The sequence below is a fragment of the Rhineura floridana genome, chromosome 11, assembly GCF_030035675.1.
Source record: "Rhineura floridana isolate rRhiFlo1 chromosome 11, rRhiFlo1.hap2, whole genome shotgun sequence".
Lineage (NCBI taxonomy): Eukaryota > Metazoa > Chordata > Lepidosauria > Squamata > Rhineuridae > Rhineura > Rhineura floridana.
In genome coordinates, this window is record NC_084490.1 from 33640853 (window position 1) to 33691582 (window position 50730).

Consider the following 50730-nt stretch of genomic DNA (forward strand, 5'->3'; position numbering starts at 1 on the left):
TCCAGAGCCTTCTGCTTTAAAAGCTATAGCAAACTGTGAGGAAGAGGGCTAACAGTAGCAGTAATGTTTTCTCACAAGGAGAGAAAAAATTATATAATCACAATTTTTGTCCAGATGGTTTATAATCTTGAGCATCAATGACTAATGCCAAAATACTTCCTGTAGAAGCCGTGGGGAGTCTAACAAAGGCTCCTTACCTCTCTTCATCAGAGTTTATCAATTTCTCAGTTCGTCGACGGCAGCTCAAAAGATAAATAGTGGGAGGATAAGGAGCAGAATGCTTCTAAAAACAATCATCACTCATTAAAAATGTATTAAAATGCTGTGGTCCAAGTTAATCCACGTTAATGTGATGGCGAGACAGCAGAGAAGGGAAGTGGAGCTCTTCTCCCAGTGGCCATTTTCCCAGCCTCTGCAGCTATAGTGAATGCACCAGGGAAGCAGGAATCCTGACCTCCTCTCTGAGATATTGTACTGCGCTACAAATTTGTCAAAATGCAAACACAATTTGGGTTGGTCTTTCACAGTCCAATCCACTTCCTGAGTAGCTTGGAAGAATTTGGTAACATGCCTCTGAGCATATAGGAGTAGGCCAGAGGGGAAGGTTATGAGGAGGGCAGGTTTGATCATTTGCATGCTTACTGATTTCAATGAAATTTAATCCCACACAATCATGCTTAGAATAGGTAAAATTGACCACGAGGGAGGAGGAGAATGGGGAGGGAAGGAGTTGGTAGATGAGGAGGAAAGAAGAGGAGGAGGGGAATGGGGAGGGGAATGTGGGAGCGAAATGGCAAACACAGATTTCATCATTTGCATGCTTATTGAGTTCAGTGGGATTTACTCCTGTGCAATCATGCTTAGGATGGGCAAAAATGACCATGGGGAGGAGGAAAAGTAATAAGGAGGGAGGGAGGTCTGGACTGAGGAATGGAGGAGGAAGAGGGAAGTGAAAGGGAGTAGATGGGCAGGGGAGAGGGGGAGGAGCAGAGAGGGGAGAGTGAAGAGGTGGAGGGAGAGGGATAGAGGGGAATGGAAGGAGGGTGGAGGGGAAGGGGAGGGGATGGGTGGGAGGGGAGAAGAGGGGGGGGAGGGGAGGGAAAGGAGGGCTGAGGGGGAGGGGCAGGTTCACTCATTTGCATACTTATCAAGTTCATTGGGATTTACACATGTACAATCATGCTTGGGATAGGTGAAATTGATTTGGGGAGGTGAAGGGAGGTGGGGGAGGGTGGAAGGTGGAGAGGAGAGGGGGAGGAGTAGGGGAGGAGATTGGGTAGGTTAGCACTGGGCAGAGGGAAAACACCTTTCCTTTCCAAAAGGAAAACATTGTTAACAGTATCATTATTTTGGAGGGCTTCTCCCACCTTTTTATTCAATAGCAGATACATGTAATCTCCCACCCAGTTCAAACCAAAGCTTTCTCTGGCCATGTCCATACCAGACTTTTATTTCAGTTTAGACAGTCATGTGTTCCATAAAGGAATCTTGGGAAGTGTAGTTTGGGAAGGGTGTTGAGAGTTGCTAGGAGATGCCCTATTCCCCCCACAGAGCCACAGTTAACAGAACTCTCTGGGAAGAGGGGCTGACTGTTAAATCACTGGAGTTCTGTCAAGGAAATAACAACTCTTAGCAGCTTTCTGACAAACTACACCTCCTAACAACTCTCAGCAGCCTTCACAAACTAAATTTCACAGGATTATTTGAGGGAAGCCATGACTGTTTAGAATAAATGTAGAAGTAGAATAAATTTTTAGCATGGGTGTGTCACCCTAATTAGCCAAGCCAAACAGTCTGACTTTTAGAACACTGACAGTTGGTTCTTACTGAGTATGCCTCCACTATAATAGACTCCAATGTTAATTTTCTTAAATTAAAAATCAGCCATTCTTTTTTTAACTTTTAAACTGCACAAAATGATGGTCAGACAATGGGGCAAGGTCAGTAATAGGAAGAGATACTCTATGAACATGGCTGATTTTTAATTAATTTCAATAATTATGAAACTATTGACAAAAAAGTCAAGCAGAGATCTGGATTCCTACCCCCCTTTGTTTTACACTTTGAACTCTGGATTCTCTCTGAATGTTTTGTGCATCTTCATGAAAACTTAGATGTTGTTAAGGAAGTGATTCTGAGTTCAGGACTATACATTTTGTAAGAGTTTTGTGTAAAATGAGCTTATGGGAAGCAGCAGAATGTCATGGGCGGTGTTTTCAGTTTAACATGGCGGAATGTGAAAAATCCATGCTAGCTCTAGTACGGAGCCACTCTCATGGCTGTATAATAACTTAGGGCCATCCACAAAATGTTACAATGGAGAATGTGTGTCTTCAGTGTTTCAGACAATAAGGCATCCTACTTCCTCTTCGTTTTCAATTTTGGTCTCTCCTCCTAGCAGACATCAGCATTCCATCCCAGCTGAGAATGTTTTGATCCCATTGGATTTTCTTCCTTTTTTTTTTTTTACTTTCTACCCATTTTTTGCACTTCTGCAAATATTGGGGTTCCTCCAAGCCTGCTGAAACCTTCATGATTGATGCCATTTTGACTCCAAAAGGAATATCACTCAGAGAATTGAATTTACTCTTAGTATAGATGATGATACTTTAAGACTTTTGTTCATTTTCCATATCATTAGAATTAGTACTCCAATGAAGAATGTGCATATAACTCTAGTTAACGACACTTTGTATCTTAATAGAACCCCCCCAAACCCCTCAAATTACAAATGACATTATCCAGTCAAATAAACCACTTTTTAAATTCGCTCAAGAAAACCTATTTATTTCTTACATTTTGAAAAGCCACTTTCAGTCATCTCCCAGGGCATTCTAGAGGTTAGAAGGTACACATACATGGATGACCACATTTACCTTTCACAACAACCTTTGGAGGTTGGTAAGGCTGGCAACAACTAAATGATCCAAGTTCATATAGTGAGCTACCTAGCTAGGTGAAGATTTGAACCTGGTCTCCATAATCTAAGTCCAACACACTAGTCTATGCTGACTCTCTCCCACTGAAGCTACCGGATCTTAAAATCCCTTTGCTGGATTTTGCTGCATGTTCAGTTCATTTCTTAAGAATTAGTTTTCTTTGATTGAAGATAACTCTAAGGGAATCCTTCACCTTCACATTTCTCAGACTGTATATGAAAGGATTTAGCATGGGTGTCACCATTGTGTTCAGTACAGTGCCTATTTTGTTGAAATCCAGAATGTTCCCTTTAGTGGGATGGACATAAATGAAGATAGAGCTCCCATAGTACAATATTACCACAGTGATATGAGAAACATACGTTGAGAAGGCCTTTTGTCGCCCTTGTGCTGATGGTATCTTCAGGACAGCAATAATAATGTAAATGTATGACACAACTGTTATGAGAAGTGAACCCAGAAGCAATATAGAAGAAGTCCCAAAATCAACCCTTTCAGCCAATGATGTGTCACCACAGACAAGCTTGAGTAAGGGGGCACTGTCACAGAAGAAGTGGTTGACAATGTTTGGGCCACAGAATGGTAGACCAGCTGTCACAATGCTGGGAACTAGAATAATCAAGAAACCACCAACCCATGACCCCAGAAGGAGCTGGAAACAGGCTTTGCTGTTCATAATGGATGCATAGCGCAGGGGGTAGCATATTGCAACGTAATGGTCAAAGGACATTACAGCCAGGATGAAGAATTCAGTTGAGCCCATAAGGAAATAGAAGAATGACTGAGTAGGACAGCCCACAAAAGAGATGGTCTTCTTTCCTGTGATTATATTTATTAGCATCTTAGGCATGACGGTTGCAGTGATCATGAGCTCCAGGAATGAGAGATTACTCAAGAAAAAATACATTGGCAATTGAAGATGGTGATTAGTAAGTACCAGTTTAATTTGTGTGACATTACCCGTAATGGTCAAATAAGAGAGGTAGAGAGACCTTATCAGCCATATTCATGAGAGGTATGCTGTGACCACAAGATGCATCATGTATCTGTATTTATAGTGTTTGGAGGCAGCTCTTTTGGATCCAAAACAGTTGTTCTGGTTCTATTTGCTATTTGGGGCCAAATCTGATATGTTAAATCTGAAGCTCTGTTTTGTTCCCTTTGATTTTAAATGGGAATCTAAACAAAAAACTCCACCCACCCACCCCAGCAGTCTTGAGGTCTGGGTGTTTTCCCAGTCAGATTGCTTTTGTTTCTCAGAAAAGAAGAAGGGTAAGGAAATGGTCTTGCTGTTACCTTTATGCACATACTTTAAGTCCACAATCTACCTCCAAATCACCCTCATTTGCCTTGTTGTTCAGGGTTCACACAGAATCAATGCACACCCTTGTTCACCGTTGGTAGATAAATGAAGGATAAGTCCTAGGTCTATTAATTAGAAACTAGGATACCTAATTTAAACTCCATGTTCAGAATAACCATACAGTTAAACATCCAGTGCTGGAAATGAATATTTGGGGAGAATTGTTGCCTTCTCTCTTGTTGACTTACTGGCTATTGAATGCCAAACCAGAAACTGAATGCTGAATTTGACATATTCTCCATATGAACAAAGAGGGCTCTTCCTGTGTCCTTTCGAAGAGCCAGTTAATAGTCAGCTCTTTACTGAGAGAGATTCATATGAAATTTATGTTTGAAGCTGAAGAATTCTATTGTAAACATGAGTCCCAGGAAAGTTTCATCCATCTCCACGAGCAACATTTTTTAGAGTCACCAAGTTTGATATGGAAGAGGAAGAAATGTGCACGCATTGCTTTAGAGCCAGAAATGTCTAAAGGCTGGTTCACACACTAACTGTTCCATAAGCAGAGTGGGGTTGCTGCTGTGCTAAAGTCCCACTTTGTGGACACTGCATATGATGGAGTCATATGTGCATATAGCTTTACTTGCATATGCATGATCTCATATCCCCCCCAGAAAGAAAAAAAAGGATACAGGGATTTGGGAAGACTGTAAGGATTAGACATATGCACATACAGAAATATAGTAGTATGCTGTCTGTCACATATCATGCTGTTTATATTTTGATGATTTATGTCTCCAAAGCATGACCATCCATGTGTATTGAATAACCCAGCTGACAAGGGTATGAAGAAACCTGCAGACTGGCTTGCTCCACATTGGAATTTTGAGGGAAGCAATAATACAACCAGGAGCACCAGAATCTGAAAAAGCCCTCAAACCTAAACATGTATACAAAAACAGCCCCATGATTAAGGATGGGGGGAAAGTTCAATTCTGTTCACATTTAAAGCTGGACCTACCTAATTCACACTTTCCAAAGCAATATGCGAACTGAAACACAGCCATCCTTCAAAAGTCACACTTCTCTGAATTTTGCAGTGCAGTTCCTCCGCAAGGGAGTGTGTGCAAAAATGCATATACTAGGGTAAAGTGTGCATAAAAATGCAGAGATGTGAAAATAGCATACAGAAATATTGTACCCTTGAACTTATGGTAGTCAGCTCTTTATTGAGGGGGATGCATATGAAGTTGGGGGAATGTTCTGTAAAACATGAGAATATGAGGCAAAATGCATACAAAATTGTCTACACTGGGAGAAATTCACACTAAAATGTGGATAAAATTTCATGATGATCTTTTTTTAAAAAATTGTGAAATGATACAGACATGTGGAGAACTGAGAAACTGAGATAAACTGAAATTTACAGAGTCACCTTTCCCTACTCGTGGTCTACACTGCTATTTTGGGCAGGGGCTGGTGTATCCAATCCCATGTCTCTCTTCTTTCACCCATGGGGCTGATTGCATTAGTTTAATGGATGAAAAAGGTAGTGCTGTTGTCCCAATTTCTAAATCCCGTTCACACTGCAGTACCTCTTGTGTTAAGAAATATCAGCTTTTTCAGCTGATATACCAGCATTTTGCACAACTGTCTTTCACATGGCTTGTTTTCGTCCTTCACCCATGCACACTGTTCCCCACTGTGTAGGAGGTCTAAGATCTCATCCCATCACCATGCAAGCCCTCTCCCTTTAGGATCTGACTTTCTAAATTGTTTTACTGTCGTTGTATCAAAACAGGGGTGTATGTGGGAAATGCTGCCGCTATCAGCACTGATGCTGGAATACCGGTACAATGTTTGTCAGGCAACCCTGCCCACATGACTAAAGGGTGAGAACGCACTGCATGCTGGGACGCCTGTCACGTGAGCAGCTGCAGATTATTCCTGCAATCTTCCAGGTTCCCAGTCTTGCTAACTGATTATTTCTGGTATCCTTTATCATGGAAATTAGCACTAAACTTCCACTACATTCCACTAGAATTCTGGTGCTAGCTTGTGTGTTGTGTGAAAGATCAAATATAATGCACAAATTACCAGGTAAAAAATCATCAGAATAATGGAATAAAGTGCAGTGTGAAAGCAGCCCTAATGCAGTATCTCTCAAGCAATTTCTAAAAACTCCATATTAATCTATAAATATAATCTGATGATAAAGACACCATCCCATGGCAGGATTTTTGATGTTTACCTTTACAAATCAAAGAAGGAAGGATGGTGTAATCCACACTGAAAATCTCTTCTGATAGTCCAAATACGTTTTTGTGGAATCTCTAACAGAAGAACTGAAGGATCTCAGATTTATGAAATCAAACCCTAAATAGACAAGTATATGGAAGCTTCCCTCTAGTTTACATCGGTTTTCTTTAAGTTTAACTGCAGGCCAACACTATAAACATTTCCCTTGCAGTAACGCCTACTGAATATGTTAATAACTTCTTCTGAATATGCATGGTTGAATTGTGCCAATAGGCTTAACTATGCCTAAATATGTGTCTAATAGCAGTCATTGTCCCTCAAGATAGTCCCCTTTGGTGTACATAGTTTGTTATACTAGCTCATGGTCAGTGGTGTCACTAGGGTTGATGTCACCTGGTGCAGTAACTCATGGTGTCACCCCATGGACCTCCTCCTGTACCAGACCATACAGAATCCTTAGTAGTGTTTTTTGTACTAATGTTACTCGTAAATCGTAATTCCCATATATCACTGAATGTAATGGCAATAGCCGTGACATAAACAACTAGCAAAATAAAAATTACACATTTAAATTACAATATCATACGCACAGTTCAAATTCTTGCTCTTATTACTAATGGGAGTTAATTATCTTGCATATGCCCATAGTAAATTTTCAGATACTTTCAGACCCTCAGCAATTTTCAAGTGGTCTATGTAGAAGAAAGGTTTGGGAACCCCTCGTCTAAGACATGTGCTTATGTCCCTATGCTGCTCCCACCCCTCATTTAGGTGCCTGGGATGCATGTGTGTGGACACACCTCCTTACAATTATGGAAAGTGATTCTTAATAATACGTCTCCAGACACAAAGTTATATAGGCATTTATCCGTTGTTTAGTAGAAAATTCAGAGCTGCAGGGTCCCTTCTTGATAGTTACAGCCATGTACACCCTTTTTTGCTCCTGGATTAAGAATGAGATCTTTGTTAATGCATTCTCTCACAACAACAAACATCTCTAGGAGCCAATCCGCATGAAAGTGGAGAGTGTTAGCAACTGAGAAGAGTATTCTCAGTGGCTGACTCACCTCCTTTCACTCTGATTGGCTCCAATCTGCAGAAAAGGCAAGGAAGCATATTAGAAGACTCTTCTCAGTGACTAACACACTCCCTTTTCATGCTGACTGTAGGATGCTTGGAGACATAGGGACCCTGCTGCCAAAAAAGCAAAGAGACTAAGATCCCCTGGGCAACTACCCTCCTGGTGCTTATGGACATGACCATAATATATTTTGTGACATGCAAATTCGATATTATTTATTAAGTGTGTTTAGGATTACACTGATGGCATTTCCAAATATGTACTTTCACACAGACTTTGTGTGTTCCCAAGAACCTTGGGAACTATGATTTTTCCTTCACAGAACTACAAATTCCCAGCACTCTGAACAAACTAGTTCCCATGATTTTTGAGAGAAGTCATGCCCTTTAAATGTATGGTGTGGGCCTGCTCTTCCTCTGTATGCAGTAGGAGGTAGCCATGTTTTTGGGTCCATGGACATATCTGCAAACTGGAGAAAGCATCACATGCACCACATACACACTCCAATCAAGCACACAATGCACTCTTTTATTGGATATGAGAGAATGCTTCTTTGAAGCCTAAGTTCAGCAAGGGGAGGGGACTCTGTGGTTGCAAAGAAGGCCTCTGCAGGTGCATGTGTGCCTTCAGCTGCAACATCGGTGACCCCTGACATGTATCAAGGCTTCAATTTCAACATGGAGTTCAAGAAAATAGAATGTGGAAGTTTAATAAGAGTAGTTATCAGAATTTGGCTTTTGAGAGCACTACACATTTTTGTGACCATGACAAGAGGGTAAATAAATAAAGAGGTCATGATCAGTCACATCTCAAGACAAATGACAGCTTATAAATAAAACTGTCTCCACTTGCTTCCCTATCATACAGTCACTCAGGCTTCTGCACCATCTACTTCCTGAGAGCAGCAAGATTTCTTTCCAACATGATGTGGAGTCAGGGTAGAGGACAGGAAAAAATGTGGTTCGAAATATGGTGGGTTCAATCATGCCTCAGAGCATTTATAGGCCCCAGGCTTGGGGAAGAACATGATAAACCTAGTCAGGGGCCTTAGACATAGGATACATGCAGGAAACACCTCTTTGTGTCAAGCACGAGATTACTTCTGAAGAACTCCTGTGTCTATTGAGCCACATGGTTTTCTCTTCCAAATACAAGCCAGTAACAAAGAGGAAGGTTTTAGGATCCACTTGGATGTATTTTCAATGAAATGGTATTATGCATACAGATTAAAGGAAGCCTGCATTTTATGTTCCACGATTTCCAATCAAATGGAGCATATTTTGGTGCACATGAATAATCCAACAGTTTACTTCTGCCAACTTTTCTCTTGTTCAGCTCCTCTCCTTAACAGCAGCAGAGAAGCAGCAGCATTGATATAAAACTTAAGGTCTTTGGAGCAGTCTGAATCTTCTAATAATTGTCTTAAGTGCCTCTTTTACGTCTTTGTTTCTCAGAGAATATATGAGTGGATTAATAACTGGCGTTACCACTGAATAAATGAGAGAAACAAACTTGTCTTTGTCTAGAGAGTAGGCTGAGCTGGGCCTTATATATGTGTAAATGGCTGAAGAGAAGAAAACACTGACTACAATGAGATGGGAGGAACATGTGGAGAAAGCTTTCTTCTTCCCTTCAGTGGAACGGATTCTGAAGATAGCTCTCAGGATAAAGAAGTAAGATGTTAACGTCAACCCACAGCTACACATCGCATAAATCACATCTGACAAAAAAATCATTCTCTCATTAAGGCTGGTGTCAGAGCATGAGAGCTTTAAAAGTGGGGGAAGATCACAGTAGAAATGTTCAACTATGTTAGAGTTGCAGAAGGAAAGCTTCAGCATAAGTCCAACAAGAACAGCAGAATCGACCATCCCAGCAAGCCACAGTCCACTGGCTATGCCAACACACACTTCCTTCCTCATGATGACTGTGTACTGCAAAGGATGGCAAATAGCAGCATAACGGTCAAAAGCCATAAATGAGAGGATAAAAAGCTCTGTTCCCAAACACCATATGAATAAAAATGCCTGTGTAATGCAACCATAAAAAGAGATGGTCTTTCTGTGGGTCCAAAGAGTCTGGAGGAATTTTGGAGTTGTAATTGAGATGGAAAACAGATTCACTAAGGACAAATTGATGAGCAGGAAGTACATGGGACTGTGGAGTTTCCTGCAGGTACATATGGTAAAGATGAGGAGGAGGTTACTAGCTAAGGCAGTAGCATAGATAAATGCAAATACCCCAAAGAGAAGTGTCTCTAATTCTGCAGAGCTAGTGAAACCGGCCAGTGTAAACTCCATAGTAGTAGACTGGTTCTTTATTTCAATATCTCTGATGCCAGTGTCCTAAACAGATAAATTGTATTGTAAGTTGAATTAAGTATCATAATTCATACGAAGTTCATGCCTTTCTCTTTCATTCACTCTTTCCTTCTATCCCTTTCTCTCTTTCTGTTCAAAATGCAGAAAATTGGCATCTGACCTCTTCTGTCATTTGCAAGATTATGGGAAACCAGTCTGAAATCTCAGATTATGTTCACTCTTAGATACAATTCCATGCACAGTTAGTTAGATATAAGTCCCATCGACATCAAACAATCCCAAGATAGTCAGGCCTACCCCCCCCAAAAAAGACACATGGGGTTCCCATGTAAGCAGGGACCCAGGACCTGTCAAAAGAGCACCATGATCAATCCTTTCTTACATTTGCCATTCCTCAATGAGGATGAGTAGCAGAAATGATTTCAGGGGTGATCTAATGTTTAACCTGGCTTACATCATTTGTACGTAAATGTGAGCATTTGTTAAGACACACTGATATTTCTCCCCATTTTGGAAAGTCTCTGTGGTCAGAATGTTCGTCTATGATCTTGTTAATTCACCATAACTGACTGAAAATGTAATGAAATGTCTGTAATTTAAAATAAACTAACAAATACGCTTTGCACAGGCAGCTATAACAATCTACTAAGGAAAATCTGATCATGTGCAGAATCCTCTGAATGTTTATATGGATATAAATCCTTAAAGGTTCCAGACACCCGCACTACAGCTCATCTGCTTTTCAGTGGTTTTTGCTTTTTGGTGGGGGTCTGGGACCTAACCTGCCGTATGAATGCGGCCCTACTGTAAGGAACAGATTTGAGGCTTTAAACTTAGTTGACAGAGAAGAAGAAGAACTATGGAGTGAAGGCAGAGACGTTATCAAGGAATAATGCAAAAAGACAATACCTCTAGTCAAACAGAGAAAAAGGCCTCAATGGAGCTTGCTGATTCATATGGTCGACATAAGTCGCAATCAACATGAAGGCACATAACAACAACAAGCAGGGACTAATTCATCATCATCTTTGTACTCTTAAGTGATAACAATCCATCCAACCTCAAGGTAAGATGGGGATGGGAACATTTTCAGCTGAAGGATTGCATTTTCCAGTGTGCCGTCTTCTGGGAACAATATTCCAGTGGTAGGTAGGAACCAGAGACAAAAGGCTGGATGGTGTCTAATATGTGACTCTTACCTTGTACAGTAGGCTACATTCCACCCATACAAAGGTTTATGCAGCCCTCCATACTCACAATTTTCCATCTTTTATCCAGGCAAGCAAAGATCACAGATCAATGACACATTCCAGTCATGGGAAAGGATTTGAAGACATTGGCAATCAGGACCATTGACGGGTGTGGCCTAGAGACAGAAGGTTTGACCTGACAGGAGGAATGGCTTGGGAAGAGTCCCAAAATGTGGATAGAGAGGGTTGGAGGGGTAAAATTGGGCCCCGGGCCATGAGAGGACTGTTGGATCCACTGGCAATTTGTAAACAGTAATCTTTTCTTTTATTGAACTGACCTTAGCTCAAAACAGTATGTCATTACAATTTCACTAAATACGCTCAAAATCTGTAGTCTTGCTGACATCTCCAACAAAATGCATTGGATAATGAAAGGTGAAAGTGCCTTAAGTACAGAATCTTGTCAAACTTTTCTCTTGATTGATTGAACATTGATTAAAAAGTCTGGCCATTATGACATACAGCCTTTCACTGGTTTATCTGACATGTTCTTATTAAAAGCTTTCCTCAAGTTACCTGAATTGCTATCTCCATTCTTGAATCTCTGATAAAATATATCATTGTGAACTACAGTTGTTCAGTATCTCCTCTCCTCCTCAAATATAAGGATACGTATATATCATTAGTTCTAGTAATTTAATAAAACAGTTTAAAATGCTACTTAGAAGTCTTTACATTCAAGAGTTAAATTAGTTTAGTTTTGTTAAATAAATAAATATGTATTACAATCTTTAAAATAGAAACTTAAATACCTTTTTGAGTCAAATTAATATATTCAACCATTTTATCATTTCAAGAAAAATTATAAAGTAGCTTAATACAACATGTTATTTCTACACCCTTTATCCTCTACATATTAGAGTCACATAGTACATTTTAGCTTCCAGCAACCAATTCAAAGAAAATAGACATTAATGGAGAGATTCTGGGGCTAATAATAGTTAAATATTGGCCCATATTTGCAATATCACATCCCTAACTGCATTACTTCTAATTTCCATATTCATTCATCTAATGCATGGTGGCCCTCCAGATGTTGTCCCATCAGCTCCAGCTAGCGTGGTCAATGGCAAGGGTCCAACAACATCTGATCTTGGGACTTTTATTTGCTCTACTTCTGAATGGGCACTTTGATTCTGCTGGGTCACTGCAGTCAACAAGCTGCTGAATAATAATGGTTAATACCAAACACTACCAAGCCACAATATTTGGTTCTGTTTTGTTTTTCGGTGTAGCCTTGAACGTGATTGTAGGAATTTTTGAATTCAAAATAAAATGATTAATACTAGTGTGAAGAGTTTAGAGGGAATAGTTAACAGAATGGTTAACATTTTTAAAAAAATAATAACCTGAAGAGTACAATCCAGTGCCACACCCCCTTGTCACAGGGCTGTACAGTCTGGCAGAAACACGACCACCTCCGGAGCAATAGTCTAATAGTCATTTAAACCATTACAGCTGCAAAGATAATTTTTATATTATAAGCTGGTAGCAAAGGTTTGCTCTCACTGCAATCAGTGTGGAACGTTAGTCATCCCTAATATGTCCCACAAATTCAATGAGAAGGAAATGCAGCTATCTTAAGTCTGCATCCAGCCCAAGGACTTGGCTTCTGTAAAAAAGTTTGTATAGTGTTTACCACAACATTGATATTATTTTAGTAAAACAGATGCAACAGGCTCTGCTCTCTCCCCATACACATACAACATAGATAGATAGATTGATAGATAGATGAGAGAGAGAGACAGAGACAGACAGACAGACAGTTAGGTAGGTAGGTAATTCTCTGTTCACCATCTTAGAAACTAAATATCACACAGCCAAAATAGAAAGATGAATGCTATGTGTGCCCATCTGCCATCAATTTCTCTTCCGACAACCCACACTTTACGACTTGGATCCTAAAACAGGTTAATTTGAGGAACTTTATTGGTCTATGGACACCTGCATCCTAGGAGGGTCAGGGGATCCTTCTGAACACTGTGAGAGGAGGAATGGTAGGAGAGCAGGGTATTCACTCAAAGTCAATCTTAGATTCCCACAAAGTAGCTCAAGGAAGATCATGGAAGGAATGTTTCCTATCTACTCCAGCTCCAGCAGCACCCTGTACCCCATTTCACATTGTTCCATAGCTCCCTTGACCATCTAGAGAGGCATTTTGAGATACACAATGACTGTAGGATGAGGAGAAAGAAACGTATCTTAGGATACTCGCCTATCTGTTCATGGAATGTTTTGGTGTTCGTGAGGAGCAACTGAAGCCTGATACTGATATTTGAAACTGAAATATACCATCTTTCCATAACTATATTAGAAATGGTCAGCATATAATATATAGGCCATCTGAGGCTACAACCCAATGTTACACATATCTGTCTCAGTGCTGAAGACCTCTACCAAATGTTACTGAACATAAGGTAAGAACTTCACCCACCATGTTAATAAGAGGGGGAAGTGGTGATTGAATAATAAACAAACTACAGCATAACTATGATAAAAACAAATGACACCACTCTTCAACAAAAATGCATAAGCTGGTATGCACATTAAAACAGAGATGTTCTAATTGTGAAGTGAAGTGTCCTTCTTAGTATGTTTCACATATTAGCCAAGATATATTCCAGTGAAAATAGTGTCATATTATAGAGCCACGAAAGTGGCTGTATACTATAGCCAGAGGGGATTTTTCACATTCCGCAATGTTAAATTGAAAATACCCCCCATGCCATTCTGAGGCTTCCTGTAAGCTCATATCAAAACAAAACCGTACAAAACTTATAGTCCTGAACTCAGAAATGCTTGCTTAACAACCCTGTCAATTATCATGGTGATACACAAAACAGTCAGAGACAATAGACAGTTCAAAGTCTACAAAGAGAGAAATAAACCTCAGAGCCCTTTTGGACTTTTTTCTCTCAGAGTTTTCATAATGTGTTGAAATTCATTAAAAATCAGCAATGTGGAGTACCTGTAATCCTAATACTCTGTGGAGTACCTGTAATCCTAATACTGACATTGCCTCATGCTCTGACCTTCATCTACTGCAGTTTAAAAGTTGAAAAAAAATGCCTGGCTGATTTGTAATTAATTTAATAAATTTTGGCTGGGACCCTATGATAACGCGGGGCATGCTCAATAAGAACCAACTGTCAGAATTCTAAAAGCCTCCCAGTTGCTGGGCTTGCCTAGTCATGGGGCCACACCCATCCCAGACTTTGATTTCACTTGAGACAGTCATGGCTTCCCTCAGAGAACCCTGGGAAATGTAGTTCATGAAGGGTGCTGAGAGGAGACTCCTGTTCCACTGAGAGAGCTCCACAGGCCAGACTGGTTTAACAGTCAGCCACTCTGATGGAAGTCTGTGAGGGGATCAGGGCATCTCCTAGCAACTCTCAGCACCCTTCACTAACTACACTTCCCAGGATTCCTTGAGAGAAGCCATGACTGTCAAAAGTGAAATAAAGGCCTGGTGTGGATGTGGCCGGGGAAAGCTTTGGTTTAAATGTTGGTGGGAGGCTACATGTGCCTGCGGTAGAATAAAAAGGTGGGGGAAAGCCTGAAAAAGAATGATACTGTTTACAATGTTTTCCTTTTGGAAAGGAAAGGGGCTTCCCTTCTGCTCAGTGCCCACCCACCCAATTTCCTCCCCCTCCTCCTTTCCTCCCTGCCTCTTCCCTGGGTCAGTATTGGACTACGACCTGGAAGAGCAGGGTTCCAATCGCCACACAGCCATGAAGCTGACTGGGTGACCGTGGGCTGGTCACTGCCTCTCAGCCTCAGAGGAAGGCAATGGTGAAACCACCTCTGAATACCTTTTACCATGAAAACCCTATTCAAAGGGTCGCCATGGGTGGGGATCGACTTGAAGGCAGTCCATTTCCATTTTCAAACATGACTGCATAGAAAAAAATCCCATTGAACTCAAAAAGTATGAAAATGATCAAACCCACCCTCCCGTCTCCTCCCTCCTATCGCCTCCCTCTTGCCCCTTCCCTCAACCTTCCTTTGCCCCTCCCTCCCCATCCCCATCCCCTTCCAATCCCCTCCTTCCCCTTCCCCTTCCCCATGGAGATAGCAGGTGTTGCCACCACTCACCATATGCTCAGAGGCACATGTTACCAAATTCTTCCAAGCTACACAGGAAGTGGATTGGACTGTGAAAGACCAGCCCAAATTGTGTTTGCATTTTTGACAAATTTGTAGGGCAGTCCAATATCTCAGGGAGGAGTTCAGGTCTCCTGCTCCCCTGGTGCATTCACTATAGCTGCCCTATTTCCCTGCTTTTTAAAGTTTGATAGAAATAGCTGCGGGCTATAGGTACATTCTTAAAGAGGTTTTTTGCCTTTGTATTGTTTTTATACTTATCTCTAGTTGATTTTATTGTACTTTTTAAAACAATTTCAGCTGGTTTTATATTATGTTTGTAAATTGTTAACAACAATAATAATGAACAATATTTTGAAAGTGTGTATTTCAGTGATTAATGAAAAGGCATCTATTTTCAATAAATTTGTTATTTCTTTTATAAGAATAGTTTTAAAAAGCTACATCCCAAATTCTATCCTACCATTCATATCACTGAAACGCGTCTAGTAATTTAGATACCCAATCATTCAATTCCTTGTTTAAACATGTTTTGAAGACAGAGTTCTTGAACACTTCTTTGGAATATTATTGTTTCATCTCTCTCCCCTCCCCCAGTTCATTTAAAAGAAAGTACAATTAATTCAGGATTTTAATTAAATTTTAGTTTATTAACACAAAGCTAGGTGCCCTGTTTGCAGGTGTGAGAAAGAAAGCAGATGAGAGAAAATCAGATTATTTTTTAATTAAAACATAATACCTTCATTCCTATTAGGTGTTGTGTATTTTTTCCTGCTATTTTTTTTCTTTTTCTTATGTCCAAAAATTATTTCTGTCAGTATCTGGAAATCAGGAAAACCAATTGTCGACCATTAATCTGAAGAATGGTGACAACTAGTGCTATCCTCCCGTAGATATGTTTACTTTCTTAACAAAGCACACTATATCTTTGAAATCTTTCTTTTAATGAAGTGATGGCACCACTGGGAGAAAGACCTTTGAGGCATCACGAGGAATGTGGTGAGTATTCATTCTATTGCTGAAGCCTCTCTCTCTCTCCCCCCCCCTTCATTTCAGCATTTGGCACATTTTCAAATGCCAAACGTAGCATTCAGTTTTGGAAAGGTTTTAGACACATGCTTCATTCTCCCACAGAAGTCAAAGAAACTTAAAAGTGCTTAACACTGACTGGATGATAGCACAAATATTTGTTACTTGGTATGTTATTTTTGTTGAAAAGAGAAATTAATAAACATACATAGGAGCGGGGAAACTATTTCAGGTTGAGAGAAGCATACCCTATAGGCAACCATTGAGGAGCCATATACCAGGGACTGGTATGGCTAGAGGAAAACTGGAAGTGGCCAGAGGTGAAAGTGAACAGAGCAAGAGATGAGACTTTCATTTTTACTGTAATAATAATAATAATAATAATAATAAACCTTATTTCTACCCTGCCCTTTTTCTAATAGGAGTCAGAGCGGCTTACAACTAAAAACAACACCAATTAAAACATACAGAAGTATACTATTAAAAAAGAATTAAACTATGAGAAAAATTAAAACCATAAAATATAGATTAAAAACAGCGACAATTTAAAATAATAAAATCATATAATGTAGTCAACCAAACCTATGATGCTTAATCCTGGTCGTTCTCTATCCCAAATGCCCATTGAAATAAAACAGTCTTTACTTGTTGCCGGAAAGAAGGCAAGGAGGGAGCTGATCGCACCTCACTCGGAAGGGAGTTCCACAGCCTAGGGGCAGCCACTGAAAAGGCCCTGTCTCGTGTCCGCATCATATGTCCTTGCGATGGTGTGGGGAATACAAGAAGGGCCTCACTTGAAGATCTCAAATCCTGGACAGATTCATGTAGGGAGATACGATCTGTCAAATAGCCTGGACCTGGGGAATACAAAGGCCTCCTGTGACTTATTAGCAAAACACTTTGCCAATAAAATCGAGCACTTACAGAGCTCGATCCCGTGCGCCGTGGACACAGTGGATGAACCAGAGTTGGCCAGTTGCATGCCGGTAAATTGGGATAGGTTTCGGCTTCTCCCTTCTGAGGAAGTGGACAAGGTCCTTTCATCTGTCAAGCCAACCACTTGTCTTACTGATCCTTGCCCTTCGTGGCTCCTTGTGAGCTGCAGAGAGAAATTGGGCGAGGGGATCAAAGCAGTGGTAAACGCATCCTTGAAAGAGGGTGTGATGCCATCAGCCTTCAAGGAGGCAATTGTAAAGCCCATCTTAAAGAAGCCCTCCTTGGATCCCCAAGTATTCGATAACTTCCGCCCAATTTCGAATCTACCATTTCTGGGCAAGGTCACTGAGCGAGTGGTGGCCAACCAGTTGTCAGCACACTTGGATGAAACGGATTATTTGGATCCATACCAATCGGGTTTCAGGACTGGTCGATTTCCTCTTTAAACTTGGTTGAGCCTTGATGTTTTTACGTTTTGAGCCTTTTTTGTTGAAACCCCAGCATTAATGCCACACTTACTGTGAGCATGGCCTAGGCTAGCCGGGTTAATTGTATTAAAAGTTCGCTCACCAGGCTGATGTATTACACACGTAGGCAATTCAGTTGTAAAACTAAGTTCATGTATGGGACTAGGATCCCTGTCCACCCGAGACTTAGTCTCCGACACAGCCGTTGACAAAGTAGTGCAGAGAGGTTGAATTAAGGTGGCGTCCTTTGAACAAGACGACATTGGGGCCGTTAATAATAACAACTGACCCATACATTCGGCAAGGAGGTTCTTAATCAGTGACAGGTCTTCTGTCCATTTTATAAATAAGCTTTTAATTAGGTCCAGCTGGGAATAAAGTAGTTTGACTACCGTATTAGAATCCATTTCTTCATGATGAGGACCCTTATAAATCGGGGAAGGCTGAGCTGAAGAAGATGAACAAGTGGCGCACAGGATCTCAGCAGGGCAAGGTGGAGTAACGCTCACGGAGCCTCCACAGACTTGGGGCTGAGCAGGGCTGCCACCCTGCTGAAGGTTTACAATCGAGGGATCAGCATGCTCTAGTTCCACAGCCAGAGAGTACTCGCCAGCCCTCATAGTGTCCCCAGTTGATAATTTCATTAGGCACTGTGGCCCCAAAGACCAGTCTAAGCATTCGGTGCCATCCAGTACCATTAGGTCCAGAGGTCCCATAGCAGATGAGACATTTAAATTCTGGCCAAAGAAATCCATGATTTTACATTGATTATGTTTTTTAATGACTGCCGCAATATCGTCCGTCATGGGGACCAGACCACGCTGTTTGTATCCTACTCTGGTGAGAACCATTGTGCCCAAACTTAGATTTCCTAATGAACAGCTGCTTACTTTTTATCCACAGCTTGATTTATGTAAAACTCGATCCTGCCCCTTTAAGGCTGCTGGACCTGGCCGGCAGATTCCTTCACCAGCCAGCATTCATTGGAAAAACAAACATTTGCCGAGAAGCAGCCAGAGCAAATCTAAAAATAGTCTGCTGGTCCCCCACCACTGGCAAGTAAGCAAGTAAGCAGGAATTACATCCAACACAACCTGGAACAGGAGAAGCAGACCTTGAAATAAGCAGCCGAGATAAGGTGAGTAGATTGTTCGCTGCAGCTAACGAGGTCCATTACGAGAAACGAGAAACCAAACAAATCTCTGAGGCTGAAACTTGGAGGACAACCAGCCCAAATAGCTCCGCAAATAATCTGTCAAGGACCAGCTGAGAGACAGACGACTTAATAATAGAGGAAGAAGTTATTTCTTACAACATGCAGGAGCACTCGACTGGTAAGGCGTATGAGGCGGCCATCTTGTACATTCAACAAGTAATACAGTCAGCTATATTGCAGCCATGCAGAAGTCACAAGGTTGCATGCATGTACACACAAAAACACACCTCCATCCTTGTCACAGTGCTGTTGTATAAATCGATGTGCAGCTGCATTTGGAATATGGTGTACAGTTGCAGTGGAGGGGCGAAGTAAGACACTGACACTTCAGCTTGGGTTGAACAAGGGCCACCTTATTAAATTACAACATACAAACCCAATTTAAAGTGATCTGCAGAGGGAAATTCTAGGTGCGGGACTGTCTCTAAGCAAGTAGCTTGCCATACAGCTTTTGGGTGACCAGCCCCTGCTGGGGCAAGGGCAAGCCCATCTGCTTACCCCTTATCCCTGCCACATCTTGTAGGTGAGTAGGGTGCCTTCCCACGTCATCCCCACCCGGGATTGAATAACCCTTGGGTAGATGAGATAAGTTACCCCAGAGGCAGCCCATATCCTGTCCTCAAGCCGCAAAGCCTTGCTGGACAGGCCTCTGGAACTGCCAATCACCTCCAAAGATGCCTAAGGGGGCCACCTAGCTGTCCCCTTCCCGCACCTTCCCGCCACAACAGGGTGACAAATCTCTATTTAGTCCCCCTTTACCCCACTGCCGAGAAGCATCTCTCGCAGACACCTCTATAGGTCCCCAAGAAATAAATTGTTACCTGTGTCAGACAGGTGAACGCCGTGTGCCCTGTAAAGTTCACCCTTCCAGTGCTGAATGCGTGGATGTGGGAAGGGCAACCCACCATATTGAAGAAGGGCCAACCGAATCCGTCGGTTGACCATCTTCCGTGCTCGGTCTATAGCCCATGGATCCCATACCACATGCCACTCCCTCGGCGGGAGCATGTCTAACCAAATCAAACGTACGCCAGGCCACCGTTGCCTGATAAGCTGCATGTCAGACCCCCTGTCTCTTAAAAATGCTTGCAAAGCCCGTACAGGGCAGAGGTTAGGCACTGAAGCTGGGGCCAAACGCACGCACCCTTCTATACACCTCTGGTCTGTTTTGGACCTTCTCAGGACTATACAGGCGCAACTTCCTTCTATGGAGATATCTGTAAACTGGAGGGCACACCCAGATAGATCTTGCTTACAGCAGACCACTACCACTCCAGTCCTGAAAGCTCCAAAAAACAGCGTAAGCGCCACTGCGTGAAATAGCTTAGTTTCATAGCTGGATGAGCAAATTGCTTCCCATTCCTCAATCATACCCAGCAACATGTCTGGCGAGATAGGGAGGTGGGAATCTGGTGGGACAGGTTGTTCTAGAGCCCACCCTGTCAACATGCGGCAGACCCTAAAGTCCCCAGCATGATCCAAAAAGCCACCAGCCTTCGCTAAAAAGGAAAGCCCCACCAGCTTACCTTGACTGACATGCCGCGTCTCCTGCCGTCCACCAGGAATTCCATGATGTGACTTACCGGAATAGGCCACTCTGGAGCATAGCCCTTGGTGGCCCAGAATTCTTGCATCGCCCTACCTGCCCTCCGGTAACTGGCGAGCGTGCTGGGGTTAATGGAAAGGCTTATGGCCCTTTCCGACTCTGCTCTCCAATCTCCCAAATCGCAGGGGGCATGGCTTCTGGCTAAGCTCTGGCCCACGGTGCCAACTGACAGAAACAATCCATCTGATTCTGTGACAGAGCATCAGCAACATCGTTATTAATGCCAGGAACATGCCGTGCCTGAAACAGAAAATTAAAGCGCAGGCATTGGAGAACAAAGGAACGGATGAAACCCATAACCCTGGCATTCCTGGATATAAGGGAATTGATAACCTGGACTGTAGCCATGTTATCACACCAAAAGTGGACCGTGGAGTTCCTGAGCTCCCAGGCCCACAGATAGACAGCCACAAGTATTGGAAAAAAAGCCAGAAAGGTCAGATCCTTGTCTAAACCTTCTTGCACCCATGTCTGTGGCCATTGGCCCTTACACCAGGAAGACCCGAAGACCACACCAAAACCATAACCCCCAGACAAGTCAGATCGTATCTGTAATTCTGCCTCTAAAAGTCAGTCCTGCCTCCAAAAGGATATCCCATTGAAATCCTGTAAAAAGGAGGACCACACCGCAAGGTCAGCGCGTAATTCCGCTGTAACACAAAACCTATGGTGGGGTCATGAGAGCCCCACCATGGCATCATAGACTCACCTTAGGAATGCTCTGCCAGTTGCTATGACCCAGCATGCAAAATGTAGGTGTCCTGCTAACTCCTGAAGGGTGGGAAGAAAAACTTTCTTGGCCCCAGTGACTTCTTTGATCTTCCTATGTAGAATAAGAAGCTTGTCATGGGGCAGCCTGCAGCACTGTTTGTCAGAGTCAATTTCAATGCCCAAGAAGGTCAAAAGGGTGGCTGGACCCTCGGTCTTTTCCATGGCTAAAGGAACCCCAAGTTCCTCTGTCAAGTCACGGAACTGTCCCATTAAATGTTGGCATACACCCGCGCCAACACTTCCAGCAAATAAAAAATCATCCAAGTAATGCACCACCGAATCCAGCCCAGTCTATCTTTTGATAGCCCATTCCAAGAAGGTACTAAAACATTCAAAAACTGTGCAAGAGATTGAGCATCCCATAGGCAATGCTCGATCCATGTAAAACCTTCCTGCTAAAGTAAAACCCAGCAGTTCAAATTCTTCAGGGTGGACTGGTAGAAGGCGGAAGGCGGATTTGATGTCGCACTGGCCCATGGAGGCACCTCAGCCACAAGCGCGCACCATGCGCATTGCAGCATCAAAAGAGGTGTAGTGGACAGTGCATAGACTGTCAGGAATGAAATCATTCACTGACTGTCCACGTGGGTATGACAGGTGGTGTATTAATCTAAATTCCCCTGCAGCCTTTTTGGGCACTATACCTAAAGAGCATACTCTGAAATGAGGGAGGGGGTGATTGGAATGGGCCAAGCACCCTCCCTGTCTGCACTTCCTTATCAATTTTCAGTTGCACAAGTGCCTCCATGCCCATGATGGATTTCAAATTGCGGGACATGAAGGCGACCCTTGGACCGTCATAAGGAATACGGAAGCCTGACAATAATAATAATAATAATAATAATAGTAATAATAACAATTTATTTTTAGGCCGCCTATCTGGCTGAATAAACAGCCACTCTAGGCGGCATACATAATTAAATTTAAAATACACATATAAATACAATCATAACATGTTCAATTTACCCACATCTATACACTGTAAAATTAAAATTAACTGGGGATTCTATATGCCCGCTGAAACAGCCATGTTTTTAGTCCTTGGCGGAAACCTGCCAAGAAGGGGACATGGCGTAGGTCGTATGGCAGAGAGTTCCAGAGGGCAGGGGCCACAACCGAAAATGCCCTCTCTCTGGTCCACACCAGTCTAGCTGTTCTAACTGGTGGGACCGAGAGAAGGTCTTGAGAGGCTGATCTCGTCAGGCGGCATACTTGGTGATGCTGGAGGCACTCCTTCAGATACCCTGGACCGAAACCGTGTAGGGCTTTAAAGGTTAACACCAACACCTTGAATTGGGCTCGGTAAACAACTGGTAACCAATGCAGATCTTCAAGCACTGGGGTGATGTGATCCCGCTGGCGGCTATTCTTAATCAACCGTGCCGCCGCATTCTGCACCAGCTGTAATTTCCAGACCGTCTTCAAGGGTAGTCCCACGTAGAGTGCATTACAGTTGTCTAGGCGAGAGGAGACCAGGGCATGCACTACCCACGGGAGCAGATGAACCGGAAGATAGGGTCGCAGCCTCTGTATCAGATGTAATTGATACCAAGCTGTCCGGCTCACTGCTGATACCTGAGCCTCCATGGACATCTGGGAGTCAAGAATGACCCCGAGGCTGCGAACCTGGTCCTTCAGGGGCAAACTAACCCCATTCAGCACCAGGTCAATATCTCCTAATCTTCTCTTGTCTCCCACCAGCAGTACCTCGGTCTTGTCAGGGTTCAGTTTCAGCCTGTTACCTCCCATCCATTCACTTACGGACTCCAGGCACTTGGAGATAGAACTGAGTGTCATCCACATATTGGTGGCACTGCAGCCCAAATCTCCTGATGATGGCCCCCAGCGGCTTTACATAGATATTAAATAGCATGGGAGAGAGGATGGAACCCTGTGGCACGCCACAATTAAGAGGCCAAGGGTCTGAAACCTCCTCCCCCAATGCTACTCGTTGGTGCCTGCCAGAGAGATAGGATCGGAACCACTTTAATAAAACCCTTGCAATAAAAAACGGGCATCCCCGACCGCCAGGTAACCAGCAAGTAAGGCCCATAAAACATGTAACTTCATTGGGGAGGGGCCCTTTACCTTGACTAACTCCAGGTGGGGGTTGTTTCCTGCCCCCTTGCTGTTCTTTACCACCTCCCCTATATAACCTGTGTCTGGGGCAGGCCGTGGAAGGGTGTGCAGTCATGGCCCTGCCTGCAGTCAGGAACTGCAGCCATAATTCAGGTTCTTTCTTGTTCCACCATGGAGACCCATGGCATGCCACCCGCATACGAAATGCCTCGTCGTAAGACAGCCAGGCCGGCCCTGAGATCTCTGCATATTCTCTATAGATTATATCCAAGTACTTCAAGAGAGACAGACCCCTTTGGGGCTGCCTTTCCATCAGCACTCCAGCACATATCAAGAATGCAGGCAGCCAGTTGGCCCAGGTACGGTCAGCTCTCCTGCACCTAGGTTTCTCAGCCTTGCCCTCAGCATCTTTGTCCTTGTCCCTTTTGGGGTGTTCCCGATATCACAATGAAAACACATCCATGTACTCCCCCCGCCAAATTTTGTCTTTCGTAGAGAGGAGCAGGTGAAAACCTAAAGCGACTGATGTCTCCCCAAAAGGGATGGCATTAACAGCCACCGACCCTAAAGGGTCGGACAGAGCACCCTGAGCTGCCAGTGCTGTAGGTTGTTGAAGTTCCCCAGCAAGTATGGCTGTGGGTGCAAGCCCTTCTGCTGACATAACTGATGTCATCACCTGTCCAGAGCCTGCATGCTGACAAATTTGGCTGCATGCAGCCTGGAGCGGTAGCTGGGACATACGGCTAGCATGTAATCTAGGCAGAGTAGCGACTGTGGCTCCTGGAGTGATCAACGGCCCCAAAGGTGGCCACCCCCAACTTGACCCTCCCCCGAAGCCAGAGCAGATTTTGAGGCATGTACCCCCAGTTACTTATTATTTCCTGTATGTTTTTTTTTCTGCCTTGGTTTTGGAAAGATGCCCTCCCATGTGCCCTGAACCCAGCAGAAGCTCTGGTCCAGACGGGATGCACTGGCATCCCAAAGAGTACACCCTCCCCTTTCCTGGGGTATATGATTTGTGGTGGCCCAGAGCAGATTTAGGCGCTTGTACCCCCAGTTACTAATTTTTCCAGTTTTTGTTTGCTTTGGTTTTGGATAGATGCCCTCCCATGTGCCCTGCACCCGGCAGAAGCTCTTGGCAAGGTGGAATGCAGTGGCATCTTGTAGGGTACACCCCCTCCTTCCCTGGGGTATATGATTTGTCCTGGCCCAGAGCAGATTATGGGGCATATACCCCCAGTTACTTATTTTTTCCTGTATGTTTTTGTCTGCTTTGGTTTTGCATAGATGTGCTCCCATGTGCCCTACGTTCAGCAGAAGCCCAGGACCAGGTGGGACGCAGTGGCATCTCATAGGGGACACCCTCCCCTTTCCTGGGGTATATGATTTGTCCTGGCCCAGAGCAGAGTTTGGGGCGTGTACCCCCACTTATTTATTTTTAATGATTTTATGACATCATTATGTATTTATGATATCAGGGTCCTGATGATTTTGATTGTATAAATGTATTGTCAGTCTTGACGGGGACGGTCTCCTGATTACAGTGATACAGGGTACCCCATCATATATTTTGGGGTTCAGGGGCATGCTAAATTTGGTTTGATGTTGCTGTAGCTGTCAACTTTTCTTTTTTGTTAGTGATTGAACTTTCATGCAAATAAGGAACTGGGAACTGGGGGACAGTGTAGGTTAGAAGCTTACCGAGCAACCCTGTGCATGTTTACTTGGAAGTCAGGCCTATTGCTTTCAAAGGGACTTATTCTCAGATAAATGTAAAAGTTGTAAAAGTGTGGTAAAAGTGTGGTAAAAGTGTGGTAAAGTTGTGGCAAAAGTGTGGCAAAAGCGTGGTAACAGTGTGGTAACAGTGTGGCAAAGGTGTGGTAAAAGTGTGGTAAAAGTGTGGCAAAAGTGTGGTAACAGTGTGGCAAAAGTGTGGTAAAAGTGTGGCAACTGTGTGGCAATGGTGTGGTAACAGTGTGGCAAAAGTGTGTCAAAAGTGTGGCAAAGTGTGGTAAAAGTGTGGCAAGGGTGTGGCAAAGTTGTGGCGAAAGTGTGGCAAAAGCCTGGTAACAGTGAGGTAAAAGTGTGGCAAATGTGTGGTAAAAGTGTGGCAAAGTGTGGTAAAAGTGTGCTAAAAGTGTGGCAAAAGTGTGGTAGCAGTGTGGCAAAAGTGTGGCAAAGGTGTGGTAAAAGTGTGGCAAAGGTGTGGTAAAAGTGTGGTAAAAGTGTGGTAACAGTGTGGCAAAAGTGTGCCAAAATGTGGTAACAGTGTGGCAAAAGTGTGGCAAAAGTTGCAGCTTTAAAACTCATGTGGAAAGTTCTGTATACCACAAGGGAGTGATTACATGGTTATTGAAAATCAATTCATTTTGGCCATTTAATGTAGCTGATTATGCTTCTACCAAGCTGTCCAGATAGCAATTGAGCTATCTTTCTATCTTTTTAAAATACTTAAATTCCACTTTTTGTTTAAATATTTATTTGAATTATTTTTATCCTGCCCTTCATTGTTCCCAAAATAAGGAACATTAAAATAAAATCAAACATTTCATTTATCTACAACTTAATTTAAAATTGTTTTGTTCTGCTTTAATTGCTGTTTGCTGTCTGCAGTGTTTAATCTCCTTTTACAGACCGAAAAGTGATTCATAAATACATTTAATATTTTATGTGATACGCGTTTTTTTAAAAAAATAATAATAATCAATACAGTTGTCAGAATGATATAACTTAGCCAAACTGAGGCAACATAATTTTAGGCATATATAACCCACAAATATCCCTACATTCATTAGGAGACGTGGGCAGGTTCCGTCTTTTCTGACAGTGTGATACCCATCCATAGTTGCGGTAAAAATTACCAAGAATCAAACTTAAATATGTATTGAAGAAAAATAGTGCTGATATATTATCAGATCAGATAAATAATAATAATGCTACTAACAATCTGGCTGCTACTGCTTCATAGCAGTAAAAAAATTACAATTTCTCTCTTTTTTTCAACAATTAACAAGATGCAAAGAAAAAAACGCTAAACAAAACAATGAGTTCACAGTCCTTTAGATTGGCTCCTATTTTCTTTTGCAGGAACAAGCATCTTCTTTCCTTGCTGCTTGGCTCCTAAGAACAATCAAAGCAGGCCTGTGAATAGCACAGAAATTGTTGGCCTTCCCCTCCCCTCCGGAGCAGCTTCCTCTTCTTGAGTTGGGCTGGTCTGCTAGAAGCTTCTCCTTCCATACATAATTAAAGTATATACTTAACAATATTTAACTCTATCTTTAAATATGGGGAAATACGTATTTTACAATATCATAAAATTATGACTTTAATAGTAAATCCCACTTTTATCTTAATCCCACAAAAACAATATCTACCCATTTCCACAAATAATCTTTTACCCCTAATTAATAATTTGATCCCAACACATACCTAAAAAAAATTAAAGCAGGTGTGTGAATAACACAGAATTGCTGCCCATCCCCTCCCTTCTGGAGCAGCTTCCTCATCTTGAGTTGGTCTCGTCTGCTAGAAGCTTCTCACAGAAGCCAGCCCACCCTGAAGGTTACTTACTGAGCATGCTCCAATAGCTGGTTCTAGAAAGAGAGGGGGAGGTTAATAGCCACACCCAATGTCAGCAAGCACAGGCATGCTGTACTTATCATTCTATCAACAATACTGGTAACAGCATGGATTACATATGCATAGAGGGCGTTAGCTACTGTATTTATATGTGGTGGCTTTTTATTATTATTAAAGATGATTTCATTGTTGTGTTTTTAATTGTATGTTGCAAGGTAGGAGAACAATATAGTAATTCACTAACAGTCAAAAAAACCCCTTGTGATTTAAGAACATATCTGTAACCAATAGATATTGCTATCAAACTTTAAAAAGCAGGGAACTTGGGCAGCTATAGTGAATGCACTGTCAGCTCTGCACTGAGACAGCAGTGCCGGTGGGGGCTGGAAATTCCTGGGGAGTTATCAGGGTGGGGAAGTCCTTAGCTGGTAGTCTGGTCGTAAATCTGCCAGGCTAACGAGGATGAAGCATGATAAGGGTGTTGTGTTCAAATTGAAACCCCTGTGTTAATAAAACTATAATTCACTGGTCTTACCTAAACCAGCTTAGGCTTCATGAGAAATAGAACCAGAGTGACATTTATCTGACTTTCGGTATAAAATGTAGATTTATTTCCTTGTGACCTGACCCTTACCAACATTCCAGTGGCTCACATAATAAAAGCTGGATTACGCTGGAGACTCCCCTACTATGTATTTCATACCGTATATATGCTTATGGCTTTGCTTATTACTGTCTAAATGTTTCACACAGAAATGTCAAAGACTGCTTTATTGTCCCTCATAGCTCTCGAGTTGTATCCCTCCCTTTTGATATGCAAGACGAAATGATACCATGTCTGTGTTTAAGTTAGAGGGCGCCCGGTTGCAATTGAACCTCCTCTTCCCATGCGCCTTTGTCCGTTCCTGCATAGTGCTTATCTCAAGGACATGTGAAATATGTAGACAAGTTGACAGTGCAATGTTTCCACTTTTGTTCTTCTCCTGTACCCCTTTTTTGTTTCTCACATACGTCCTAAAGCTAGGGCAGTTAGCAATTGTTTCTTTATGTTTTATGACGTGAACATGATACTGTAAATTTCGGGGTAAACCTATATAAACCCCCATCTATCAATAAACGCGGTTCCCATGCTCACCTGCTTTGGCTTGTAAGTATTGGGTCCCCTTTGCAAAGGCTTTGTTTTGTGTTGTTTGATCTCTGATAGTGGGTTCATTTTTTACTCAGCTCCGCACTCTCCCGGGGTGTAATAAGTGAGCTGGGGTAACAGGACAGCTTGCGTGTTGGGTTTGGATCTAACAATTGGGGGCTCGTCCGGGATCCCTTGTGCGGACCCCCTTTTTGCCATTGCACCCCTTAAATTGATAACAGGCGCCACGAGGATTTCCTCGGTTATCAACGCGAGCGGGCGGCTTTGACAGTTCGGGGATAAAGCACAGTTGAGGAAAAACCCGCTATCAGACGTCATGGGAAATACAGAGGGTGTGCCGGTCAAGGACAGCCCTTTGGGAATTATGTGTATGCTGTGGCAAGAGGAAGAGTTGCCAGTGAGGAGGAGAGGTTTAAAAAAGAAAAAAATGATACAGCTCTGTGAGGAGGAATGGCCGCGGATGACTGCAGTATCGGTGCCGGGTGAACGGTGGCCGAGGGATGGGTCCTTTGAAACCGTTCCGTTGTTGGGATTGCGGAGACGGATTGGGGATACCCACCCAGACCAATTGGAATTTTGGCTCCTATGGAAAATAGGGTCACAAGAATGGGACAGTCTTACTTTGATGGCAATAAGAACTCTGTCCATTGAGGAACCCCCTCCTTCTTATTTTAATGACAATACGTCAAGTAAAAGAACGGTCCTGAGCCGATCTATAATACCTTCTGCTCCGGATCCGCTCCCAGCTCCCGGGAGCAGAAATCCCACTCCGGAGAAGAGGTTTCTTTCATGTGTGTCGGATGATGACACAGATGAAAGGGAAGAGGAGAAGGGTGCCTCAGGGGGTATGGACACGCGCCAGCGAACAAAAGAAAAGAAAAGGCAGGAGGCAGAAGCGTTAGAGATGCCATTACTTGTACATGATCAGCCGTACGTAGATGCCCGAGGGGGCATCCAGCGTACCGAAGTAGTTGAGCTAAAGAGCTGGTTGGAATGGGATTTAAAGGAATGGAGTAGGATGGCTGGAACTTTTGGTGAGCAGCCAAGGAGAATTAGAGAGTTGTTGGGCAGGTTGTTCGAAAGCCACAATCCGACATACTCGGATGTGGAACATTTGCTGAGAAGGGTTCTGACAGGTGAAGAACGTAGCAGGTTGTGGACGTTGGAGACTGCATGGGCTGCGGAGGCAGTGGGAAATAGAGCTTGGTCGGACCAAGCACGGGTGGCTGCAGCGTGGGTAGCGGGAGACTGGACGCAGCCTCGCCGCGCCCAGCTGCAGACCGACAGGGATAGGCTGTTGACACACTTGGAGCGGATGTCACAGAAACCCCCCAACCAAGCTAAATTCATGGCAATAAAACAAGAAGCCAGTGAACCTCCCAGAAAATTCTGGTCGTGCTTGTTAGAGGGAGCACGTAGCTATACAAATCTGAACCCAGAAAATGTGTTGGATCACCCAACCCTCATTGCCAATTTCGTTCATCAAGCGCAGCCAGCGGTGAGGGATTATTTTCTGAATTTCAGACCCGGATGGGGGGGGAAGCTGTGACAGTGATATTGGAAGTAGCGGATTTTGTGTGGGATAAGGACAAGGAGAAAAGTAGGAAGAAGGGAAAAAAAGAGGACTTTGAAATGCTGGCTCTTGCTATAAGAGGCCAGCCACCAAATAGAGGATTTCGAGGTAGAGGCAGAGGTTTTCCGAGGGGGCCGAGAGCCGGAAATCAGAGAGGAAGAGGACAAACGAGGAGTCCATGGCAAGGAGATAGGGCTTGTTTTCAGTGCGGAGAGTACACACATTTCAAGAAGGACTGTCCGTGGAGGACAGGGAACGTGCAACACATTTCTAACAACCCTTCTTACCCAGATTTCACAGGTGCGCAAGCGGATTACCCACCTCCACCCCCTCCCGTTGTCCAACAGACGCCGGCTTCATGGGATCAGTACGGAGGGCGCCCAGCACACCAACAATGACTAACTGTGGAAAGGGAGGGGGCAGGATCCGGTCTGATGAATCTGATGTCTTTAGCAGGGATGTTTCTTTCTCTCTCTCTCCCAACTCAAGAACCCAGACTGTCCCTAAACGTGCAAGGACAAGCGGTGACCTTTCTGGTAGATACGGGAGCTACATACTCCCTGATTAATGTAGCGCCAGGAAACTGGTTGAGTAAAGAAGTAAAAATGACAATGGGGGTAGATGGAAACCCCACGCCCATGTGCACAACACTACCGTTGCAAGTTAAATACAATGATAAAATGTTTAACCACGTTTTTCTCTACTCTGTTTCTTGTCCCATTTCCTTAATGGGACGTGACATGTTGTGTAAACTGGAGGCTACCTTAACCTGCACCCCTGAAGGGGTGGGCTTGCTGATGAGTGTATTAGGGGTGCCTGCGGGTAATACACTTAGACACAAACATACAGGAGACGGTTTACCGGGAGACCTTGCTGACCTGCCATCTGACTTGTGGGGCACGGAAGATACAGACATGGGACTATTGCGATCAGTAAGCCCCATTCGAATTCAGGTAAAGCCATCCCTCCCGCCACCAAACGTTGCCCAGTACCCTCTGTCATTAGAAGCAAGAGAAGGCATACGCCCCATAATAGAAGGCTTCATTGCAAAAGGAGTTATCCGGCCGCAGCGGACCCCCTGCAACACGCCAATACTACCAATAAAGAAACCTCCAAAGAAACCCGGAGATCCAGTCCGGTGGAGGTTTTGCCAAGACTTGAGGGCGGTAAACAGGTATGTGATCCCTTTGCACACTGTTGTTCCAGATCCAATAACAATTATCAGTCAGATTCCATGGGACGCGAAGTGGTTTACCGTGATTGATCTCAAAAATGCCTTTTTTAGCATTCCTCTCCACCCAGATTTGCAATATCTGTTCGGACTCGAATGGGACCAGCGCTCTTTCGTTTGGACCCGAATCCCACAGGGATACCGCGATAGTCCCGGGGTGTTTAGCCAATGCCTGAGGGACGATCTCGAAGGGTTCACCCCAAAAAGAGGTTCCGTGCTTGTTCTGTACGTTGATGATATTTTGATTACCAATGAGCACCAGGGGGCGCTGCGAGAAGACGGTAAGGCTTTTCTGTTATACTTGCATTCAAGGGGTCACAAAATAGACCCGAAGAAGATCCAGTGGCTATCAGAAAGAGTCAAATACTTGGGGTTTATCTTAACGCCAGAGGGGCGACAAATGGACCCGGGGCGTATTTCTACCATACAAAACTGCCCCCTTCCAAGAACAAAAAGGCAGTTAAGAGGGTTTCTGGGACTGATTGGGTTCTGTAGACCGTGGCTGCCATCATGTGGAGAATTGAGCAAGCCACTATATGCGCTTACTGCAAGCAAGGCTCCTGATCTGATACAATGGAGCCGGGACAACGAGAAGGCGTTTGAATTATTAAAGCAAAGCGTAGCCACGTCCATGTCCCTGAAACCGCCAAATTATGGGAAACCTTTTAATCTGTTTGTACATGAGAGATGTGGGGTGGCCAGTGGAGTTCTGACACAATTATACGGTCCCAGCCATTTCCCAGTGGCATTTTACTCTCAACAGATTGACAATGTAGCTCGTGGGACCCCCACATGCACGCGCACACTGACTGCGGCAGCCTTGCTGCTAACCAAAGTGAAAGGACTGACCCTCGGACACTCCACCACTGTATGGACCTCCCATGCCCTTTCGGCTTTGCTGCGAAAGGGTACCACACAGGTGTTTTCAGCACAAAGACAGCAACAGCTGGAAGCAGAGCTGCTAGAGGATCCAAATGTCAGATTTGAACGCTGTGGACCATTAAATCCAGCCACACTCTTACCCGATTTACCCCTGCCCCTCCCGGAGCATGACTGTGTGCAAGTCTTACAATCTACCTTACAGATCAGACCAGACTTGTCTGATGAGCCATTGCCAGAATCGGATATTATACTGTTTACAGATGGCAGCTCCTATTACCAAAATGGGGTAAGATATACAGGATTTGCGATAACAACACAGTGGGAGGTGGTGGAGGCGACAGCCCTCCCAGGACGATGGGGAGCGCAAGCAGCAGAGATTTATGCGCTGGCCAGAGCATGTCAATTGTCAGCAGGTAAGAAAGTGACTATTTTTACCGACAGCAGGTATGCTTTTGGAGTTATACACTGTCACATTCATCTGTGGAAATACAGGGGGTTTACAACTGCAGGGGGCAAGCCTATCCAACACTTGGAGCTTGTGCAAAAACTGTTACAAACTATTCTTGATCCCTTACAGCTAGCAGTGGTGCATTGCAAGGCACATACTAAGGAACAGGACCCAGTGACTTTGGGAAATGCCCTGGCTGACCAGACTGCACGCCACGCAGCATTATTACCTATGAGTATGCCAACTCTGGCACTAGTGACCACTGCTTTTGTCCCGCCTGTATCTGTTTCAATACCCCCACAGGAAGTGAAGCAATGGACTGAACTAGGAGCGATCCTGAAACAACAACTATGGACCATGCCGGACGGCCGAGCGTGTCTACCCAGAGCATTGTATCACGCAGCAGCAAAATGGTTCCATGACCATGGAGGCCATTACGGCATACTTGCCTTATCAGATTCGATCACACGTTTCTGGTATGCCCCTGGAATCCAACCCGTATGCGGCGCAATAGTGAAAGCATGCCACATTTGCCAAGCCAACGGACCAGCTTTACCAAACAGGGCCCCACAAGGGGGTAGACCCGTGCCGGCTGCACCTTTTACTCAGCTCCAAATCGACTTCGTTGATCTCCCTAAGGCGGAAGGAAAGAAACATCTTCTAGTCATGGTATGCCCTCTAACAGCATGGGTAGAGGCATTCCCAACCACAAACGCTACGGCAACAACGGTGGCCAAAATATTACTGAAAGAAGTAATACCGCGGTTCGGAATTCCAGAGGTAATAGACTCAGACCGAGGAACACACTTTACAGGACAGATTTTGACAAAAATTGAAGAAGGTCTGGGAATTAAACATGTGTTCCATACCGCTTACCATCCACAATCATCCGGAGCGACGGAAAGACAGAACCGGGAAATTAAGACAGCGTTGGCTAAGTATACTCAGGAAACAGGCTTAAGGTGGCCTCAGGTACTCCCTCTCGTTCTTTTCCATTTGCGTACCCGCCCTACCCGGGCGTTAGGGCTTTCACCGTTCGAATTAGTGTATGGCAGGCCTCCCACAAAAGGGGGGTGCTTGCCAAATGTGGAGGTTTCACTATTGGGGGGGATCACATAACTGTATCCCAGTATCTTTCTTTGCAGACCAGGCTCCGGGAACTGTGGAAAGCTGCCGGATCCACTAAGACGGTACCCCTTGAGGACCAGGTGCATCCATACAACCCCGGGGACTTTGTTTGGGCAAAGAAATTCGTGAGGGGCGATTCCTTGCAGCCAAGATACACGGGACCACATCAAGTCCTGTTGACTACACAAGCTGCTGTTTTCCTAGAAGGACGAAAGTCGTGGATACATCATTCCCACGTAAAGCCAGCTGTAGTAATGGCACCGCCACCACCCCAGGTCCCCAAGATACGGTTGCAGAGGAACGAAGAAACCGGCCAGTGGCAGGCGGCACAATTCCCTTTCCAGAACGCAGACATTGAATAAGACATCAACACAGAAATGCTCCAACAAACAGAAAGGATGTCTATTTACTTATGGGGGATGACTGTGTTAGCTCGATATGCCTTACCCCTTTGCTGCCCCCCAAACGTGAAGATATGCAATGATAATGATTATTACTACCTGAAAGACTTTGGACGAACAATCCCAAAAACACGGGATTGCCCAGACCCTTTTCTTTACGATGTAAATCAGATAAAGGAAGGGATAGTGAAGGCTGACATAGCGGGACGGTTGTGTCATAAAACAGCCGTTATCTTGCAACATAATTATACTGGCCGCTGGGTAACGCATTGCACCCAGGCTGAAATCGAATGGCCTATTAGACTTGCACTTCGATGCTGGCAATATCGACATATGCCTAATTACGGCTGCCCTCCAGAGGTAGACATAACATCTATAAGTTCAGAATATAACATGCTTACTTTCCAGGTTAAATATGGAACAACCCAGCCCAAGATGGCAGAAAGACCAAAGTTTTGTGTAGGTATTGGAGAACCATCATGTTATGCATGGCTAAAAGATAAACTGGGCGCTCAGAAACCCATACAAGACAAGGTGACACAAGCTACACAAACCAGGAAAACATGGGGCGGGTTCAAACATAGAAACACTAAAAGAGGCGATGGGTGGGACGGAAATACTTGTGTTGCCTTAATGGAAGAAACAGCTCCGGAAAAGGGCACCTGTTATGTTTGTGCACACACCCCACCGCACGGACAGGCGGGAGTCCCCTTGACGGGGGCCCCATTGCCGTTAAATGACTATCTCTCCTTCGCCTCACATTCCAGCTCACAGGAACTAGAAGGGGGGTTGGTTCTTAGTGGGCCCATCGCTAGATCAGTATGCGTAGGCAGCGGAAGCCAGCCAGCGGGAGGGATGTTATGCGATGGCTTAATTTACTCTACAAAACCAGGTAATTGGTCTTTTATAAATGAAACACGAAAAGCAGCGGGTTTAACGTGGCTTTCTATTTGGCAGCATTTGCTACACCTGACTTTTGCGGACCACCATTTAGTACCTTTCCTTACAGATCTAGTGGATCATCAAACCCCAGCTGGACTCTGGTGGCTTTGTGGGCACTCAGCGGTAAGGAAATTACCAGTAACGGGCTCCTGGACCTGTACTTTGGGAAGGGTAGTTCCAAAACTCCGGGTTTCCTCCACATTGCCTACTCTGCGTCGCCGTAACAAAAGAAGCACAGGGGAGGCAGTGCTGAGAGGTTTCTTTCCACAGTATGGCGCAGCCAAAACATACCAGGAGCTCATAGAATTGTCTCAAGCTTTTGAGCGTTTTATGAATGATTCGGCCATTGCCTTTTCGGATCTCACCAACGAACAAGGGCAAATTAGAACCGTAGTTCTCCAGAACCGGCTCGCCTTGGACTTTTTATTGAGCTCCCACAGGGGGGTCTGTTCGCTGATAGGGAGCGAATGTTGTACCCACATAACAGACAGTAAGGCTGATGTCATAAAACACATTAACGACATCGGAAATATATATCACGAAGTAGAGCACATAGAAAATTTTTCCTTGTTCTCGAGCTTCTCCAATTGGTTTTCAGCCTGGCCCAGTTGGCATAAGATCTTATTTTATATTGTTGTAATAGGTGCCTTGTTAATTTCAGTTTGTTGCTGTGTACAATGTATTCCCAATTTAATGCAACTGGCCTCTGCCTGCCTGAACCGACTCACAGTGTCCCTTTTCAAAAAACCACAGCCAACTTACATGGAATTGGCTTTGAGACCGGCTTGACAATCCAAACAAGGTGATGCAGCTACCTGAGAGACTAACTAGTCTCTCAGGGCTGAAAGGGGGGATTGTTGTGTTCAAATTGAAACCCCTGTGTTAATAAAACTATAATTCACTGGTCTTACCTAAACCAGCTTAGGCTTCATGAGAAATAGAACCAGAGTGACATTTATCTGACTTTCGGTATAAAATGTAGATTTATTTCCTTGTGACCTGACCCTTACCAACATTCCAGTGGCTCACATAATAAAAGCTGGATTACGCTGGAGACTCCCCTACTATGTATTTCATACCGTATATATGCTTATGGCTTTGCTTATTACTGTCTAAATGTTTCACACAGAAATGTCAAAGACTGCTTTATTGTCCCTCATAGCTCTCGAGTTGTATCCCTCCCTTTTGATATGCAAGACGAAATGATACCATGTCTGTGTTTAAGTTAGAGGGCGCCCGGTTGCAATTGAACCTCCTCTTCCCATGCGCCTTTGTCCGTTCCTGCATAGTGCTTATCTCAAGGACATGTGAAATATGTAGACAAGTTGACAGTGCAATGTTTCCACTTTTGTTCTTCTCCTGTACCCCTTTTTTGTTTCTCACATACGTCCTAAAGCTAGGGCAGTTAGCAATTGTTTCTTTATGTTTTATGACGTGAACATGATACTGTAAATTTCGGGGTAAACCTATATAAACCCCCATCTATCAATAAACGCGGTTCCCATGCTCACCTGCTTTGGCTTGTAAGTATTGGGTCCCCTTTGCAAAGGCTTTGTTTTGTGTTGTTTGATCTCTGATAGTGGGTTCATTTTTTACTCAGCTCCGCACTCTCCCGGGGTGTAATAAGTGAGCTGGGGTAACAGGACAGCAGCACATATCAAGAATGCAGGCAGCCAGTTGGCCCAGGTACGGTCAGCTCTCCTGCACCTAGGTTTCTCAGCCTTGCCCTCAGCATCTTTGTCCTTGTCCCTTTTGGGGTGTTCCCGATATCACAATGAAAACACATCCATGTACTCCCCCCGCCAAATTTTGTCTTTCGTAGAGAGGAGCAGGTGAAAACCTAAAGCGACTGATGTCTCCCCAAAAGGGATGGCATTAACAGCCACCGACCCTAAAGGGTCGGACAGAGCACCCTGAGCTGCCAGTGCTGTAGGTTGTTGAAGTTCCCCAGCAAGTATGGCTGTGGGTGCAAGCCCTTCTGCTGACATAACTGATGTCATCACCTGTCCAGAGCCTGCATGCTGACAAATTTGGCTGCATGCAGCCTGGAGCGGTAGCTGGGACATACAGCTAGCCTGTAATCTAGGCAGAGTAGCGACTGTGGCTCCTGGAGTGATCAACGGCCCCAAAGGTGGCCACCCCCAACTTGACCCTCCCCCGAAGCCAGAGCAGATTTTGAGGCATGTACCCCCAGTTACTTATTATTTCCTGTATGTTTTTTTTTCTGCCTTGGTTTTGGAAAGATGCCCTCCCATGTGCCCTGAACCCAGCAGAAGCTCTGGTCCAGACGGGATGCACTGGCATCCCAAAGAGTACACCCTCCCCTTTCCTGGGGTATATGATTTGTGGTGGCCCAGAGCAGATTTAGGGGCTTGTACCCCCAGTTACTAATTTTTCCAGTTTTTGTTTGCTTTGGTTTTGGATAGATGCCCTCCCATGTGCCCTGCACCCGGCAGAAGCTCTTGGCAAGGTGGAATGCAGTGGCATCTTGTAGGGTACACCCCCTCCTTTCCTGGGGTATATGATTTGTCCTGGCCCAGAGCAGATTATGGGGCATATACCCCCAGTTACTTATTTTTTCCTGTATGTTTTTGTCTGCTTTGGTTTTGCATAGATGTGCTCCCATGTGCCCTGCGTTCAGCAGAAGCCCAGGACCAGGTGGGACGCAGTGGCATCTCATAGGGGACACCCTCCCCTTTCCTGGGGTATATGATTTGTCCTGGCCCAGAGCAGAGTTTGGGGCATGTACCCCCACTTATTTATTTTTAATGATTTTATGACATCATTATGTATTTATGATATCAGGGTCCTGATGATTTTGATTGTATAAATGTATTGTCAGTCTTGACGGGGACGGTCTCCTGATTACAGTGATACAGGGTACCCCATCATATATTTTGGGGTTCAGGGGCATGCTAAATTTGGTTTGATGTTGCTGTAGCTGTCAACTTTTCTTTTTTGTTAGTGATTGAACTTTCATGCAAATAAGGAACTGGGAACTGGGGGACAGTGTAGGTTAGAAGCTTACCGAGCAACCCTGTGCATGTTTACTTGGAAGTCAGGCCTATTGCTTTCAAAGGGACTTATTCTCAGATAAATGTAAAAGTTGTAAAAGTGTGGTAAAAGTGTGGTAAAGTTGTGGCAAAAGTGTGGCAAAAGCGTGGTAACAGTGTGGTAACAGTGTGGCAAAGGTGTGGTAAAAGTGTGGTAAAAGTGTGGCAAAAGTGTGGTAACAGTGTGGCAAAAGTGTGGTAAAAGTGTGGCAACTGTGTGGCAATGGTGTGGTAACAGTGTGGCAAAAGTGTGTCAAAAGTGTGGCAAAGTGTGGTAAAAGTGTGGCAAAGGTGTGGCAAGGGTGTGGCAAGGGTGTGGCAAAAGTGTGGCAAAAGCCTGGTAACAGTGAGGTAAAAGTGTGGCAAATGTGTGGTAAAAGTGTGGCAAAGTGTGGTAAAAGTGTGCTAAAAGTGTGGCAAAAGTGTGGTAGCAGTGTGGCAAAAGTGTGGCAAAGGTGTGGTAAAAGTGTGGCAAAGGTGTGGTAAAAGTGTGGTAAAAGTGTGGTAACAGTGTGGCAAAAGTGTGCCAAAATGTGGTAACAGTGTGGCAAAAGTGTGGCAAAAGTTGCAGCTTTAAAACTCATGTGGAAAGTTCTGTATACCACAAGGGAGTGATTACATGGTTATTGAAAATCAATTCATTTTGGCCATTTAATGTAGCTGATTATGCTTCTACCAAGCTGTCCAGATAGCAATTGAGCTATCTTTCTATCTTTTTAAAATACTTAAATTCCACTTTTTGTTTAAATATTTATTTGAATTATTTTTATCCTGCCCTTCATTGTTCCCAAAATAAGGAACATTAAAATAAAATCAAACATTTCATTTATCTACAACTTAATTTAAAATTGTTTTGTTCTGCTTTAATTGCTGTTTGCTGTCTGCAGTGTTTAATCTCCTTTTACAGACCGAAAAGTGATTCATAAATACATTTAATATTTTATGTGATACGCGTTTTTTTAAAAAAATAATAATAATCAATACAGTTGTCAGAATGATATAACTTAGCCAAACTGAGGCAACATAATTTTAGGCATATATAACCCACAAATATCCCTACATTCATTAGGAGACGTGGGCAGGTTCCGTCTTTTCTGACAGTGTGATACCCATCCATAGTTGCGGTAAAAATTACCAAGAATCAAACTTAAATATGTATTGAAGAAAAATAGTGCTGATATATTATCAGATCAGATAAATAATAATAATGCTACTAACAATCTGGCTGCTACTGCTTCATAGCAGTAAAAAAATTACAATTTCTCTCTTTTTTTCAACAATTAACAAGATGCAAAGAAAAAAACGCTAAACAAAACAATGAGTTCACAGTCCTTTAGATTGGCTCCTATTTTCTTTTGCAGGAACAAGCATCTTCTTTCCTTGCTGCTTGGCTCCTAAGAACAATCAAAGCAGGCCTGTGAATAGCACAGAAATTGTTGGCCTTCCCCTCCCCTCCGGAGCAGCTTCCTCTTCTTGAGTTGGGCTGGTCTGCTAGAAGCTTCTCCTTCCATACATAATTAAAGTATATACTTAACAATATTTAACTCTATCTTTAAATATGGGGAAATACGTATTTTACAATATCATAAAATTATGACTTTAATAGTAAATCCCACTTTTATCTTAATCCCACAAAAACAATATCTACCCATTTCCACAAATAATCTTTTACCCCTAATTAATAATTTGATCCCAACACATACCTAAAAAAAATTAAAGCAGGTGTGTGAATAACACAGAATTGCTGCCCATCCCCTCCCTTCTGGAGCAGCTTCCTCATCTTGAGTTGGTCTCGTCTGCTAGAAGCTTCTCACAGAAGCCAGCCCACCCTGAAGGTTACTTACTGAGCATGCTCCAATAGCTGGTTCTAGAAAGAGAGGGGGAGGTTAATAGCCACACCCAATGTCAGCAAGCACAGGCATGCTGTACTTATCATTCTATCAACAATACTGGTAACAGCATGGATTACATATGCATAGAGGGCGTTAGCTACTGTATTTATATGTGGTGGCTTTTTATTATTATTAAAGATGATTTCATTGTTGTGTTTTTAATTGTATGTTGCAAGGTAGGAGAACAATATAGTAATTCACTAACAGTCAAAAAAACCCCTTGTGATTTAAGAACATATCTGTAACCAATAGATATTGCTATCAAACTTTAAAAAGCAGGGAACTTGGGCAGCTATAGTGAATGCACTGTCAGCTCTGCACTGAGACAGCAGTGCCGGTGGGGGCTGGAAATTCCTGGGGAGTTATCAGGGTGGGAAAGTCCTTAGCTGGTAGTCTGGTCGTAAATCTGCCAGGCTAACGAGGATGAAGCATGATAAGGGCAAGGCCCTTCCTCAGCTTACGTGCCTAGCCAGAAGTGAGGTCAGTAGAGGTCTGGGTTCATTTGCCAAGGATTCAGTCCAAGATAAGATTCAGGGAAACTAGAGAGACACGAAGCCACGCCTGCTGTTGTAGTCAGCAACAAGCTGAATCCAAGGTTTGACTTTTAAGGAGCAGGTTTGTCAGCAGGTGTGAGCCCTCAGCGTTTTGGCCTTAAGTGGACAGGCCTGCCCCTCTTCTGCCTGACCTTCTGCTGTCTACGTTCTGCAGGTGAAGGGGGAGTATCCTGTTCACTGCTTGCATCTGGCTGAAGGGCTTCAGCTGTGTCTGGGGTGCTCTGCAGCTGAGGGGGAGAAGGAGCTGGGTTCTCAGGAGTTTCCTCCATTTCTCCTTCTGGGTCTGCTGCTGTTACTCCCGAGTCATCCTTGTCTGATGAGTCCTCTGATGGGGCCATGACATGCACCAGGGAAGCAGGAAACCTGACCTCCTCTCTGAGATATTGTACTGCGCTACAAATTTCTCAAGATGCAAACACAATTTGGGTTGGTCTTTCACAGTCCAATCCACTTCCTGAGTAGCTTGGAAGAATTTGCTGCAATCATGCTTAGAATAGGTAAAATTGACCACAAGGGAGAAGAGGGAGGGGAGAAGTTGGTAGAGGAGGAGGAAGGAAGAGGAGGAAAGGAATGGGTAGGGGAAGGGGGGATGGAAAGGGCAAACACAGATTTCATTATTTGCATGCTTATTGAGTTCAGTGGGATTTACTCCTGTGCAATCATGCTTAGGATGGGCAAAAATGACCATGGGAGAGGAGGAAAAGTAATAAGGAAGGAAGGAAGGAAGGAGGGAGGGAGGGAGGGAGGGAGGGAGGGCTGGACTGAGGAATAGAGGAGGAAGAGGGACGAGAAAGGAAGCAGATGGGAGTGGAGAGGGAGAGGAGGAGAGAGGGGAGAGTGAAGAGGTAGAGGGAGAGGGATAGAGGGGAATGGAAGGAAGGTGGAGGACAAGGGGAGTGGATGGGTGGAGGGGAGTAGAAGGGGGAGGTGAGGGGAAGGGGAAGGAGGGCTGAGGGGGAGGGGCAGGTTCACTCATTTGCATACTTATCAGGTTCATTGGGATTTACCCCTGTGCAGTCATGCTTGGGATAGGTGAAACTGACATGGGAGAGGGGCAGGGTGGTGGTGGAGAGTGGAAGGTAGAGAGGGGGGAAGGGGAGGAGTTTGGGTAGGTGGGCACTGGGCAGAGGGAAAACACCTTTCCTTTCCAAAAGGAAAACATTGTTAACAGTATCATTATTTTGGGGGTCTTCTCCCACCTTTTTATTCAGTAGCAGATACATGTAATCTCCCACCCAGTTTAAACCAAAGCTGTCTCTGGCCACGTCCATACCAGACTTTTATTTCACTTTAGACAGTCATGTCTTCCATGAAGGAATCTTGGGAAGTGTCATTTGGGAAGGGTGCTGAGAGTTGCTAGGAGATGCCCTATTCCCCCCCACAGAGCTGCAGTTAACAGAACTCTCTGGGAAGAGGGGCTGACTGTTAAATCACTCTGGTCACTGGAGCTCTGTCAAGGAAATAACTACTCTCAGCAGCTTTCTAACAAACTATGCTTCCTAACAACTCTCAGCAGCCTTCACAAACTACACTTCCCAGGATTATTTGGGGGAAGCCATGACTGTTTAGAATAAATGTAGAAGTAGAATAAATGTCTAGCATGGGTGTGTCACCCTGATTAGCCAAGCTAAACAGTCTGACTTTTAGAACACTGGCAGCTGGTTCTTACTGAGTATGCCTGCTCTATCATACACCACAATATTAATTTTCTTAAATAAAAAAATCAGCCATTCTTTTTTTAAAAAACTTTTAAACTGCAGACAGTGATGGTCAGAGTATGGGACAAGGTCAGTAATAGGAACAGGTACTCTATGAACACGGCTGATTTTTAATTAATTTCAATAATTATGAAACCACTGACAAAAAAGTCGAGCAGGGATCTGGATCCCCCCCCTTTGTTTTACACTTTGAACTCTGGATTTTCTCTGAATGTTTTGTGCATCTTCATGAAAACTTAGATGTTGTTAAGCAAGTGATTCTGAGTTCAGGACTATACATTTTGTAAGAGTTTTGTTTGAAATGAGCTTATGGGAAGCAGCAGAATGTCATGGATGGTGTTTTCAGTTTAACATGGCAGAATGTGAAAAATTCATGCTGGCTATAGTACAGAGCCACTCTCACGGCTGTATAATAACAAAGGGCCATCCACAAAATGTTGTAATGGAGAATGTGTGTCTTCAGTGTTCCAGACAATAAGCCATCCTACTTCCTCTTGGTTTTCAATTTTCCTCTCTCCTCCGAGCAGACATCAACATTCCATCCCAGCTGAGAATGTTTTGATCCCATTGGGTTCTATTTTTCTTTTTTTCTTTTTTTCTTTTTTACTCTTTTTTGGCACTTCTGCAAATATTGGGGTTCTTCCAAGTCTGCTGAAACCTTCATGGTTGATGCCACTTTGACTCCAAAAGCAATATCACTCAGAGAATTGAATTTACTCTTAGTATAGATGATGATATTAGTTTGCTTTGACTGAAGATAACTCTAAGGGAATCCTTCACTTTCTCATTTCTCAGACTGTATATGAAAGGATTTAGCATGGGTGTCACCATTGTGTTCAGTACAGTGCCTATTTTGTTGAAATCCAGAATGTTCCCTTTAGTGGGACGGACATAAATGAAGATAGAGCTCCCATAGTACAATGTTACCACAGTGATATGAGAAACACACAGGTTGAGAAGGCCTTTTATCGCCCTTGTGCTGATGGTATCTTCAGGACAGCAATAATAATGTAAATGTATGACACAACTGTTATGAGAAGTGAACCCAGAAGCAATATGGAAGAAGTCCCCAAATCAACCCTTTCAGCCAATGATGTGTCACCACAGACAAGCTTGAGTAAGGGGGCACTGTCACAGAAGAAGTGGTTGACAATGTTTGGGCCATAGAATGGTAGACCAGCTGTCACAATGCTGGGAACTAGAATAATCAAGAAACCACCAACCCATGACCCCAGAAGGAGCTGGAAACAGGCTTTGCTGTTCATAATGGATGCATAGCGCAGGGGGTAGCATATTGCAACGTAACGGTCAAAGGACATTACAGCCAGGATGAAGAATTCAGTTGAGCCCATAAGGAAATAGAAGAATGACTGAGTAGGACAGCCCACAAAAGAGATGGTCTTCTTTCCTGTGATTATATTTATTAGCATCTTAGGCATCATGGTTGAAGTGATCATGAGCTCCAGGAATGAGAGATTACTCAAGAAAAAATACATGGGCTATTGAAGATGGTGATTGGTAAGTACCAGTGTAATTAGTGTGACATTACCCATAATGGTCAATGCATACACAAAGAAGAAGGTGATGAAGATCAGAATCTCAACAGAGCAAAGGGTCTGACATCCAAGAAGGATGAATTCAGTCACAATAGTCTTATTACCTTTCTCCATATTTTGGGACATCTTATTCCCTAGGAAACAACCTGTGAGGAAAATATAGAAACAAGAGAGGTAGAGAGACCTTATCAGCCATATTCATTAGGGGTATGCAGTGGCCGCAAGATGCATCATGTATCTGTATTTATAGTGTTTGGAGGCAGCTCAATCTCTTTTGGATCCAAAACAGTTGTTCTGATTCCATTTGCTATTTGGGGCCAAATCTGATATGTTAAATCTGAAGCTCTGCTTTGTTCCCTTTGATTTTAATGGGAATCTCAAAAAAAAAAACCTCCCCCTGTTGGGCTGGTGACCACTAGGAATTACTGTCTCTAGTAGTTTTCCATGAAGCCTGCAAGTGTGAAAACATAACTGTGGTTAAGGGGGAGTTATGTCTGTGCCCTGTCTGGGAATGGACGGCCAGGGCCGTTGCTATGGTAGCCATCTGATAGCGACTGGGAAAGTTCTAACAGAGTCTATGTGTTGTTTTCTTCTGAATTATGCCTCTGAGCTGAGAGGCTGTCTTTTGTGTTTATCTATGGAGAGAGATGTACCAGAAGGGGGGTGACTGAAGAATCTCTACATGTATTTACTCTTAAGCCTCTGGCCTTAATGTCTTTCAATAAAGACTCTTAACATGCTCTGAAGAAGTTTCTTGCTCAACTTAACTCCAACGTAATGTATGCTGTTTCACACAACAACGCACACACGCCAACAGTGGTAGCAGAGAATGGTTGCGCTCCACAGCGCATTACACCGGAGTAAGTTGCTGGTCTGAACGGCAGACGGAGTTCCAGAGAGGGCAGCTTGATTGATTGTTCCAGACGGAGGTGAGCAACATGGCTGTAAACCTGTCTGGGGGAGGCTTGCCGATGGACGACTTAATGACAAGAATTATGGCAGCTGGAAGCAGAGGATGAGGGCTTTGCTGATAACAGAGGATTTATGGGACGTGATTGAGGAAAAAACCCCGGTGGTACCGACCGCGGCCTGGAAGCGTCGAGTCCAGAGGGCGCAGGCGTTTATAATCTTGGCTCTATCAGATTCTCAACTGATGTGTGTGAGAGATGAGCCATCGGCTAAACAGATCTGGGACGCGTTGCAGGATTTGTCCCAGGAATGGCAGCGGAGGCAGGAGGCGCAGAGAGCCCAGCCGGTGGAGGCTGTCAGAAGCAAGGAAAAGAAATGTGCCGAACCGGAGCAGGCTGCCGAAAGCAGACAGGAAAACAAGCGGGAGCAGCAGCGGCTGAAGTCTTGTTTTGCCAGTGGGGCTCGTGGGCATCTCCGTAAAGATTGTGCAATCAAGAGAAATTCCAGGGACGGAGGCTTGAAGCAGGGAAGTGTGAACTTTGTTTGTAAACAGAAGTCTAAAGACTTGGAACAAATTAACTTTATTGTCGACAGTGGAGCAAGCCATATATTAATTAAAGACAGACGTTTGTTTTACGTTTCAGAAGAAGTGAAAGACTTTGTTTTACTTGCTGATGGATCACGGAAATCCGTAAAAGCTAAAGGTCTGGTTAAGTTTGACAAGCTTGGCATAATGTCAGACTGTTTGTTTGTTCCACAATTGGCTCATAATATTTTATCAGTTAGCAAACTGGTAAGTTGTAATTATTCAATTTTGTTCCACAAACACCAATGTTTTATAATGAGGGGAGATGAAGTGTGCATGCAGGGAAGCCTTAATGATTCACAGTTTGTAATAAAGAGCAGTCAAGCAGGGTGTGCTGTGTTAAACGCTGAGGCACAGGTACATCAGGGCTGCGTCCATGAATGGCATCAAAGGCTGGGGCATGCAAACCTTGACACGATAAGGAAAACCCCTTTGCACAGTGAAGACATGCGTTTAAAAGATTGTGGACAGTTAATGGATTGTGATTCTTGTAATCAAGCTAAAATGACTATTGCACCAATAAACCGGGAGGCTGAGAGAACCACAACAGCTCCCTACCAGCTAGTTCATGTTGATTTAGCAGGGCCAATAAATGCTTCACGAGGAGGTGCGAAATTCTACATGGTACTGGTAGATGATTTTTCAAGGTTTTGTCATGTTTTTCTGTTAAAGCATAAAAGTGAAGCTGAGCAGAAGCTGAAACTGTTCATTAACAGAATTGAAACTCAACACTTGGTCACGGTAGGGGCTATACGCTCGGACCAAGGTGGGGAATTTACAAGTAAAGCATTGAGTGACTTTCTGGAGAGTAAGGGAATAAACCAGAATTTCACTGCTCCACACAGCCCGTTTTCCAATGGAACTGCTGAGAGAAAAAATAGGGTGCTTGGGGAAGCAATGAGAGCCATGCTGCTGGATTGCAGTTTAGGGAATTCTTTCTGGGCAGAAGCAATTCTTGATGTGAATTACATTCACAACAGGGTGTTACACAGTGCTATTGGAATGTCTCCTTATGAGAAACTTACTGGCAGAAAGCCTAGAATACAACTCATTCAAAAATTCGGGGCAAGGTGCTGGATCCACATTCCACAGGGAAAAAGGAGGGGCAAGCTTGCAGCCAGAGCACAGCAAGGTTTTGTTTTGGGATTTCAGAATGCATATTACAGAGTTTGGTGTCCAGAAACACAGCAGTTAATTCTGAGCAGAAGCATTAAAGTCTCAGAAAAGCCTTGGGATCAAAGGGAGACAGTCCTTCTTACAGGAACAAATGAAACACAAACACAATCACAGAAATTTCAGCCAGATGTTAATGTTAAAGTGGAAGGTACACAAATACCTCTCAGAGATGCTTTGAATGAGCTCATTTCTGGAAAACACCGATCAAAGAAACGAAAAGCTGAGGAAATGGAAGCTCCTGCGCAGGTTGTGCCAAGCACAAGCACAAATGGGGGGGCAGAGAGAGCCGAAGCTCTGGTTCCTTTAAGACGCTCCACGAGAGCGAATTTAGGCAAACCGCCTGACAGATTTACTGTGGGATTAATAACAAGTCCTGGAATGAATAAAGTTGTAGACATGGATCCTGAGACACTTTATTTGACATGTGTTGAACCAAAGTTTGAGTGAATAAAGTTTTGAACTGTACTGAGATGTAAGTTTGAACTGTACTGAACTGAAAATGCAATGTACTGAAATGTATTGCAAGAGGTATTGTAGAAATGTATGACTGTATGACTATGTATTATGGAGATATATTTCATGTGTATTTTGCAGTCTTAATGGAAAAAAGGGAAGCTGTTGGGCTGGTGACCAGTAGGAATTACTGTCTCTAGTTGTTTTCCATGAAGCCTGTAAGTGTGAAGACGTAACTGTGGTTAAGGGGGAGTTATGTCTATGCCCTGTCTGGGAACGGACGGCCAGGGCCGTTGCTATGGTAGCCATCTGATAGCGACTGGGAAAGTTCTAACAGAGTCTATGTGTTGTTTTCTTCTGAATTATGCCTCTGAGCTGAGAGGCTGTCTTTTGTGTTTATCTATGGAGAGAGATGTACCAGAAGGGGGGTGACTGAAGAATCTCTACATGTATTTACTCTTAAGCCTCTGGCCTTAACATGACTCTTAACATGCTCTGAAGAAGTTTCTTGCTCAACTTAACTCCAACGTAATGTATGCTGTTTCACACAACAATGCACACACACCAACACCCCCTCCCCCCCAGCAGTCTTGAGGTCTGGGTGTTTCCCCAGTCAGATTGCTTTTGTTTCTCAGAAAAGAAGATGGGTAAGGAAATGGTCTTGCTGTTAACTTTATGCACATACTTTGTTAAGCCCACAATCTAACTCCAAATCGCCCTCATTTACCTTGTTGTCCAGGCTGCACACAGAATCAGTGCACACCCTTATTCACTATTGGTAGATGAATGGAGGATAAGTCCTAGGTCTATTAATTAGAAACTAGGATACCTAATTTAAACTCCATGTTCAGAATAACCATACAATTAAACATCCAGTGCTGGAAATGAATGATTGGGGAGAATTGTTTCCTTCTCTCTTATTTGTTGACTTACTGGCTGTTGAATGATAAACCAGAAATTGAATGATGAATTTGACATATTCTCCATATGAACAAAAAGGGCTCTTCCTATGTCCTTTCGAAGAGCCAGTTAATAGTCAGCTCTTTATTGAGAGAGATTCATATGAAATTTAAGTTTGAAGCTGATGAATTCTATTGTAAACATGAGTCCCAGGAAAGTTCCATCCATCTCCATGAGCAACATTTTTAGAGTCACCAAGTTTGATATGGAAGAGGGAGAAACGTGCACGCATTGCTTTAGAGCCAGAGATGTCTAAAGGCTGGTTCACACACTAACTGTTCCATAAGCAGAGTGGGGTTGCTGCTGTGCTAAAGTCCCACTTTGTGGACACTTCATATGATGGAGTCATATGTGCATATAGCTTTACTTGCATATGCATGATCTCATATCCCCCCCCAAAGAAAAAAAGAATACAAGGATTTGGGAAGACTGTAAGGTTTAGACATATGCACATACATATTATGCTGTTTATATTTTGAGGATTTATGTCTCCAAAGCATGACCATCCATGTGTATTGAATAACCCAGCTGACAAGGGTTTGAAATACAAGGCTGCGAGAAGATCATAAAGTCAATAACGCTCCTTCCTCTAGGGCCAATGTACGTATAAAGGTCAGATGTAGAGGTTCTTATTGTTCCATTACATATAACTAACTGATATTTAAAAATAAGTGCAAAAAGAGAGTGGCCCACGAGATTGATGGCTGAGTCCTTTGAGGACCTTATAGAAAGGAATGACAAATCTTCCGGGGTCAGCCCAAGTTTACCACCTATCTTAAAATTGTTTGGACCTAGTCTGGCATTCATGTCACCTACGATTAAAATTAAGGGATCTAAATTAGACTTATATAAAAGGGATAAAGCCCTATGACAGACCAAATTGAGGTGCCCGCATATTTAGAGTTAAGGGGCAGGCAGTACACATTAATCAGAAAGATTTTTAGACCAGGGGGCCAGACAATTTGGGTTATTAAAATATTATTAGAGGAACCCACCTCAACCTGAGTAATAGTTGGGTTATAGTCCACCAAGATTAGCGTTGCCAGGCCACCTCGTGGTCTACCTCTACGATCGGATTTAATTGCTGGAAGTGAATAAGTGGCATAACCTGGTAGAGAAGGTGAAAAAGTTGACGTTACCCGTGTTTCTTGAATACAGAGAATTTGAAATTGAGCGCAGAAGTCTTTGAAAGTTCCATCTGCAAACTTAGAAGACCAACCCGCAACGTTCCATGATAAAATCTTAATAGGTAACACACCGTCAACATACTGAAGAGAAGGGAGTCAAAAAGATGGTGGGGCATTTGAATCTTCCAAAGAGGAGAATGACTAATGATGTATGGTTGCCTTGCAAGTATGTGCCGGTCTGCTAACGTTAGAGATTGGTGCCTTCACAAGATGAAGGTGTGTCGTAGGTTGACATTTAGGTGGAAAGCCCCTTTCATCTTTCTCCGGAAACCTCACGTCGTTCCAGGAAGGAATTGAATGTGCATTCAAGTACGTCCTCCAAGGAGGGTCATGTGTGGAAATATGGTTGAATCAAGAGGACTCTAAAACATTATGTTGGGAAGAGAGAATTAAATGCTCTGGGAGGGTGGTAGCCTGCAGAGATTTACAAATTCCAGGCACACTCGGAATATGTGGAATTCCCAGCTTTGTATCTGATGAAGACTCAGGTTGAAACATCCTGTTTTGAAGGTGAGAGGATAGTCTCTGGAGTCTTAAAATTATGTCCTGTTGTGCAGTCATTGGAAGGCCACTGAAGGTGGTGAAAAGGTTCTCCTCCTCTTCATTAAAAGGACTAAGCAGATCTTCATTTTTACAGGAGTTAGATCTAAACTCTTATTTTAAGCCAGTTAATGCATTAGGTGGTGAAGAACAACCACAATTTGCCACTCCAGATTTGATGTTACACTGCAGCATGGGAGGAACCGTTGTTGAATTTGAAACAGGAGGTATTAGGCCCTCGTTATGAATTTTTATCTCAGGACTAGGAGTACTAACCAATTTTGCTGAATGTACCGCATACAGAACCGGTAGTAAAGGGTGCAGACCAGCCCTATTCTGGAAATATCTTTGGATGACTATGCCATGCGTGAGTAATGTTTGCCTATGAGCACGTAGGAAATTTACTTTGTCCAATTTTCTAAAAGTCAAAAGTATCTTGGCTTTTGCAGGGTTGCTGTACAGATATTCCACTCTGATAATATCCGTTGTCGTCACCCGTTCCTCCACGATCGGTTGCAGAAAATTGACAACATGAGATTTCCTAACAGATTGAATGTCGTGAACGTTTACTCTTGGGCAATTAAGTAGTACTAGTTTGTGTGGAATAATTTTTAGATTCCAGTGATTTTCCTTTTTCGCTGTCAGAAAGGAATTTAGATCTTGTTGGGGTTGAGCCCTATTCCCCTGCGGCATTAAGCCATGAGAGTAAGATGAAGTAATGGGCAAAGGTACCACCGGGAGTTGAAAGTGCTATGTCTTGCTTAGATTTAAGTCGCATCGGATGTTTTTCCTGGTCTGGAGAAGTATTACGTTGGTTGTTCCTGGTATTCAGCAAGGCTTCTAAAAATTTTAAGAGTTTGGCAAAATTCATCTTCCTAGCCCTTGGGGCTCTGAAGTTCTTGATGTTTTTAGGTTTTTTCACAAGTGTGATTGTGACGCCCTTCCCTGGCTCTCCCTGTCAGGTTCCTACCTGCTTGTGGCTACTGCCTTTCACTAGGCACCACCAGGGACTCCACCAGTCTGGACTGTCCTTTTTATGGTTTCTCTCTCTGCTCTAGCACAGATCTCACTAGATCCCCCTGCTAGGCAGCACCACCAGTCACATCCTATAACCAATATTCCCAGAGACTTTGCCTGAGTCTCTCTCTATCTGGTTACTTTTGTGACTTTGTGCTTATGCCGTTCCCAACCCCTTTGTATCTATATAGAATGGATATAATTCTGGGTTGCTCTGGATACTTGTAATGTTATTATTCTTCCCTTCACTGCTGCCACCATTAGTTACTGTTTCCCTCCAGCCTTGGTAATTACCTTGCCCTTCCTTCTGGTCTGTATATTCCCCAGCCAAGGATCAGGCCTTCGGTAAACCAAAATAGTATTTATTAAATATCAGAAATAACAAGATTACTTTTATAATGGTACATAAGCATATGGTTTCATCTATTCCTGTGATA

The 50730-nt window shown here is 43.6% G+C and overlaps 1 protein-coding gene and 1 pseudogene across 1 annotated transcript; both read right to left on the reverse strand.

Annotated features, from left to right (window-relative positions):
* Window positions 1-3075: 3075 nt before the first annotated feature.
* On the reverse strand, window positions 3076-18540 carry LOC133367845 (olfactory receptor 6M1-like). Its single transcript, XM_061591939.1, has 2 exons — window positions 17813-18540; window positions 3076-3931 (listed from the first exon to the last, which is right to left on the reverse strand). Exons 1-2 carry the CDS (start codon window positions 18538-18540, stop codon window positions 3076-3078), a joined length of 1584 nt encoding a protein of 527 aa, XP_061447923.1.
* Window positions 18541-42608: 24068 nt separating this feature from the next.
* On the reverse strand, window positions 42609-43591 carry LOC133367846 (olfactory receptor 6M1-like; annotated as a pseudogene).
* Window positions 43592-50730: the final 7139 nt, after the last annotated feature.

Coding starts and splice junctions, on each gene's coding strand:
- LOC133367845 (XM_061591939.1), bottom strand. CDS start 18,540: ATGGTTCTCACCAGAGTAGGATACAAACAGCGTGGTCTGGTCCCCATG. Junction 3,932..17,812: donor TTTACAACTGAATTGCCTAC/GTGTGTAATACA, acceptor ATGGCTGATAAG/GTCTCTCTACCTCTCTTATT.